Source organism: Aplidium turbinatum, chromosome 7, assembly GCF_918807975.1.
Source record: "Aplidium turbinatum chromosome 7, kaAplTurb1.1, whole genome shotgun sequence".
NCBI lineage: Eukaryota > Metazoa > Chordata > Ascidiacea > Aplousobranchia > Polyclinidae > Aplidium > Aplidium turbinatum.
This window is the reverse complement of record NC_137478.1, coordinates 22,801,370-22,865,089: the sequence shown is the minus strand read 5'-3', so window position 1 is coordinate 22,865,089 and position 63,720 is coordinate 22,801,370. Positions and strand designations below refer to the sequence as shown.

Below are 63,720 nucleotides of genomic sequence, written 5' to 3'. Positions count from 1 at the left end.
ACTTGGCAAGGTGTCATTTTGGACCACAATGCAGAGGTCTAAACAAGAAAAAGTTTAAAAATCAAAATTTAGTTTTTTTTGGGTCACCCTAGTAATCACTTTCCTAAAACTCTTCGTCCCACAGAAAAAAAAAGAAAAGCCTCAAAAACGATGTCTAGTACTGCTACTCTCATGGAAGGAGAAAAGTGAGAAGAAAAATGAAGAAGAAAATGTTGATTAGTTTCAAAAATGTATGACTTTGTCTGCAGATGAGCAAGAAACTGCATGCAACTTTGTTTTTGAAAAAGATGACAATTTCATTCTCGTACTGGCAGGATATGAAACTAAGGATATAATATACGGTATATATACATCTATTTTTCCAAACATGTCTTTTATCAAATCAATGAAAAAATTGTCATCACTTAAAGATTGGCAATACATAAGAAAAGTTGCAAATAATGAGCCAGTAAAGAAGTTTTGTTCATTGATGATGGCAATATCATCATGCCCACCATCAAGTGCTGGAATAGAACGCTTGTTCAGTAGCATGGCTTTAATCCACACAAAGCAAATTAGTGCATGTTTATAGATAGGCAGTGGCTATTTGACCGGCTCCGGTCTTTGAATCTGAAACACTATTTGACCGGTCATGACGTCACTACATAAGCACTTTTTTCTTTTTCTCTTTCAAAGCAAAAGACGATAAACGCCTTAAGTTTTAAATTCAACACGTTTTTTTCAACTGAATCCGTGGCGCATACGTAACGTCTCGGGCTGCCATTCTAGAGGGAATGAGTTCGGTTCTATCCGGAAGCGTTCTTTTTTTTTTTTTTTTAACTAAATTTTTGAAAGTGGAAAGTTGTCTTGAAGGGTTGGTTGAGATGATGATTTGAAACTTGACTGATTGTTGTGCGACAATGAGACTGGATTTAATTTTTAACTTCGGACTTCAGCGAAACGTAATCTTACAGCCTATTAGAAGGTGTGATTTTTTCAGAGAAATTGTGCTGAGAAATGAAAGGAATTTGTTAAAAATAAAGACTAGAAAAAACTTTTTTAATTCGTTTTGAAACTTTTTTATTCACTTGTTGATTCATTCATATCAGTTTGTATCCTTTTGTAGTTAAAAAAAAAAAAAAAAAAGAACGCTTCTGGATAGTATCGAACTCATTCCCTCTAAAATGGCAGCCCGAGACGTTACGTATGCGCCACGGACTCAGTTGAAGAAAACGTGTTGAATTTAAAACTTAACGCGCTTATCGTCTTTTGCTTTGAAAGAGAAAAAGTGCTTATGTAGTGACGTCATGACCGGTCAAATAGTGTTTCAGATTCAAAGACCGGAGCCGGTCAAATAGCCACTGCCTTATAGATAGGCAGTGGCTATTTGACCGGCGCCTGTCTTTGAATCTGAAACACTATTTGACCGTTCACTATACAGCCACCTTTTTCTCTTTCAAAGCAAAAGACGAGAAGCGCTTATATAAGTTCTAAATTAGACAATTTTATTCAACTCGATCCGTGGCGCGTGCGATACTTCGCTGACTTCTATTCTAGAAGGAATGAGTTCGATACTACCCGGGAGCGTTTTGTTTTCTTTTTTTTTAATTAAATTTTGACCCGAAGTGCATTTTTGTAGTCAATTTTTAATTTGAGTTGCCTACAGCCCAATTTTTTATGTCTTTTCAAATGTGAGTAATAAAGTTACAGTTTTTTTAATTTGCTGGAATTTGAGAATTTCTCTGGGTAATTTTCCGTTTGTGGCCATGCTAACTACTGATAATTATATAGCCTACTACATAATTTTTCATTCAGGCACGTTTTAAACCTTTCAAGGTTTTGCCACCTTTTCTCGTTCATTAACGTGCTGGTAGGTCTATATCGATTTTTCTAGTTAGTATCTTTTTTTGTCCCAGACGTGTTAATGACGAAAAATAAAATGATTGATTGATTGATGTGACCATGTTTGCCGAACGAAGCATTACAATTTTGCTCTCTACAAGTTAGTTATATACAATGCTTCTTTTAAAAAAATGGTAATGGTATGTAAATGTAATGCAACTCAAATTAAAAATTGACTACAAAAATGCACTTCGGGTCAAAATTTAGTTAAAAAAAAAAAAAAGAACGCTTCCGGGTAGTATCGAACTCATACGCTCTAGAACAGGAGCCGGCAAAGTATCGCACGCGCCACGGATCGAGTTGAATAAAATTGTCTAATTTAGAACTTATATACGCACTTTTGTCTTTTGCTTTGAAAGAGAAAAAGAAAAAAAGTGACTGTAGTGTAGCCTATAGTGACGTCATGACCAGTCAAATAGTGTTTCAAATTCAAAGACCGGCGCCGGTCAAATAGCCACTGCCTTATAGATACTTTGGATGGAAAGAATCTGAAACCCCAGATGAAGAGCTGTTCAATGTGGACAATGAAGACTGTTGACATGTTATCAATAACTGAGATTATACCAGCTCTTAATCTTTTCTTTCTTTGGCTTTTGTTGTTCAATGTTTACAATTTTGTTTGCTGACTACATGTTAGGCACAGGGGAGCATCTGACTTGATAACATACTGGTATGTTCATTGTTCATCTATGTAAACTAATGATTGGACCTATCTATTATTAGATATTAGTAAATCACAGCATTTTTCTTTTTTTGTAGGATGAGCACAGGAAATCTTATAGGTTCATTCAAAATATGATAGTAATAAACATTAACTATGAGGAGTAGGCCTAATCATTATTTCATTCACATTTGTAAATTTTAACAACTCAAGTTTTTCCCAGTTTCCCCCAAAAGGTTTTTCCAGTTTCCCCTAGAGTTTTACACGGGTAAAACTAAAGTGGTGGAAACCTCCTTGGCCAACCCTGGTCAACCCCTTTTGCCGAACAAAAATTTATCAAGAAAAATTCTCCATCACAAAAATTACAAATTTCTAACAACTAAACTTGATTATTCATACTGTTACAACTGAAAGCAGCAAAAATCCATTATTGTCGATAAAGTTCTATGTACAATGGTCTTGAACGGTATCAAACCAACGCCCTTTGGAATCTGAGACTAGAGCTCGACCGATATCACTTTTTCAGGCCGATGCCAATGTTTATGAAATTTTTAGGCCGATACCGATATTATATCAACTACGAAAAATTTGTTATCAACAAAGTTATTAAGCAACAAACCAGTCCAAGAACGTTTATGCATTGGTTGCTGTAATGGAAAAATCATTCTTAACACTAATCACAAAAAAACACCAAACAAAAAAGAAACAACCAAATGCAATATTGTTTTGTTTTCAATTCAATATTCAAAGTAGAGGACTTTTTAAAATTTCAGCGAAGTCACTCTGAAAGGCTTTCATCAAACCAACGACGTGCGCATGAAGAGTCAAAGCGCCGTGTAGCTGTTTAACTTCCACCGAACGAGGTCGTGTGGCTTCTTGTGTCACAATGCTCTGGGCACGAATCGGAAAACTTCTACAATGACGCTACTATTTTCTTCTGTGCAAAGTTTCACTAGGATTTTTTCTTTGGGTTTATTTTTGCATGTCATGTGAGCGAAAGTTAATTTTCCCTTGGCCTTTTCTTTCTTACTGTAATACCTAAACTTGCCAAATTTTGCTGCATCTTGCTGTGGTAGCCTACTCGTATGATCTAATTTTGTAACGAATCTTGCCTTATCAATATCACTCGGAGATCAAAGCCAGACATTGTGACGTAAGACTTGAAATAAGTTGCGCGTGATTAGTGTAGAAGTGCACCAGTACTGAGTACTCCCATCGATTCTTAGCGAAAAATTCACCTTTGTTACACTAATTCAATGTCATCAATCGTTGAAGCAACGTAAAACTCGAAAGTTTTCCTGCTTGAAGGAAAGTTAAGGGATACAGTACTCACATTTTCTAGATGCGCGCACAAGAATGGGCGGGAAATTATATTCTCGCAACAATTGTTTGTGCTATGCAAGCACGTTTGAGCAACTTGCGTTTCTTCTAAAGGCATGTATGGCTGGTTTTGAGTGTACTTTTGCTGACCGATGTTTATCGGCGAAAAATAGCCGATACAATATATTGGCTTACCAATATATCGGTCGAGCTCTATCTGAGACCCATGCAGTTGCTATGAGCCACAGACATTCACACTAAAACTAGTTAAGTTTAAAGATCATAAACACAGGTTTTTCTGTTGAGTGAAGAGAAGGTGAGAAAAAATGTGTCATGCTTAAGTGAACAGGTGCATATATCCTCTGAGGTTATATTTACAATATAGGGTAGGAATAGCTATTGCATTTTATGAAAGGTAAGGTTGCATATGATGGAACATAAATACATGGTATAACGGAAGTTTATTACGATTCTAAAGGCATAAAAAACTGATCTTCATTTAGAAGATGGAAAAAAATAATGATTTTACTTGGTGCTCATTTTCACAACATAAAGTACCGTACAATTAAAAACGTTAACGCAAAGACAGTTGGAAGCATCATAAAATATATTGAATGTGTTGCTTTGAATTTGAATCCACATATGCTGATATAGAAAGTGATGAGTTGCAAGGCTGTAAATCGGCTTTTCTTCATTGTTAAAGAATTGGTAAAAGAAAAAGCTTCTTCATGTTTAAGTGACTGGAGGACTATAGCTATCGTACTACAAATAATTGGCAGGCTCTAGCTGGGGGGCGAGGGCTGACACTTTGCGAATAGCAGCCTTGGCCCTTGTCTGCTCTTCGGCGGAGTACTGTGCACCTGTCTGGTGCTCACTGCCACAACATCGACACTGCCATAAACAGCGCCCTGCGCACAGTGACCGGATGCCTGCGTCCCACACCATTGGACAATCTCCCCATTCTCGCTGGCATCCAACCTGCTGAGCTTCGTCGCGAAGAAGCCACTCTGTCCCTCGGTTGACGGGCAATGGAGCCTAACCATCTTCTCCACCACAAGATCTCTGCCTTCCCAAACGGGCACCCCCGCCGACTGAAATCAAGACACCCATTCGTGCCAGCCGCTCGGCTTCTGATCAACGAAGCTGATGAACAAGACATCTCTGCGGCTACTTGAGCGGACCATAAATGGAATTCTGAATGGAAGTCAAGCACCACCAGACTCCATTCATTCATCCCCGACGCCGACACACGCCCCATCGGCCTGACACTACAGAGACAGGCGTGGGTGCGCCTCAACCGTCTCCGTACGGGCGTTGGGCTTTTCCGCTCAACCATGCACCAATGGGGAATGGCTTCTTCCTCCTCCTGTGAATGTGGTGCCGAGGAACAGACCGCAGACCACATCATCAATGACTGTACCATCTTCAAACCACCTAACGGAGTGGAAGGTCTGCGCGTCATGGATGATGAAACTAAAGACTGGCTGCTCTCTAGCAGCCTTCCAGTGTAGTCCGGGAACATCGTGAATCTGGGGTGGTAAAAGGATAGACCCTCGGCCCCAGAAGCTCAGACGACGACGAGACGACGACGACGGCTACAAATAATAAAGACTTAATTGAAACAAAAAATATAACAACAAACAAAGGTTAGCTGCACAAAACAAAACGCCATTTCGGAAGTTTTTCCTTCCACTGCTTGAAAATCCTGAAGCTCATTAAATTTTCTATTAAACTTGGTGCAACGTACTATATATACACTCTTGGTTTATGATTGCTTTCTGTATTTGAAAATTCTTGTTGGTTTCAGGGTCAAACTAAAACGAAGATTTCATTGTTAGCTACTTTGGTTGTTATTAATTCATTCGTATATCTTTCTTTAGCCAAAGCTTATCTTTTTTTGTAATTTTTTGACTTGCACGAAATGTCAAGGAGACAAGGTTCTGGATTTACTGGAGCAAATGCAATTCCTTTGGGGACAAGAAATAGAGCTATTGGAGCAAAACGTTCTTTTACCTCATCGCCACCCAGAGATGAGCCACGATCAAAACGATCAGATATTGGCTCAAATAATGCTGCTCTTGCTCTGAAGGCAGCCCAAGCTGCGGCAGCTAACTTGGCAAAACTGGCACAGTTCAATACTCAAAGCGGTACTCCTGGTAAGAACAGCGTCATGTATACAAAAAATAACTTATGTTATTGTTGTAAAAACTAATTTATTTTTAACACCTGACTCCAATTTCAAAGTGCAGAGTTTGTGGCTGAACAGCAACCAAAACAAGATTCTATTTTTCTATGATCCAACCTGGTGTTGAACCATCACAACTACCAAACGTTAAAGATCAATGCTCTAACCACCGGGTTATTTCCACAATCTCAATACATCCTCAATCCTCATTAATCCAAATGCATCAACACTGCAAGTGCAAGATGATAACAGCAACTTATTGTGAAATGAAAACACATATATATGCAATTCCTTGTCTACAATCGTCTGTTATCTCGCATTGCACAAGTGACTTTTCACATTAAGATTCTGTGTCTCTTTTCACAGCTTATGTACTGTCAAGGTGCACTGTTGGGGTCTGCTACTATTCGGTGAAAGCCCTATTCGGTGATTTTTTTGAATTTTTTTTTAAAAATTATCGGGTACGGTACCGTAGCCTAATTATCATTGCCGCCTTTACATCGTTTTAACGTTGAAATAAGACCGTAACCCTTAACCCCTAACCCTATAACGGCAATCATAGGCGCCGACTTTTCAAAAAACCTTGGGGGGAGAGAAAGGCGATGACGTCATAACCATAACGCTATTTTACACAGTTAAAATGGTCTTTGATTAAGCTTAGTGTCTTGTTTATATTGACACCTAGGTCACAAACCGAATTTATTAGAACCGCTGCTTAAAAATGAAACGATTAGTTTTATGCATGCAGTACGCCTAGTCGTAAAAAATTTGATATTATTTGCTCATAATTGGAACAGTTGGAAAACAAGCCGATTCATTTCCTTTTCGTGCAAGTGAATAACAACGATCAAGACAGTGAAGTTATGGAAATCAAATGCTAAAAATCATGATTTTAAGCAGAGTGGAAACCCACAATCTGTTTTATTAACCTCGTTTTGCTAATTACTTTTCTTCAAAGCGCTACCAACGACGTAGTGTTTTCTCTTCTGTTTTTTATCGAAAGTCTTTTATCAAATACCGTATACTCGAGTATAGGTCGAGATGTTCACAAGTGATTTTCACCTCAAAAAGACAGGTTCAACTTATACATGGGACAAGCTGTTGTCTCCAGCTCAGCAGTTTTCAAAATGAACGCATTTTTACTGCGGCAAAATCATTACTGACGTAGATTACAGAGTTTGAAATGGTGTCGGCCAAATTAAAAGTTTTGAATATGTTTATTTGCAGTGATTCGAACTTAATTTTCAAATTTAATGATTTCTTGTCAATTCTAAATTTTATGCACTTGTTGAGCAATTTACAAAGCTCACGAGACAAAACAGCGGAAAGAGCTGCTTTAAGAGATTGATTTTTTTTATCTTTGCGTGTAGGATATAATCGTTCTTATTAACATTCCACGATCGTTGAAGTCGATGTCAAACCTTAGCGGCCGCATAAAACAATGATGTCATGTTAGCTAGGTGATGATAGCGGTAATAGACGTCGTTAATGGAGACAATCTGCGACCAAGACCGTTAAAACACCTTTTCTTTTATCGGTTTTCGATTTAATTCTCACACATTGCAAACAAAACAATGCGTTCTGTTGAATCATAATTGATCTCACAGCGGGAAGACCTCGTTGAAAATAGCGCGTCGAATTTGGCTGGTTTACTTAATATTGCAGTGAATAGTTACGTGACTATTCCAGCAGCGTAAGTTACTCTATCGTCTACTTTGAAATTTCCATACCGTATGAGACCGGAATGGCCCGTTTCGGTGAGTCCGATCCCTTAACGGGGGATTTTTTCAATTTTTTTTTTAAATTATCGGGTACCGTAGCCTAATTATCATTGCCGTTTTAGGGTTTGGGGTTAGGGTTAGGGGTTAGAGGTTAGGAACTCACCGAATCAGACTCACCGAATCGGACTCACCTAATCGGACTCACCGAATGGGTCTGCTACTATTCGGTGAGTCCGATTCGGTGAGTTCCTAACCTCTAACCCTAACCCCAAACCCTAAAACGGCAATGATAATTAGGCTACGGTACCCGATAATTTAAAAAAAAATTTAAAAAAATCCCCCTTTAAGGGATCGGACTCACCGAATCGGACTCACCGAATCAGACTCACCGAATCAGACTCACCGAATCGGACTCACCGAAACGGGCCATTCCGCACCGAATAGTAGCAGACCCGTATGAGACAGTCATGCGATCAGCTGCTGTTTTGCGGGCAAGAGCAACGTAGACTATTTTTCGCTTTCTTTATTTTTATTTTTGCTTTTCACTACTAAATAAGTGTTTTATTTTTGAAACACCATTTGTAATAACCATTTTTGTTGCTCCTCAACCATAAGTTTACGGGAGGCGCCGGCCCCCCCGGAAGTCGGCGCGTATGACGGCAATGATAATTAGGCTACATTACATAATAATTTAAAAAAAAATCACCGAATAGGGAACTCACCGAAAAAGGCTCTCACCGAATAGGGAACTCATCGAATCGGACTCACCGAAACGGGCCATTCCGGCACTGTTGAGTGTTCCTCAAAGTAAAAAACTGCAGATATGGCCTTGTCTAACATCTGTTGCCACTGCATGAGATGAATTTTCTATGTCATCATCGTCATTTGATAATTCCCTATTGTTTTTGTCTACCAACTACTGTATGATACCATGTCTAAGACATAAGACAAGCATGAATAATTTTAGTCTTAGTAATCCGGTTTATCGGATTTCAATGCTATTGATTTAGCACATTTGTCCCCAAATTTTTGTGTTTTAGTCAGACAGCGCAGCTCTGGATTAAAATGTGAAATGTTTAAAAAGAAGTCAGATTCTGGTATTGAAACTTCCTGTGTTTTTCGGTCGAGTTTACTGATGTCTGATTGCATGTGAAATATTCAAATATCAGTTCAAAAAGTTATATGTACATTGTACAATAGGGTGGAGTGAATTTCACTTAATGTTTTGGATTTTGATTTAAGGTGTTGTAATGTTGTCTTTGGGCCTAAAAAACAACCCCGAACATAATTTAGGTTCTCCTTCCTCTAAATTGACCCTCCTACCTGAGGTCAAAGGTCACGTGAGGCCAAAATTGCTCTATCTCCACTTCTACTGGTGCTACAATCCTGTTTAATGGCTTAAAAGATTCAGAAGACCCATATTTCTATCTATTCTAAGAGAACTTTTTCTTCTATTGCTAGTAGAATTTGACTAAACAGCAAAAATACAGTTTTTGTGGTATTTTTGCTTATACAACATTATAGTTAACGAACTTCAACAGCCAAAATACTAAATTTCAGCAATTGGTTGGATTGTTGTTTGAGAATAAGTGTATTGAACATCGAAATATTCTTATCTGTAGCATTGATGAGGAACTGAAGTTTGAACTAAGTATGAAATTAATGTTTTGATGCATTTAAGATGACATTTCAATGGTTGAAAGGCAGGAAATTATTGAGAGAGAGATACAGTTTTGCCAACAAGTCACACTACGTACAATAATAATTATTACACAAACAATCAAAATTTAAATTGAGCATGAACTACAACCAGCAACAACGGGAAGGCTGCAAAAGGGACCACCGACAGGTCTTCAAGTCAAGTAGCACCTAATGAAAATCCCATTGCTTGTAAATGAAAATCCAATTGCACTTTTAAACATTTAAAAAAATGTCACAAAATATTTTGCCTCCCTCATATTTAGGTTCCCGTTATGCCTCTGGTAATTATAACGAAAAAACAAGTGGTTTTTATGCAATCGTATTCAGCAGTAAAATTGCTTTTTGGTGTTGAAAGAGGGCATCAACTTCCGTGATTTGATCTTTTGCAAGATCACACCATCCCGCCTTTCGAACCCAGCCACATGTATGGAAGCTTCTGTTACGAGCTTCAAATGACGCTTTACACTTACAGCTTGATTGTGGCATGGGTGATTAAGTTCAAGCTTGTTTGTTTTCAAATTTTGTATTGCATCATCTTTCATGACTTTGGTTGTGGGAGGTTCCTGTGACATGAATTTCATCAAAATTTACTATGTTGTGGTAGAACTCGGCGTTGATATTGATTTCCAATATGATAAATTTTCGAACAGTTACTGTCCTCTCTGCAATAGATTTCGCCTTTGCACTTTCATCACCTGGGATCATTTCAACATTTTTGTTTCTGCGTAGCGACAGCACAATATTGACAGCTTGCGATCGAATTGTATCATCATCGTCAGCCATCGTCGAAAGAAGAATGTTTTCGGGGTGAGCTGAAAAGCCATTGCGTATCAAAGTTTTTGATGCAATGTCTCCTGCTCGCTTCTAGGGAAATTGGTTGATTCGTTTGAGCATGCGAAAATAGTTGACAGCTACTTTATTTATTTTAGAGTTAAGCTCGATATCAAACCAACTTAGGAAGTTTACTTTTAAACAAAATTCTACCAGAATTCTCAAAATTTTGCTCGGCTTTGTTTGGGAAGTGTTGTATCTCAAAATGTGACATGCAAGTGTCAACCATCTTGCATGTGACAAGCCATCTACTTCAAACTGTGCTAAGTCATTCTCAAGTTTTCCAGATATGACAACCAAACAAATTTGGTATGCATAAAATTAATCGGAGCTCAAACTTTCCATAACTTCTTTTGGCAATTGAAGAAATTCAATAGAAGATAATGGCTTAAACTTAACCACATGCCAATCAGACACTAAACCATTTAGCTCTTTGCCAATTGGGCCTGAAAACGAGTCGGAGTTTAAAGAGACTCCATCCAAGTGCTTAAAGACATGCCTGAGAGGCAGTTCGTTGGTATGCAGGAGACAGATGACCTATTGCGAAGGTGTTTGCAGCAACTCTTCTAATGTGGCAAGGCTGCAATGGTGTTTACCTGTCATAATTGTGGTTCCATCTGAGCCTATTATTGAGAAATATTTCTGCAGGTCGGTATTTTCCGGTACTTTGTGAAAAGATTTGTGATTCTTACATAATAATCCAACCAATTGCTGAAATTTAGTATTTTGGCTGTTGAAGTTCGTTAGCTATAATGTTGTATAAGCAAAAATACCACAAAAACTGTATTTTTGCTGTTTAGTCAAATTCTACTAGCAATAGAAGAAAAAGTTCTCTTAGAACAGATAGAAATATGGGTCTTCTGAATCTTTTAAGCTATTAAACATATTTGTAGCACCAGTAGAAGTGGAGATAGAGCAATTTTGACCTCGTGTGACCTTTGACCTCAGGTAGGAGGGTCAATTTAGGGGTAAGAGAACCAAAATTATGTTCGGGGTTGTTTTTTAGGCCCAAAGACAACATTACAACACCTTAAATCAAAATCCAAAACATTAAGTGAAATTCACTCCACCCTATTGTACAACAGCAAAAGTGTTTTTTGTTAAAGGCATACTAAATGAAATTTTCAAATGGAAATAAAGCATTAAAATGCATAAACTGAACATTCAAGAATACATTTCAAAACAAATTACCGAAAAAAAAGTTTTTAATGGCACTGGCAAGGCCCAAAGTCCAATGTTTCATTTATTTTTAATTTTTTCAAAATGACCAAAAAGTGGAAACACTGCTCGAGAATACATCACTATCGACAGCAATGACAAAAGCCACGTTGCCACAAATGTTTTAAGCATCAGCTGATTGCTAGTCTATAGTGACGTAGACTGTACAGTCGCACGGTTGGCTGCTCATGCCCATTCCCGTTTTGAAAGCTCTGACAAAAGCATGTGCGGAATGCTGATCAGACCGCAATGGGGCAAAATTTTATTGAAAATCGTTTTATGGTAGCATGTTAAACACAAAGAGTCAAAGAACGTGTATAATTGCTAAGTCAGGTTTTTCCTTTAGTATCCCTTTAACAAGGTTGACCTATTAAAACAATCATTCTAAAATAAAATAAATAAATGTAGGTGGAGGTGCCCAGATTCAGGCTCAGCCTCCAAAACAACCAAGCCGGGATAGAGACGACAAGGACAGTGATCGTGGTCGGCCACGAAAGAAAAGAAGCAGATGGGGAAATATGATGAAAACAGAAATTCCTGGCATGCCTGCTGCAATTCCAACCCACTTGACACAAGAGCAGCAAAAAGCTTATATAGGTGAGATACAAGTTTTATTTTGTATGTGTTTATTTAATCAACTAAAAGTTCAGGTAAGTTTACTTTGAAAAAAGTATGTATTCCACCAAACTGGATTTAAAATGTTGTTGGTGAAAGTATTTTGTGTTGTTGTCATTATACTGTAGCCTGTTGTATTCTTTCAATAAAATAACTTCTTTTAAAGACTTTGTGGGTATTCTTGCCAAGTATATGCTTTCATCCTTCGCTTATTTGAAATTGGTTGCAGGTGCTCAATTTTGATGATATACGTTATGCAGAACATTTTGTGCAATTCACATATTTTGTGTTAACATTATTTTCAATCACTGTTTAACGTCAAAGTCTAGTTTAGTCAAATTTGCAACTTTATTATGTATGTTGCTTTGTATAAAAACTTAGGACACTGGCAAAAGTGTCAACACTCTCTCACCCTAATCCTATTTTTTCCTCCTCTTTCGGTTTATTTCATAACCGAAAACTAACAGTTCAGCTACAGATTGAAGACATCTCTAGAAAATTGAAGTCCGGGGATCTTGGAATACCGCCGAATCCAGAAGACAGGTTTGCAGTTGTATGATGCCATCACCGGAAGAGTGTGTTCGGTTTATCGTATCATTCCTCCATTTTCTTCTTTGTTTAGATTATTTATGAATTGGCTTATTACGTAACATTAAGGTTTTTACTTTGCCATATTTACTTTTTTAGATGTATCTAATCTAGCTAGGCTTATTATTTCTTAGTATATGGTAGACATCACTTCATAAAAGTGTTGATATGTGGCCAAAATACATTTTCTGGTAGTGTTGTTGCCTACCTTGTTTCTATGTGAACATTAAACTTAATGTCAATTCTAAGATAGATGTTTACTGTTTTTATTCAAATTTACATGGATTCCATGTGACAGAGGTATTCTAATGCTTGACATTACTGAACTTTTGCAAAGCGTTCTTAAAGGACCTACACTCCTACAGACTTAAATCTTAATATCTCAATAATTAAAACAAATTTGTGTAAGTGTGTCATGTGACAAAAATTCAAACTTGAGAATGGCATTTAAGAACTTACAAAATTTTCTATACCATTTTTTTTTTAAAGTACAAAAAACTTCTCATTCTATGAAAGAAGCTGATATTTTGAAGATTTAGTTTCCGTGAAAGCAAGCCAGTAAAGTTTAAGGATAATTAAATTAACTGTATTTCAGTAGTTGCCTGTGGTTACACACTTACACTTGCACATTCATAATGTTTGTCCATTGGCAAAATTGATTAGTGGATTTTGTTTTTTTGGAAAAATATTACATTTTAAACAGCATTGCACGTTTTTTAAATGACTCCATGCAGATTGCTGCATTTCACAGATTGCTGCAGTTGTGTACCCTTTCTAAGTTTATATTCAACAACAATGCTTTGCAATGGGCTGAAATAGGGATTAAGCTCCAGTTTGAAGTTAGTTTCAGGTTACTGCAGTGATGATCTACTCTGCAACGTACATCAGCAAATTTCAAAATGAAAAAAATAAAACATCAAAGTTTCATTTACCTGCGATCATTACTTGAATATTTTTATCAACTTGTTTTGCTCTGTCTTTGAGACATCAATGGTGTAAATTTGTCAATTATTGTTCCTGCCAATTCAAATTGTTGTCTCAACTGAGTTATGTTGCAGACTGGCAGCTCAGAACTTTTTCCTGTCATTGTTAAGAACAATGTTTAACTTAGAAACCTTTAAAAATGGAAATTATTTCCCCAGGTTCATGACTAACCTTTACTCAATAATATTTCAATTTTCCAGGTGTTTTGTTTTAAGATCCAGGTTTAATCTTTGAAGAGCTCAGCAGTGTTACATTCATATCTATTAACCAGTTTTAGTCTCCTGATCTTTCAAATAACGATATTTTCATCTTTTTCACACTCTTGCTTTTATATGCAAAGCGCACTTTTTACAGGGCTATGATGAAGCCAATACATATATACCATGCATTGTGCTCAGCAAAATTAATCAGAACTTTTTTATCAACTGACCAACTAATATGATTTATCGAATTTTCTTGCTAAAAGAATAATCATCAATGTGCTCATTATAGATTTCTTGCAACATTGTTGATTAAAAGTTAAAAAAATGGTTGTTTCAAGAAAATGTTTTTCAGGTCTAACCCATTGTTATCCCCACTATTTTCTTGACAAGAATACAGTAGCTACGTCGTTATTTTTTTTACCTAGGCTAACGTATATCTACATACTGTATAAGTGTGGGAGTCAATGAAATATCATTAAATTCAGACTGTTACGGTATAAACTTGAAAACTAATCTTTTTGGCCAGAAATATTTCAATGACTTGTCACTTGTCAGACCCAGTTGGACCATATTATGTGTTCCATCTGTTGCAGGTCACCGTCACCTGAACCTATATACAACGGGGAGGGGAAGAGGATGAACACCAGGGAGTACCGCACTAGGAAGGGTCTGGAAGAGAAACGGCACAAGCTTATTCAACAGATGCAAGAATTGAACACTGAATATAAACCACCAATGGACTATAAGTTAGTATAAAACTCGACATGGCAAATTCAATGTAACCAAATTGTTTTCTAAAGAAAAAACAATGATTTGATTGCAGCATTTTAGAACCATAGCAGAGTACTATACTCCTACATTTGCGTATTTTTTTTCAATTTGTGTCTTAAGTTGCTGTCGATATCGAACAAACTTGTAAGTTTCATTGTTTTCTATTCCAGGCCAATGCTGCAGAGGGTAAGTGAACGGGTGATGATTCCGCAAGATGGCAATCCAAACATTAACTTTGTCGGTTTGCTGATTGGTCCAAGAGGAAATACTTTAAAGAAAATCGAAAAAGAAGTATGCCTTGTTTTGTGACTTTGTTCATTCGTATATCATGAACAAAATCCTGTGTTCACTTTTTATATGGTGCCGTGCAAACAACTTTTTAAAAATGGGTGCTTTAGTTTTTATTTACATTTTGTCAAGGTGGAATGAGCTGAGCAAGATTCGTTTTTTTTATGAGTTCAAGCAGTGATTTTTGTCACTGAAATTTGACAGATGCATCATTGCATAACCACAATGGCGAAAATCTATGAAAACTATTCCTGCTTCTTTGTGTTTTTCACAATCTAAGACGCTAGGCAAATGAAAAAGAGTTTTTTCCACATGATTACTTCGTGAAAAGTTATGTGGTAGACATACTGTTCAATATTTCACATAGCCCTTTCCATAAAACTAAACGAATTAGTTTAAAGTGCAGTTTTACAAAGCAAAAGATTTTCACTTGTTTGCGTTTCACAGAGCAATTGCAAAATTATGATTCGAGGAAAGGGCTCTGTGAAGGAAGGAAAAATTGGAAGGAAGGATGGCCAGCCTCTTCCTGGGGAGGATGAGCCCTTGCACGCTCTTGTGTCCTCCACCAGCCTCGAGAACGTTCAGAAGGCCGTTGCCGAAATCAACACCATCATAAAACAAGTAAATTGTGATGAATTTGTGTACTGCCAGTTGTAAAAGGTTTTGATCGACGATTTTTATATCTTTTTTATGTTGTACAGACAATATTTTTCTCTTATTGCTTATCTTCGTTTTTCTTTGATAACAAATTCGATTCACAAGAAGTAACTTTTTTCTCTTCGCCAGGGAATTGAGCAGCCGGAGGAGGAGAATGATTTGAGGAAATTGCAGCTCATGGAGTTGGCAAAACTGAACGGAACTTTGAGAGAAGACCTGATGCCGAAGTAATGATCTATTTGTAATGTAAACGTCATATTCTGATTTGAGTTTAGTCCCCATCAGCGGGGGTGCTTACTGCTTATCGCAGCTGGTATTTGACTTATTGGCATTAACGTACTAATCTTGTCAGTACTAGTGTGCTTTCGTTAGTGTTTTGTATTTTTGGACTTGACTCTTTTGAAAGCTGGTTTCCCAAAGTCTATTCTGTATTGTTTTTGAAGTAATTGCTATTTCAAGTTTCACATTCAGTTTGAAAGCAAAACTTTTCAAAGCCTTCTTTATGGGCGAGTTTGCACATGTTATAGTGATAAGATCACCAGACAGCTAAGTGCCCTCTTTTCGGTGTCTACACTCTACAGACTAGGCTACCACAAGCTGTTGAAAGTGATCATAAGTTGGTTGTGTTGGAAATAAGGCGGGCATAATTTTTCAAACATATTGTGGTAGCCTGCCTTCACTCAACGGAAGGAAGCAAGAAATTGTATTACAGAAAGTTGTGCAAGTGACACTTATGAGATTTCAACAGACATTGAGATCTGTCACAAACCTTTTTTGTCCACAGAGAACGAGCATGGTTGAAGCCGGAGAACCAGAACATAACTAACACGACCATCTGCACCAAGTGTGGTGGAAGAGGTCACTTGGCGCAGGATTGCGTTGCCCAGGCTCCGAGCACCACGTTGCAAGCGAATCAAGGTGGCCAGGGTCCCCCAAATGTTGATCGAGCGAAAATGGACAGCGAGGTGAGCAGAACACTGTTTCTTTTTCGACTTCTTTGCTAACAGCTTTAATGGCAGTGTGCCTTTGTTGCAGTACATGTCTCTGATGGCTGAGCTCGGAGAAGGACCTCCATCAGGAGAATCTGGGGGTGGAGGAGACATGAAGAGTGGCGGAAACAATCGGCCATTCAACAATCGCGGTGGAGGAAACAATCCAGGTGGTGGCTCTGGTCGAGGGGGTTACAATAACTTCAATGGCCCCCCCAACAGATATGGAGGAGGTGGTGGTAATGCTGGCGGACGCCAGCCATGGATGGGTCGAGGATCTAGGTTTGGTGGCCCACCTAACCAAAGACCGAGATACGGAGGACGTGGAGGCAATAGCTTCAATGGCGGCAACAACAGGTAATGAATATTTACAAATTTGCTTTTGGTTGAAACAGATCGTTTTGTCTACACTTATGGCATAAGTTTCTGTCATGCTGCTAAAGGCAAAACTCAATCAATTACATAACTTGTTTGTCTTTTTTATTTATCTATTTTTTTATTAGACCACCAATGATGAATCAAAGTGGAGGTCCTCCTCCTCCTTGGATGCAATCTGGTCCTTATGGTGGAGGAGGAGGTGGTGGCGCTGGTGGTGGTGGTCCACCTGGTGGGCCAAACCAGTGGGGAGGTCCTCAAGGAGGTGGCATGGGTCCATCTTATGGAGGATATTCAAATCCTCCACCTAGTGATGGAAGCGATGGCAATATGCAGAACCAAATGCCACCGTGGATGCCTCCAAATCAAGACGGATCCAACATGATGGGTGGTGGACCCATGGGCGGTGGAAGTGGTGGTCCCATGGGCGGTGGAAGTGGTGGTCCCATGGGCGGTGGAAGTGGTGGTGGACCCATGAGCGGTGGAAGTGGTGGTGGTTCCATGGGGATGGGACCCATGGGAGGTGGAAACATGTACGGTGGTGGAGGAGACCAGAACTCTGGAGGCAATTATTACAACCAGCCCCCGCCTCCTCCTCCAACCAACACATCTCAACCTCCGCCACCCCCCTCATCTGGATCTGGAGGAAATGCACCGTGGCAGCAAAACTGGAGTGGGAATCAGAAAGAGCAAAGTGATGATAAGAAGAACACTTCGTCTGGAAACCAAAACCAATACTATGGTGGTGGTAAGATGTCCACTATCTTTTCAATTTATGCTTTGTATTGTATTTTATTCACCCAAGGATTTTTTTTCTTCGTTTGATGTTGCTAAGTGCGGATTGAAACGTTACAGTGTTGGATTGCTCCGTAAATTTCTATTGTTTTGACCGAGAGAAAACTCGGTGATCCAAAAAAATGTTCTGCAAGCTCAGTAAGACGTATAACCTCTCTCTAACTTTTTTTATAAAATTTAAAACAGAAATGTCAACAAGTTGCACGATGCCGAATGGCGTTCAACTGTATGAATGCCTGGGCAGATTAAATACGATATGACCAGTGGCGTAGCTAGGGAATGTGCCGCCCGGGGCGGATTCAGATTTTGCCGCCCCTTCAAGAAAAAGCATGTGAAAATGAAATGCGTTTTTTTTTATTAGCACTGCAATACGCAACGTGCTTTTTTCAATTTGCGGTGTAAAGTCAGACGAACGTACCATTATAATTTAGTAATAGACTGAATGCAAAAGCACAAAAACTGCTGCAGAATTAAAATAATCAATTTGTAACCTTTTACAAGGCTACCCAAATTTGAAGAGCATGTTTCCGCCTCTGCTTAATAAAGGCTAGTAGGAATTTTGTGACGTATTAAAATCATAACGGCAGAAAAATTCATTTAATTCATTTCTACTAGACTGTAATATGAATAGTTGCTTACCAATGTAATGATATAGACGTTTTCTTCTTGTGCTCATTGAACTTTCTTTACTTATTCGCAACGTAAGTTTTATAATTTTTCCATTAATTTTTATATACTTACAATACTTTAAAATAAAATATGGATAGAATCATACAGAAGCTTATTCCTATCAACTGTAAAACCAATACAATATGAGCAAGCGCACAAATTACAGGGTTGCAAATGCAGTAAAATCATCTGTAGACTTTAGCCATGCTACTGCGCAATGTTTTCGTTTTTCACAATCTAACAGCCACATTCTAGTGACGGTAGCAAAGTTATTTATTACAACAGTTAATAAACATAGTGTTGTGCTCCCCCTCTTCCTGTATTTATAATATATAATTCAGGATACAAGGCCAGTTTATGTGGCCAAAAGTGAAATCCAGTGCGGCATGGCATCAGTAACAATAGTACAATAGGTAGTATATTGTTACAGCAATTAATAAAAAATCTAAATCTGAAAAAATGCACTGCGGAGCTCTGCAAAACCAGTTTAACTTACACAGCGATAGGATTATAGTTTCGCGTAAGTAGAATTTAATGATTTTCTGACTTGTTTTTGTGGGGGTTACGCGTGGATCGTGTGAAATCAATTTCAAACATGAAGCGTCTGTAGACTCCATAGACACTGCCTTATAGCGCTATACGGTAAAATCATTTACTGAAATGTTTGTACTGTATAGTGCAGCAGCAGTAGATTACTATGGTCAGTATTCAGCAACGATGTGTAAAAACAAGGTAGGCTAACTCCCTATTTCACTGAAAATCAAGAAATATTATCTGCTAATATTAGTGATACCCAATTACTAATGGCAACATCAAGATTATAATCAAATGGAACTGTTATAGAGACTAAGTTAATTTAGTCAGTTTGCAATAAAAAAAAACTTGTAGTTTCAAGACATTTGCAATAGATAATTTCATTTTCTTAATTGACTTAACGTGGAATTAGTCTATGTTTTGAACGTTGCCATTCTGTTTGCTTATATTTTTCGTGTACTTTTGCATTATAAAAAAAAAAACGTCCTGTCTGAAAGTGCCGCCCCCAGACGTGCCGCCCGAGGCGGTCCGCCCCTTCCCCCCACCCCCCTAGCTACGCCACTGGATATGACGCTTTCGAGATGATGATGAGAGCTGTCTTAACGAAAAAATAACATTTGGCGTAATATGACGGTAGCAAGATAAATTGAAAAAAAAAGGCCTTGTATCATAAAAAATGTGAATCCTCTCTTCTAATCGCATTTGTGACCAAGCTCTCAACCAATCATTGAGTTACCACTGCAGCGTAGTTGATCATGTAAGATTCAAAATTGCCAAATACCGCTTTTTGCAAATTTATGTCAAACAAGCGGTTTACTGTCGTTAGTTATTTTGCAATCTTTGAATTGATTTCTGATTCTGTGTTTTTTCAGATTCCAGCAACAATTACTCCGGATCTTACAACAGTGGCCCACCCAACGCTAACATGGGTATGGGCATGGATGGCTCTATGGGAGGAATGGGTTATGGAGGGATGGGTATGTGGGGCATGGGAGGAATGAACTCAGGAGGGATGCCGCCCCCTGGGCCAGTACCACCCCCGATGCCATCCGGACCAGGCCCGGTTCCCCCACCGCCTCCTAGTGGTCAAGGGTCTGGAGATGGATCCCAATCGAACATGGGAGACAACAGCTATGGAGGAATGGGTTATGGAAATTACGGGATGCCCCCAGCGCCGCCACCTCCTCCGCCCCAATAACGCACTGCCAGAGAGAAGCCCCACAAGATGAGATCTTATCCGTTTAGATTTGAAGGACAAGTTGTTGGTTGTGATTTGACTCACGCGCACCGGTGTGACCACCATCGCGTACCATTTTGACTTTTTACCAATCGTTGTGAAGAAGCAATGTCGTGTGCTTACGTGACGAACGACTACGAAATGAATCGGATTCTGTGACGTTGTACAAAGCAACCTGTGTAATTGTGGACCATAAATTTACTAACGTTGTCTGTACGGCATCGTAGTACAGTACTATGAATCTGCTGCGATCCAACTGATATCAATCACCTGCTGTCGTTTACGGTGTTTTAGCTTCGCTTTGTGTAAATACAAGTAATATTACCATTCCGAGAGAGAGAAATAAGTTTATTTGCCAATCAGATTCTATGATAGTACCGTACACAACAAGCTTACATCACAATACATATAATCCATAAACAATAAACATAGAGGAACGCTTAAGCAATATGCACGCTCAGTGTTGAATAATTCAATCTAATTAGCCAGGAGTAGCGAAAGACCATTTGGTTATCGAGTCAGCTGCTCTCAACAGGTAAATGAATAAAACAAAAATGGATTGCAGAAGCACTCAAAATGAGTAATGGCAACAAAAGAATTACGATGTATCAGTGCTATCTTCAGCAACGTAAATCTTTATAGAGGCAGGCTAAGTTGTTTTTTATGCAGGGGATTGATTTATCATCGTTTTTAGACAGTGTAGTTTTAATTTATCACTGAAGGTTTTGATTTTAGAAAGTTTGCGTATTTCGTGTAGGATTTCATTCCATGCTGTTAGATCTTGAACTTTTAGCCTTGAGCTTGATTTCTTTGTTTCAACTCTTGGCAAAAAATAATTGTTCTGTTGAAGGGATCTTGTGTTATGATAATATATTTCACTTTGTGTTTTGGAACAAGTATCCAGTAAAAAATTGATGGAAAATCACTTTTGTAGCTAATAATTGAATGGACCATTGCTGCATGGAGGCTGGGGAACGCTTTTCTGTTTAGATATGTTCTTATTTTCTATTCAGAAAAAGTCATCAATGTGCATTTTTCAATCCGAATGTCGTGAAGCAGTATTGGCTTCCAAAAACTGGCTTGAAAAGTCTCAGTCAGGTAATTTCACTAAGATTTTTGGAAAGTGGTTGGTTGGTTTTGAATCTTTATCCACGGACTGACAAAGCCTTGATTGGTTATTCCAGGTAGTTTCGCATACTTGTAGAGGCTCTTGACGCAGGGCCGGTTACCGAGATTAGCAGAGTGAAGTTTTCCGATTGTTGAAGTGTTGTTGCCGGAAAATTATTCCATTCACGAGGTGCCGCTGAATGAAAAGCAGTCCTGAAATGCGTTGCTCAAGCCAGTGCCGGTCTTTGGGGTGTGCAAACCGTGCGATCGCACAGGGCCCGCAAATTAGGGGGCCCGCAATTTACTCAGAAATTGCAGTAATTTTGTCATTTCAATGGAAAAATTCAACAAGTGAATTCAACAAACAAGGAATTAGCAATATAAAAACATAGAGACTCAACAGGTGCAACCTATTTCGTACCCTGAAAAGATCGAGAAAAAAAACAACAGAGCCGAAGTCGCTGATCGGAGTTGCCGCAAACATTTCAAAATTTCTCAATCTTTTCAAGGAACGAAATAGGTCAAATTTTTTTTTTATTACACGATTCAGGGTACGAAATCGGGGTAGCCTACGAATTTTTCAGGGGACGAAATAGGTTGCATCCAGACTCAACATAGAGACATAGCTTTATTTTCGAAAAATGCCAAAGAAAGCATGATCTTATCCTTTTGCTATGCCACCAGACAGCACCATTTTACAGGAATATTTATACCCAAATTTTTGTTGAACATGCTTTCAGAATGCCCCAAATTCAAAGTAAATTTTCTAGGGGAGGCCCCCCTCTGCTGGGTGTCGCCTTCAGACTTCCCCCGCCGACCGTCAAATCACCCCCTTCCTTTTAAAATACCTAGCTACGCTACTGAATTGGATCATTGTCATTGGGGCCCGCAAACGCATATTCCGCACAGGGCCCAAAATACCCCAAGACCGGCACTGCTCAAGCACACGACCTGAGAGTCGAACTTGCGCCGCGTGATCTTGAGCCGGGCGCGTAACCAGTGAGCAAAGTGCATGATTGAGAATAAAATGAATGTTTGTAATGAAAATGAAACAAAAGAACATTTTCAATTGGCCCTTTATAGCCCCTAATTTGCAACAAATTGCACAGCTAAATATTCTATTGAATCAGAGCTGTAGAGTCGGGTGAAAAACACGACTCCGGTTTCAGTATTACCAGGTGTTTTCAAATATTTTTCTTTTTTTTAATTTATTTTCTCTTCAGTTATGATAGAAAATAAAACGGAGACTTTTGCAAGAACTGATAAGAACAAACACTCACTTCTGGTGAAGTTTTTTTTAATGCAATGCGGAGAACAGGAAGCAATACTTTGAAAAAAGATTGCATTCACCGTTTTGCATCAAATCATTTTTTTAACGACTCCACAGCTCTGGTTGGTTGTACTAAATCTTAAAAAAAAAATTCATCAGCTAATTGCATCCGCTGCACACTCCTTTTGCTGTATGAGTGGGTTAGTGTAGTGGAGTGAATCTCGTTTAGGACTGCACTCCACACAATGCAGAGAAGCCCAGATTTGAATGTATTTCTGCATTGACAGTTTCTGATCAAGTACTTGGTTCCAACTTGCAGCGTTTAAATACCGGTCTCACAGTTTCTATTACAGAAGGGTAATGTAAAGCAATGGGCTTGACTGCGCCATTTCATAGTTAAGTCAAAACATTTCATACTTCCGTACAGTAATGCTTTCTCGCGGATCGAAAGGAAGGTTGTAGCCTACAAAGCGTGATGTGTTACGGACAAAGGTGGGCAGTAGCGCACTACTTTTGTAGCGCCGCTACTAACGGCGCTAATTTTTTGGTAAAAGTAGCGGTAGCGGCGCTACTTTTCAGTTTGAGTAGCGGCGCTATTTTTTCCAAAGTAGCGGGAGAAGCGCTACTTTTTTTCAGTCGCACTCCCGCTACCCGCTCCTTTTTAATTTAAAGTGAAAAAAATACTCGTTTTTTTGCCAACACTGACGTGGTCAAGCAGCTATATAATCGGTTTGGTTGCAAAGTTGCGGTCTTTTGGGAATCTCGTTTTCTCTAAAAGGGTGACACCAACACCAGTCACGACTCCGAGGATGAATTTTTTTGGTGTGTTGGCGCCATCCCGTGAAACGTCGGTGCAGAAGGAAACAGCAATTGTAGAGGCTTTTTTTTCGGACAGGAGCAGTCATTAAGCTTTTCGAATACCGAGTTAAAACATCTGTTCATTAAATACAACACCCCCATTCCTTCCAGTGCTGCGGTGGAGAGACTTTTCTCTGTTGGAAAAAATGTGCTTAAGCCAAAGCGGGCAGGAATTAGTGACTCTCATTTTGAAATGCTTGTGTCTTTGAAAGATGCGTAACAATAAATTTCCCGAAATGTTTTCTATAACGACATTAAAATGACAGTGTAAACGAATGATAACATTCGTTTTCAAGGTCGTTTTTGCGTCACTAGGGACTTATGAAGAGTGTTTCCTAGTGTATTTTTAGACAAAAGTAGCGGTAGCGCGCTCTACTTTGGTTCGAGTAGCGCGCTACTTTTGTAAATTGGTAGCGGTAGCACGCGCTATTTTGGTCCAAGTAGCGGTAGCGGGTAACGCGCTACTTTAAAAGTAGCGGGTGCCCACCTCTGGTTACGGAAGTGATTGCCGGGCGATGAAGAGGGCAGGTATTAGGAGAATCCAAACGACAGAAATGAGGATGGTTCGTATGATGTGTGGCAAGACACTTCTCGACAAAATCAACAATGATGTCTTGAGTGGGTTGATGTTGAGAATATTGAAGAGTTCTTGCGTGGTCTGAGGTGGGTTGAACATCTTGAACGAATGGATGAGAACAATTTGACAAAGCGAGTCTGGAAGAAAGTAGTGCAGAAAAAATGAGAAAAAGGCTAATGAAAACGTGGGTTGAACACCGTGAAAGATGACACGAACAAAAAAAACCTGAAAATTGAAGATGCCAACAATAGAGATAGAAGGGTCCCTGAAGACAACTGGTCCACCCTGAGGGTGGAGTGAAAAAAGTTTTTTGTTTAAATCGAAAAAAACGGGGTTCTTAAATCCCGACAAATGACCTAAAACTTCATTAAAAATTGTCTTTAGGGGGTTGCCCCCATTTTCCAGCCGGCAACCCCCCAATTTATGCGGGCGAGGGGGTAAAATTGTCTATCTCGGTAACCACTGGTCGTAGAGTCATGATATATAGCTCAAAAGCTGCCAAAACATCATGTTTTTATCTGTCCTAAGAAGAAAGTTTGCTCTATTTACAATACAAAACGAGTTATAGCCAAAAAAACAAAATATACACACATTTTTGTTAAAATTCAGCATTTTTTCTGACAAATTGTGATCTGTCATAAGTTTTTTGAAAAAAAAATCTGATATGTTGCACAAGATATAGTAACACACTGATAATACCGAAGATTGGGCCCATAATCTAAAAATATTCACAACACAGTCCTTTTAACATCAGTTCAAAACATCATAATGAAGCACTCACATTAAGCATAATGTTAATTGCAGCAGTGCAAAAATATCACAGGTGTTTGGTGATGAACTTGAAAGAACTCATATTCATTTTGCAAAAACAAGTTGCTTTGCCTGGTGTGACATGTTAGCGACATGGCCGAGCGGAACTGCTCGTGGTTTTCAATACTGCAGCGGCAAAGCACGAGTTTGATTACGGCTGAAGGCAGATCGTGTTTGACATATATTTGGGGGGCTGGAGACTCGAAGAGTGGTAAACTCATATCCCAGTCGCCCCCAAACTTAACGTTTTTTCATAATTTCGTTGATTTGTAATTCCTCAGTTGAAATATTTATAGTGTGAGCTTTGCTAATCCTAAAAGGCTCTGTTTTTAAAATGACAATTCAGGCTTTCTGATGGCACGATAATCACAAAAAAAAATTGAATAGGTATGTCAATTGGATTAAAACGGCTTATTTAAAATGCATTTTTGTGTCAAATTTTTTCATCAGTTTACGAGACTTAACTTTTTGGCGAATGAGTCCATCTCGTCTTTCAAATCCTGAAACTTGTGCTGATGCTTCTGTTACGAGCTTCACATGTCGTTCCACTGTTTGATTGTGGCATGGATAAAACAAAATAAGAGGCTTCTCGCGGCATTCTTCCAACTCTGCATCGGTTAAGTGCTCAATTGCTGGAGAAAGTTGTTGATAAGGTTCAATATCAACTAACTCGTGGAATGCCTTTGCTTCCAAGTTCAACTTTGGAACATAGAACAAACGAATTGGACTGCAGTTCAATGGGTTGGAACTGCTATGACTTTCAATGTCCATAACTGAATTTGTTTCAGCGGCATGTTTGCGAATTGCAAGCACCTTGGTCACACCCTTATTTCGTATGTCTTCATTATCATCCCCCAGCATTGCAATCAGAATATTTTCGGGCTGTGCGAAATAACCGTTTCTTGTCACCACATTCAAAGCAATTTCCCGAACGTTTTGGTCAGAAAAATTCAAAACTCGTTGAATCAAGTTGAAAAAGTTTATGGATCCATTTGTTATATGATTGTTTAGCTTGATTTCAAACCAAGTCGGAAAATATACTTCAAGGCAAAAACGAACCAGAATCTCCAGGTTCAAAGGCGGTTCATCCACTGTCACATAATATAACGTAAAATTCTGCATCCCAAAGTTAGCCATCTTGAATGCACAACTGGTCCAACCTCCAAATATAGCCAGATCATCATCAACGTTTCCTTCAATAATTGCCCAGCAAATTTTATAAGCATAGAACTGGTCCGTACTTAAGTCATTCACAACTTCGGATGGGAGCTTTGGAAAGGCCAAAAGTGGTGGCGAGAGCTCTTTGAATTGAGTAATTGGCCAACAGGATACAGTTCCATGTAGTTTTTTCCAATTGGACCTGCAAATGTGTCTGGGCCACTTGTAGCACCATCGAGACCTGCAAACACATGTCCCAAAGGCAATTCATTAGCTGTAGCCTATGTAGCAGACATACTATCCATTGAAGTGGCTTATTCAGCAACTCTTCCAGGCCTCGAATGCATCCGTTGTGTTTTCTTGTCATTGATACAGTGCCATCAGTACCAACAACTGCCAGTTTATTTTGCAATTCTGTACCTTGTAATGAATTGAATAGATGTTGAGCTATGGTTCTGCCCTTGCCAGATCTGTAGTGCTTTTCGTTTGGACCTTGCACAACCGTTTGTGTTGTATCGGCAGCCGCGGCTGAGTGGTTAGCGCGTTGGGCTCGCAGTCGAGAGTCTGCATGTTCGACTCCAGCCACCCGCACTTGCTGTTGTTTCTCTGGGCAAGAAACTTTACGATAATTGCCTCTACCTAGTGATCGATTTCGAGTAATGGGTAGTACCAAATTTAAGTCATAAGTAGAGTAGACAACCGGAAACAGACATTGCCGTCGGCTGCAGCGTGGGTCAGGTGTATGTCGGAAGGCGTACACCGATGCATAGCGCTCAAGTCCGCTTTCCCGCAATGCAGGATAAAGATAAACAAACAAACAAACAAACAATCTTTACGTCCATCAAAGTATAGACCATTCACTATACTGAAATTTTGTTGCTCTTCGTGCCGTAGTTCCTCCTTGCATCTTTCACATTCGGTATTATCAGTGTGTTACTATATCTTGTGCAACATATCAAGTTTTTTTTTCAAAAAACTGATGACAGATCACAATTTGTCAGAAAAAATGCTGAATTTTAACAAAAATGTGTGTAGATTTTGGTTTTTTGGCTATAACTCGTTTTGTATCGTAAATAGAGCAAACTTTCTTCTTAGGACAGATAGAAACATGATGTTTTGGCAGCTTTTGAGCTATATATCATGACTCTACGACCAGTGGTTACCGAGATGGGCAATTTTACCCCCTCACGCGCATAAATTGGGGGGTTGCCGGCTGGAAAATGGGGGCAACCCCCTAAAGTCAATTTTTAATGAAGTTTTAGGTCATTTGTCGGGATTTAAGAACCCCGTTTTTTTCGATTTAAACAAAAAACTTTTTTCACTCCACCCTTCCCTGATGTTTCGGGATGAAGACCAGGCTTCTTTGAAGCAAAATGGGATGATGAGGCTATGTCTCAAGGAAAACGAAAGAGCACCGGATGCATTTAAACTACGTTTTTTTTAGTTTTGTGCCGGTAACTTAAAGATATACCCCTGAACAGATGAAAAACTAGTCGTTTTTCCTTTACAATCTTGAAGTTGCCCAATTTCTCTTCCACTACTAAATGCACTCCACAAAATGTTAAGTTCAGAAATAAAGTTTCATTACTACGGCTATTGGTGCAGCACAAGGCCCGCACCATAAGAGACGTGGTTCCATCGCACTGCATGCGTAGGCCTTCCAACTGGATCGACATTTTCTTCGATTTTGCGATTGATACTTTTTCGAGTTCTGCGATTTTAAATTCGCGTTTGGTTACCGCAAAGGAACGACCCAATACGTTTACCCTACGTTTACTGTAACCTACATGAGATACTTCTTAGCTGACTTCCGCAGAAAAAGTCTGCTTACTCGAGATGATAATTATGTAAAAAACGACTGCACTACCCCAGTTTGATCTTTGATCCGACACATGAATCCTTAACATCATAATAGACACATCGAAGAGACTTGGGTATCATATATTTAAATTGCACGCAGAAGAAAAAAAAATGTGGTCACTACAATGACCCAGCAGTGGCCGTTGACATACGTTGTTGGTCTGCAGCAGCTAAAGCAAAAGTCCCAGCTACACTTGACCAAACTTTTTGTAGGCTACCAGTGAAAAACAGGCTACACCAAAAGCCAACCCGCCTTGGGTGTAAAAAAAACTTTTTTGAAAGAAACATGGTTTATGCTAACACAACATTGTAAATATTCACAAAACGATGCCTATGATGTAATACAGAATCAAGTGTTGATAGGCGCAATGAACAATTCCAAAGAAGATTTAGATAAGTGACAATAGGAAATTATTATCAATACTGCTAAAAGAGACCTACAAAATACGCATATACTGTCTATAACACATACAACTTTATACAAAAGAAAAAAAAACTGCAACAGTTGTATGCTGGTATACGTCAGGAAATCGAAACGAAAGAACTTCTCGTTTCATTTAAAGCATTACCTGTTCATATCCATTTTGGTCTTTATACGTATCTTGGACTTTAAAGCTTCAGCGGTGGCGGGAAAAAACTAACCACAAAAAAGGGTAAAATTGTGCCGAGATATTGCTACTTTCATCAACGTCATCATACATGTTAAAATTTTAACTCACGACGTGTGTTTTTCATCGCCAAAATAAATACCGCGCTGTAAAATACAGCATAGTCGCCGCTTTCTTGCCCACAGCAGTCATGCCAAAAATGGACACTTTCCGAGTAAATAACACAAAAAACGAATTCATTCACAGGGAAAGAAAAGAATTGAAGAGAAAAGAACAGTTCTGTCTACAGACTTCCGCATTCACTTGTCGATTTTGACCACTTTGCTTGCGTGGGGCCAACTATCAGGTTGAGTTCTGCCATGAGGGTTTCGTGCCGGTAAGAGACCCGAATATCCGGTACATTTGTGCGTCTGAGATCGTTCCCTTCTGGACCTTCATCCTGGTACTTCGGGCCCAGCCAGTATTGCTTGTACTGCAATTAGAGTTGGTGCATTAACAACGATAAATATACCTATTATGGTAGATATCCCAGACAGCACATCAGTCGTTTTTACATTGATTCAACATCAAAAGACATCTGACCAGCGTTGTCTGAAGACGTTAAATCAATGTGAAAAACGACTGATTGGCCGTCTGGGATGAACGTTTCAGCTGATTATGAATATAATGTGAAGTGATTATAACCTTCTAATAATTAAATTATTACTGTTTCGTGATGTAATTAACGATAAAACACGGCGACTAAAACGACACCACGCGTTTAACTGCAATCTGAGTCTTTCTTTTTACGAATTTATCAAAGAATGAATGATATTTTCTAGGTAGACTTATTGTATCTGAATAGGGTAAAAATTGTCGTCACACCTTTCGCCACGACCGGTCAGCTTCCAAAAACTTCGCACAAAAATACACAAAAGCTGAAACTTAAGCATGAAATCAAAAGCAGGCGCAAAAAATACCATGTTTGAAAGCAAATTATTTGCTCAAAACACAAAATGCTGCTATGAACTTCCAGAATAAGCTGAACGCTGAAAAGCAATTCAACGTATCCCACCTGGTGCGGAAAGCCACTCATCACTACACTATTTCTTGCCAGTTCGCACATGTCGCATGCGCTCAGCTTCCAAACTTGGGCTGCGATACTGAATTCCTCCATCAGAGGTTCCTGCGCATCACAAAAGGAAGTTAAAAATACAGGGCCGCTTAAACCAACAGCATGTAAAATGCAATAGTTGCCTTGATAACATCGCTCCACATCAATTCTTCCCAACTTTTTTCAGCTCAAGGGCTACTTTTATGAAAACCGAGCCACAAATTTGTGGTTTTCAAATCATAGAAAACACAATTTACTGTTAGTGGGACACTTGCTTCTTGGATATGAAGACGAGGTTTGATGAAAGACAAGCCCAACACAAGTTTATACAAAATAAAGACTGAAAGAGTCGGCGAACTTTCTTTGTGTCATGCGAATACACGCGTACAATGCGTCTCGTTTACGTGACGATCGGCAGCTTCGTGTTTCTCATTATACTTATGGTTTGTGCCCCTGTTTAAGAGCTCCTTGGCTGTTCAGCCTCGCGGCTCACTGGTTAGGAAGCGCTGCTCAACACGACAACAAAACGATGTGGCGTGGGGAATTATTCTACTGACGACGGTATTTGCGGCAGAGGGCTTTGATTAAAAAAATAGAAAACTTACAGAAGATCACAACGTCTATATTAAGACTTACGTAATCCTATGTTTCATAGAACAATACCTAATCCATCTTAGGGTACTTTATTATTCTGGAAAAAGGAAATAGATTGAGGTATATCGAAATTAATTGAAATATGTCATACCTTGGTAAAGTGGAACTGTAACGGATCATCAGTGGACAGAGAGACGCACAATCCCCTGGCCAGGTAGTCCGGGAGAGGGTTGCGATGATAGCTGAGGAAGAGGCTGTTGTTGCTCAGAGGCGACATCGCTATGCCGATTTGGTGAAGATAGTAGAGGTATTGAAGAACGGGAACCTTTTTAGAGGAAATAAAAATCGTTGTAAATCTCCAATCGACAAAATTTGAATTATAACAACTTCTCCAATTTTAAACTTTTCAATTTTTTTCTCGTAACATTAGAAGTTACCTTGCGTAGCAGAAGACCGTGACTAATGTTGTCCGCCAATAAATAAGCCGTCACTAGATGGTGTGCTGCCCCAGCCTCCCCACAATGTGGCCGCAGATTGAATTCATTCATTCCCCGCTTTCTGTGTGGAATTGGGGAGATTTAATAGTGATTTTAGACCACACACAGAATGACTCTATATAAGTGGCATTTGCATCAGAACTAGCTTAAGTCCAAATGCCATCAGCGTAGAAATACGCGCTTAATACAATCGAGCCAAACAACTACACGACGCACTTCTTTCATGTGCTTCGAAGAAACGAGCTTTCTCTGCCTTTTCATTAAACCACATTTTCGTCTCAAATTTTAAATGCTTATTCATCCATGTTACCCGAAAGGCAAAATATTCACTAACTTGAGCTTAGAGACGCGCATCACGCAATGCGTGTCAGGGAAAGCCCCACATTAAAGCATAGCGTATTACCTTCTGAGTTGGTTCAAGGTGATGATGTTGGCGTACATGTAGTAAATATAGTAAGAATACGGCGGGTTTTCGTTCTTGTTCCATTCCTCTGGCAGCGGTGACTGCATGGTAAAGACGTGGTGCTCTGCTTTCGACTCATCGTCCACGGAATCGAACCCGGTTACCTGGAATGTTGACAATTGTATGTTTAGTGAAATTTTTGTAACTTTTAGTGAGAAACTTGAATTTTGATGATGAGGCTCTCCATGAAAGCCGAAAACGGTCCAGTTATTGTTTTTATTAATTTTTTCATGACAGCATGATGTCAAACATTGTGAGATTACTTATTTCCACATGGTTGTGGTAGAATCCTCTACCAAACTTTATATCGAAACAATATCGAAGGACGGTTTGAAACGTCAAAGTTTGTAATCACGATCTTACATGCTGCAGGAACAAATGAATTTCCGGGTGTTGCTTCGGGTTGAGAGTGGCGTCGAACAATGGCTTGAACACGTTCGACATCATCTGGCCAAAGTTATCCATTGTGCCTTTTGAACGGTAAATGTCGCTGAAAAGACGTAATATTTACATAAGAAAAAGGTAACCACAACAGCTTTTTTTGCTCGAAGTATAACCCAATCCCAAAAATCAGTGCTTTTCACATTCAATATCAAAGACGGAACTTGCTTGCTGGGAAGGGTTCACGTGTCGTTACCCTTTGATATTAAAAAAAGCTTGATCATTGAATTCCACGTAAGTCACCATCACTTGTACAACTGGTTAATGTGCAATGTCTTGTGAGCCAGCAGCGTTGCATCGCACGGTTGTTCTATTTATCCACGACGTTTTAAGAACTCAGGGCTCTCCATCGGGGCACGTATAACATTTAATTAAGAACAGACCGGACAATCAAACGCCTTCTCACTCTGCCATCTGGCAGGCGGCACTGGACAAATTACTATATTATCATTAATTTATTTATAAGATATAACGCACTGTTGAAATAACCAGGAAAAATAATCTCTAATTTCTATGATATTGCTTATTAATTCGATTTAGAAAAATGAATTCATTATTATGTATCATAGCCAGTTTTATCTGTGCAACACATGGCACTAACTTACAATAATCTTGGAACTTGGATGAGCCATCTAACGTTGTCGCTATAGACCTTGTGAGTGACCGCCCACTTGGCTAACTTGGTCCACTCATCCGCTGACCGTCCATAGATAGACAATCGTAGTTCTGACTGCTGGTACTTGCTGTCTTCGAGGTCGTCCATAACCTCCTGCAACACGAAAGTTACCTTTATGGTATGGGAGAGGTGGAAGGAAGAACGAGGAAGAGGAAAAAAGTGGAGTAAGACTTAAGAGTAAAGAAGAAAGGAGGAAGAGTGGGGAAGAATCGAGGAGGAACAAAAAGGGAAAAGTGGGGGGAAATGGCAATATCGGAGGGGGTTGGAGGAGGAGATGGCCACTGGCCATCCTCCAGCAAACCAAATGGAAGAACTGCACCCTTCCTTCTTATAGTTTACGTAGACACAGTGGGCTTTTCTTAGTTTAACTTTCTTTGCCAGCACAAATTTGTTCGTACGATCTATGTGTTTTTAAGTTCGTTGGCCAACGGGTGCACGGCCGCTGTTCTTGGCAGGCAACAGGCTATTTGAAAATAAACAGAATTTGGCAGGTGCAGTGCGTTTTTCATTAAGTTCAAATACTAAATTCGAACGAAAACAACAAAAGCAAGCCGCTCCTTGAGTGGAAGTTCTCCGGTTAAATCTGGGGCTGAAATGGTGAAAAACTGTGGCGAACCACTTTGTTGCAGCCTCCCGTCAATCTTCACTTACACCTTTTATATGTCAGGGTTATTCTCAGCACATGGCTAGCCTCAAACGTTATTCACACAAGATGAGTCCGACGCAACGAGTATGTATTGCCGATCACAAAACATAAAGCCAAAAAACAATCACACTATTCATTTAATTCAACAAACATTTTTTTTTCCAAAATGTTTTCAGAAAATAAGCGACAAGAAAATTACTGACAAAGCTCGACAAAAGAAATCAGACAATGCCAACCTTAATGACGTGAGCGAAAAACTTTCCACCCGCTCTGTTGTCAGTTTTGATGTAAATTTCTCTCAGTATGCTCTGGCCTATCGGGTTGTACTTGGAGTTGAACTTGTCGAATCTATTTGGGTTGAAAACATTGTAGGTTACTTTTTGTTCACAGAAAAGGAAACTTTTTAGAAAAACGTTATTTGTAAACTTAAAGGTGATGTTGAAATGTTTTTTTCTCTATATTGCAAACGCTTTTCGAGTTTGGAAACAGCGTGTCTAACATGCCAAAAGAGATCCACGCTTAAGAATCAGAAACGACTGGTAGCATGGAAACTTAGAAAAAAAATGCAACACCTGTGGATTTTTCATCAGTAAACGACTAAACGTATGTTCTGACGAGCATGTGCTGACTGGCTGGTGCTGCGATCCTTTTTCGTGAAAGCTGAGCCCGCAAACAGCTTTTTAACTGATGTAATTCGCATGCAGGAATGGTTTTCCCAATTTAAGCAAAATTACGTCACGCAATCTTAGTAATTTCCTTACAATAAAACAAACAACCAGTCAGACCCAGATAGAAAGATCCATCACTCAACGTCTGCAGACGGTGAATCAATGTGAAAATGACGGATTTTGCTCTCTGGGGAGTGAATAAACCGGTGCGCTAACGAAAACGATGGAAAGAAGATGCAAAATTACTAGAAGTCACGCACCTATGAAACAGGTTCCTGTCGGCGTGTACGTCCAGGCTGTCCACACTCAAGTCATAAGCAGACAGGTTGAGGTTGGCGAAAACCTGATCAAAACGGTGCAAAGACACAATTGTACATGTTTGCAAACGTTGAATCAATGTAAAACCTATGGATTTAGATGGATTAATGAGAATACAAAGGTGCTCGTTTTCCAAATAGACGAGGTAAATGCCAACTTGGGGTCTAGCCGAACGTGTTTCTATAGAATTGCAAGAATAGAACTGCTTTTTCGGATAATGTACTGTACGTTTAAAAACAAACCCAAGCGGCAAGTAATGTATTATGCATATGTGCTTACTATGAGATCTGATAGTGTTTAACTGTTCATACAGCTACTCGGAGCTAAACTACATTCAGTAAAACTTCGTTAAATCTTTGAAAAGCCAGTTCTGAAAACAAAAAAACGGCAAGACGGTGCAGCAATTCTTTTACTTTTAAAGAAACTTCCATTCACCAGAAAATAATAGATGCAACAATTTACAGGCAACGACAAGCAAGAACTTGACATTGTCACCCGATGGCTGGGCGTGTGTCAGTGTTTCAAAGCTTGCACAAGCATACCAAGCTGCTAGTAAGCGCCCAGGGAGGTTTGTTCGGTCAAAGGATGAAAACTACCTCGATTAAAAAGAAACCTTCAATTTTCGTTGCAGGCACATGATACTCCCGTAATATCCCAGGCAGCAAAATCCGTCATTTTTACATTGATTCAACGTCTGCAGACGTTGAATCAATGTAAAAATGACAAATTTTGCTGTCTTGGATAACTCAACAATGTTCCACTTACTTCTGGCAGTGTGTAATCTTTTCCGTCCTGGCAGTATACAATATCAGGGGAGTCCATCTTGATGGTCTTTTTCATAAATCGAAGCAAGTGCTTTTGGTTCATGCAGGAGGAGGCGTGGATGTGAGTGTCCACCTGAATCAAGGTAGAAAGTTTGTTAGAAGACCAACTAGCAAATTGGTCTTTTGCTTTGATTCAACGTCCGCAGACGTTTAATTAACGTAAGAAGAACAAATTTTCCGACTGGGCTGTTTATCTAGCCAAGCATTAATAATGTAAAGCTGTTTTCAACCACTTTAATGTTTAGCCGAAGATTCAGTTCATAAGACTTGTTAACACCCCCACGCCAACACATGATATTATCTCTCGTTGGCAAAAACCATTCCACAACAAAAGAATTCTGCACTACTGGAAACACGAATCCGAGGCTTCAGTGAAAATCTTTGAATTCCATGTACATTGTAGCCTACAATCGACACCATAAGAATGCGTCCATGAGCGTTGAAATGGCTAATAACAGATATAAACCTCACTACACCAGAGAGTTCAGATTTAGTGGTGTTGTGGACTATGAGATGATAAGACATAGATTCTCAACTCACTTTCCTGCAGTTATAGAAGTCGCGGTGAGGGACTTCTTTTTGGGCGGCAAGTTCTTTGGTCTCGTTCAGCAACGCATGAAGCTGGAACTTCGAAGATAGATAGGATAGGCGTCGGTAGCAGAAGGTTTTTCTGGAACAAATTTTAAAGAATACGTTTAAGCATGACACAGCGAAGCATAAAAAAGTGTTGGATAAACGCTAAGCCTTTATGAATTTTACAGGAAAGGGTAACGTTTGGCAGTACTTATTCTTCATGATCGTGCGGCAGTACAAAGCAAACAACTGACCACAAAAGAAACTAAAACAAACAGCGGTAAAAATTTCACAGGCAGGTTAATATTCAATTTTAGTAGAGAGGTGACTTTCTTTTTTCTGCCTAAGGCAGTGTTTCTCAACCTTTTTTGGCCCAACGCCCCCTTCATGAACTGGCAAAGTTTAACGGCCCCCAACAAAAACGATTAATTACGAAAAGCGAATATAAAACATTAAATACTACAAAAAATTCTCAATGCCAAGCAAAAAGCCAAGCAGAGCGATATAATTACACCAAATATAGGCTAGTTACCAGTCTCTAAAACCCTTACAGCCTGTTTTACCCTAAAAGGGGGATCATCAGAAGGACCTTATCCAAATAGAATTTTATTTCTATTAGAATAAGGACCTTTTGATGATCCCCCTTTTAGGGTGAAACAGGCTGTAAGGGTTTTAGAGACTAGTAACTATATTTGATAAAAAGCAAATATATATTTGCGAGCATGAAAACAGAATAGGCCTACTGGTAGTCAATGTGAACCTTAGGATTGGTGAGAAAGTGCCAGTTTCTTCACATCTGGTGTAAAGCCAGTGAGAAACATTCGAAGATCACCTCTTATGGATATGTCAAGTGGGTTTCGCTGTTTGGTATGTAGCAGAACAACCTGAACAACACAACTGAATCCCTTTTCCACGAAGATACGAGCTCTTTGACGAAATTGTTACGCTGGGCGGTAGATGGGTTAAACCAGAATGCCCCTTAATAATCAAAACACCCCCCTCTTAAGCCGAGGTAATCATACCGCCCCCCTGCAAAATCAAAACGCGCCCCCGTTGAGAACCACTGGTCTAAGGTTAGTATTCTTCCATGTCCTGCGCTGCCATGTCCTTCTACACGCACGAGATAAGTAAAAGCTGGATGCCAAACAGGTAGTTGCGCGGGACTTTGAAGCGTCGACGCGCACTATGGGTTGCAAGTAGCAATCGCTACAAACTTACAGCCGTGTCTCATATAATGAACAAAATATCAAAAGTGAACTACTAAAGTGACTATATGAAACACAACTCACAAAGGTCCATCCACAGTCATAGCCATCACTCTGTTGTGATCAACAATGAAAGACTCCAGGTCAGGGTAGGGCAAGTCCAACGGCTGGTTTCTTAAAAAACAAAACGTTAAAATTGCTTTAAACTACATCTTTTTCAACGGTCGAGGAATACTGTAGTCGGAGGATGAGGTATTAGAAAGTTCTGATTTACTGCACTTAGTCATGAAAGTTTCATGAGCAAGCGGAAAAACGGATCATGTTTTAATTCATAAAAACGTGACGTGCGTGAACAAGCTCAGATCGCAAAATTTGTCCGTTTTATGTTGATTTAATGGTCTGCAAACGTTGAATTAATGTAAAAATGACAGCTTTTTAGCTGAGAGGAAGCTACCAATGCACAACGGCCGCACAACAAAAACTAAGAAGCTTCTAATAGAAACATTTTACGTTAACGCAGGCCTATTTAGTTATCAACGCGTCTCGTTTTAATTACCTTATGGATTACCTTATCACCTTAATGACCTTACAGGTCTTTCGCTGCCATCCTATTGTGCTGATAGACACTCAATTTGTATGTACTTCTTGTTTGTTCATCGCCAACAAAACAATAAACTGAACTGAACGGAGGTAGAGTGAGCATTCGAGATTTTTTCTTTTCTTGACGACAAAGTTCAGTCTTAAAAAATGTTGTTTTTTTTGCGGAATCTCGTTTTTTTTAATTTACTTTTTTCGACAAAATTAATGCGTGTCGGAGTGTTCACCTGTCAAGATGAACGTCATCTTCATATACACGAATCACTCCGTTCACCATCCGGATCTTCATCGACGAGTCTCCGGGAAAAGAGTCTACAGAGAATTCTGTGTACGGGCAATCATGCACCACGGGAGGGTGGTAAGGGGCGTCTGTTGATAAAAGGAAGGATCGATCTTAAATTCAACAACTGAAAGCTTTATGCCAATCATGCTATCAAAACCCACCCTTTTTACATTGATTCAACGTCCCGCAAATGAGATGACGTTCTCGTTGCGTTCGGGTTTCGGCACAAATCAGAGCAGGGTTGCCAGTTTTCTTCTCTCGACCGCTTTTATTGGCTGCTATGTCCTGTCCACCCAATTTATCACACCGGGCTTGGGTAATGGTGTCTTTTTCACAACCAGGTTAAGCGGAAAGTTAAACTAAGATCGCATAATAGCAGCTCAAGCATAGTTTAAAGCCTTAGAAAGTTAAAAAAAGTAACAAAAAAGAATGCAATGGGGATTTATATAATAAGCAAAAAGACAACTTATAACAACGCATAAAAATTTTGTTGAACACAGTTGCTATTCTCCTACAAACCTTAAACGCCAGCAGATAGAGTAGCTACGTTTTACAGACATAGATCAAATGAGCTGAAAAACAATCGAAGTAAATTATTCGGCTCACCTTCACTGATGGTGCTTTCGTGTACATGGCAGCCACAAGCGTCATGGTCTTTTCCTTTTATCTGCCAAGAATTTATCACATTGAACAAAAGCAAAGCGGCAATAACTGATAATGTCCAAGACAAAGCATTCATTCACAAACAGTCATAAATGTTTTAAATCAACATTCGTAACTCCCCAGACCGCAAAACCCGTCATTTTTACATTGATCCAACATCTGAAGACGATTTTGCCATCTGGGTCTTTGCTGTGCAGAGACATCAGGTGTAATAGAAGTACAACAGAACTGACACATCGCAACATAGCAACCCTTACCATGCAAATAAACTTTGAGGTCGTAGTGCACATCCTATGTCCAGCAAGTTCAACGTATTTCTCACGCACTGCCAATGCTTCCATGACCATCTCGGAGGCTTCTTCCAAGTCTCTATGAGGCACCTTAAAGTGAAGATATGAACTTTTGTAAAGTTTAGTATGAATTGTGTCGCAAACAAAATGCTAAACGATTTTATGTTTGGTTTACAGCATGCGTTAAAGTTGCAACATCTCAGTTTGCAGACGATTAATCGATGCAAAAATGAAGGATTTTGCTGTCTGGGATAGCATGCTTTTAAAGATCATATTTATTTACCAATGTAGTGTGAGGAATGTTGGTCCTGGCACTTGCAAGGCTGTGTACAACCCATGAAGGAAACCACGGAAGCTAAGCGGTTGAAACACATTCCTGTTAGGGCCAAGTTCGGGTGGTGTTGTTGATGGGGTGGTTAACTTACTTACTTTCGCTAACCTTGTTCATGTTTTTGAAACAAAATACTAAGTCGAAACAGAAAAAATGAAACAACGCATGAAAACATCGAAAAGCAGTTCTGTGGCTGGCTTAACGTGATAGATTGTTGTGATGTACAACAGTTATATTTTGCAATGATGTCAATTCTAACCGCCACATAACGTCATCTCAGCAAAAACAACTGCAGGCTACACGTTTAATAGTACTTGACATTTGACAAAGTCCACCAACAATCTATTAGTGTTGACTCTACCTGGTGGTTTTCTAATCATCTCTGCAGCGCAATCACTTTTTTAACAATTCAAAACGCAGGAAAACACCAAAACAGATGTTAGTTACGTGTAAAATGTTAATTTGTCCTTCCACCAAGGCACAGAGAAGCAGTGTGACCCAAAAAGCAACATTCAGCAAAAATCGTTTTGTTTGAATAGGTACGCCATTAGCCCTCTCCCTCTCAACAAAACATACGTGTATTGCGCAAGACCACAAAACAGCTGAGTGACAATCAACAAGCAGGCTACCGACACGGTTCAATGACTGTTCACAACGTCATAAAAGAAACGAACGGTAAGGTAAGAGTCAATTTTAGATATTGGAACATGGGTGATCAACTGATCATGGCTGGAGTGCATGCAATGATGCAAATATGTCATACTGACTTTATAATAATTAACATAATTTAATGCTGATGTCGAGCAAGGGTTTCAAACTCGAATTGCTCTGAGGGCCAAATGAACACTTGTAATTAACCCGAGGGCCGCAATACACAGTAAGAAGAACAAAATAACACAGTTAAAACGCAATAAAAATGCAGTAGGAACACACCGAGAACGTTAGATAGCAAGAAAAAGTAGTAAGAACAAAGAGATTAACGCAAACGAAAAAAAAAGAACGGAAGCAAAACGACGGATCTGGACTCTGGAGAGTAAAATCTAGCTATCAGCTATCAAAAGCGCGCAAAAAAACTAAACCCTTGAAAAAGTTACTTCAGCAAATACCAAGGTTACTATTGCGATAACGACACAACGAGTAAATAGGCAATGTGATTGTGATGTAACAATACGGGTTTCGCGCACCCAATAAAATGGCACGACAGCACTGCTAAAAGTCGTGTGAAGCTTGATGGGCGTTGTGGAGCGACTTTTACCTTTCTAAATCTATAAAAAAATATGTACTATAAATACCATAAATATTAATGATTCCAAAGTTTAAAAATGCATCGTGGGCCGCATGCGGCCCGCGTGTTGAGACTGTAGCTGTAGAGTGGTAGCTACATCCTCCTCGAAAGAATTGTATAAGATGGCACGTTATTTGAAAACGATGGTCCAAAATCTCAATTTAAACATAGATTTTTGTAACCTGGTTACACAAATTTGTAGGCCACACCACTAACCATTTCTATCTACTAAATTTCACATTTTCGTCTTGAAGCTATTCTTTTCTACGGCGCCATACAAATAGACACGTTTCCTTGCTTACCTTTGTTTAAAAAGGAGCAAAAAATAAAGTAGGCTATCAAACTAAGTTTCGAATAAAAAGTATACGGTTTGTGATAATACACACGCTATCTGGGTTTTCCTCTGATTACTTGTCAAAGCAAAATTAATTGTTGCAATGCTTGAAATACAAACTGTCATGTTGAGTTTGAATGATATGAATTCTTGAATAATGACATTATTAAGGGTAGTCGACTAACACATCACGTTCTCGAAGTGACAATGTTGCCAAGGCGATGAGAGGTTAGCAATTGTTTACAAAAACTTTATTTGACTCCCAAAATAATTTCAAGTAGTAGAAACCGGGAGCTGCTGGGCTCCAGCCACTTCACCCGTTGAAACCCAACATAAATTACAAAAAAAATGTATTCTTGTCATCTTTAACTTGATAGAATCGACTGGAATACAAACGACTAGCACTACAAGAACAAGTTGCATGTCAGTGTCCAGGAAACACCTTCCTAGGAGTGCTAGTTTGTGTTGTCAAACGTGTCAGAAAATGTTACTAATTGGCGCAATTCAGTCATTTGAACCCACACAACAAACCAACCGCCTTTTACATGGATTCAACGTCTCAGGAAATGCATACGTCTCCAGTGAATGTAAAAATTGGTTGGTTTGCTGCCTGAGAAATTCACTATTTCAGTGATGCAGTTCAAGTTAAGTATGACATTGGCGGGTAATACCACGGTCTCAGGCAATAGCTTAAAAAACGGGTCTGCTACTATTCGGTGAGTCCGATTCGGTGAGAGCCTTATTCGGTGAGAGCCCTATTCGGTGATTTTTTTGAATTTTTTTTTGAAAATTATTGGGTACTGTAGCCTAATTAAAACCCCTAACCCCAAAACCCCCTAACCTCAAAACCCCCTAACCTCAAACCCAAAACCCCAAACCCCCTAACCTCAAACCCAAAACCCCCTAACCCCAAACCCCCTAACCTCAAACCCAAAACCCCCTAACCCCAAACCCCCTAACCTCAAACCCAAAACCCCAAACTCCCAAACCCCCTAACCTCACCCCCAAACCCCACCCCCCAAAAACCCAAACCCCCAAAAACCCCTATCCCCTATAACGGCAATGATAATTAGGCTACGGCGCGCAATAATTTAAAAAAAAAACTCACCGAATAGGGCTCTCACCGAAAAAGGCTCTCACCGAATAGGGAACTCACCGAATCGGACTCACCGAATCGGACTCACCGAATCGGGCCATTCCGTAAAAAACAACAAAGCATTCGAACACTTATCAATGCTTTAAAACACAATGAACGGTAAAAGTCATTATCACAAAGAACTCGGAGTTTCCAAGCTCAAGAGAATGATGTCATCCACGACGTCATCAGTATCACAAAGATGTATCAGCCAAAAGATGCCATCAGTATCAAAATGGGTATCAGCCAAAAGGACAACAGCCCTATGAAATCATCGATCCCACGCAGGCATCGAGTACTCATTTCAAGTAACTAAACCAACAAGCTCGATTCCGGAACAAAACAAGTTTGCTGAGCCAGTGAGCCACCCTGTCATAATATCAATACGATACTGTGGTGTACAAACGGATCAAAGCAACAGGAAGCACAAAAGCAGGGCCAACACAGTACACACCACAAGACCAACAAATGAACTCTACTACCCCAGCTAGTAAAATAAATTATACAACGACTCAACGTTCGCAGACGGTGAATCAACGTAAAAAGGACATTTTTTAGGCTAGCTAGGTAAGTATCACCTAAACACAAACGCAGCGCACTTGCAGCAGATGGAGCAATACGACGCGGTGTCCCATGTTGTACATTTGAGAACGTCAATGATCAAAATATGCAGCTGTATTTTGTTAATTTTGTTGCCTCATGTTGGACTACTTTGGTACAAATTGCTTGCGTGGTTAAAGTTTCGTAGTGATGTTTTGAATAACATCAGTGCATAAATGCACTTATCAGCAGAGACTGCAGTGCAACGAACAACGAAATCATTCCGAAAAGCCAAAAACTATCTCGAAAACAATCAAGCAACGTACAACAAAATCATTCCGAAAAGCCGAAAACTATCTCGAAAACAAACAAGCAACATAATATTATTAGCCAAAGTAGTTAAGGTTTGCATTTTACTGATTAGGATGTAATGTTTTTTAGTGATTGCCAGCGTTCACAACAATTCAGGCTTGTCGAGCGAATTAAAATCTACTTTCGCATTGTCACCTGTTACAAAGCTTTAATTTGAAAATCGACTAAGAATCACGGTCTGACGGGTCTGATCACAATAATAGTCACCGATGCAATGAGAAATTCATGAAATTCACAAATGATAAATATCTGCAGTAAAAGCATTAAAAATCGAAAGTGGACTCTGAATTACTGTTGAGATGTTTTTACAGGTGCAGAATACCTTGAAAAAAAACGCTCATGTCAGTGAAAGCTGAATCTTCCTTTAGCAGTATACCATAGGTACATGCAATCTCTCGAAATAGGTGAATTTGTGAGGATTTTTAGGCTCTTACCCCTGCTATCTCGTCACCAGTAATTTCAATACGGTGAAAATCGGCCGGTGGAAATTCTCCCATTCCATTCAGCTCGCTGGCAACGCTCTGCTCACCGATCTTAGTTTTGCTGCAAAAATAAAAATAAGTTATCAAAACTGACAGAAATTTAATTGAACGAAAAGTGAATATCCCATCTAACGCAATCGGATGTTGACACGTGTCGGATGATGTAAAAAACACGTTTCGCTAAGTGGCATTGCAGATTGGAAAAACAGAATACTTCAAATAATGTTCTATCTGAGGAATGACTTGGCTACATTTTCTAAAAAGATTCAAGAGCAATTAATGAATGTTGTATATGTTCTGCCCACAAGTGATTAGACTACACTTGGCAAACTAGTTTAATTTCATTGTATAAGCAAGTGTCTAGCAAAGTGACAAGCAGTGTGATTCATTAGCATGTCCGACTTTAAGACAGCCTTTTACAAAAGCACGATGCAAAAAGTAACCATCATGCTTTCAATACACAGTAACATATAATATAAAACAATACTCTACATAAGCGTGATAATAACGGCAATGCTTAAAACATACCTAGAAGTATGACTGAGAAGTAAACTGAGGTTCAAATTGTGTCAGCTTAGTGACAGGTTTGATGGTAATTTGCGCATATAAACAAGGATGTCAATCGCTTTCGAATTCGAAGACAGCAAATCAATCGTTTTTTACATTGATTCAACGTCTGCAGACGTTATATCAATGTAAAAAATGACTGATTTGCTGTTCTGGTGTCTGGGTACAGGCCAAATATTAATCCGGCCAGTAAATCGATCAGTGGTAAGGAATTGAACGTTTTGTCAGTCAGACAGAACTGACTTCTTCAGGGGGGGGGGGGGGGGGGGGCAAGAAAGAAAAAAACAAACTAGAATTCGTTTGATTTGATCACAATAGGTTTTCTACAGAATGTTCTCTACACTATCACTCCACACTAGTTAAATTAGGAAAAATATGATCCAATGGTGTTAAAAATCAACGTATTTCTACAAATACAATCAAGCTAAAGCAACTATCTTCGGCATGACGTCAAAGCTAATTATACCTATCAATACTTTCAGTCGCACGAAAAGTTTTCTTTCTAAAACCTTCCAACCCTTTATTAGTGGGTCACGTGGGAAAATGTCATCAATTGGATACCGTTGAAAGCATTGATATGTATAGATGGATGTTAAGCATAGGGCTCCTTTCAATTGACATAATGGGAAAGCAGCAAAATAAAGAGATAGCACAGCAACGTCGACACACGATGGTAGTTTCATTGCCATGACCCAGTATCGTATTGAGTTTGAATATCAAAGTGACACACTCGTTGCATGCAGTAGCACTCAAGTACTGTACAAGGTCATGTTGAGCAAGGAAACAAAAATGTTGTGCATTTACGTTATTGCTATTGATGTCTTTTTAATGAAGGCAGGTGACTTTCAAAAGACCTCTTATCTTCAAAAGTAAATCAGTCCTTTTTTATATTGATTTAAAGTTTAAAGGACGTTGGATCAATGAAAAAAGGGAGTGATTGTGCTGGTGAGAATAGCTCATTCCTTGGAGGAGGCGTTTTTTCACCTTGCAGCTCAAACCCACAAGATAATGCAAACGCCGCGATCCGCGTAGCATGGTATCGGCTCATGTATTTGGAGTATCAGCAACAAAGCAGCAGGTTCGATTCGATACACATCAAGGTTTCACGATTTTATTTCCAAATCACCAATTAAATAAGGGACACTTCCGCATGAATAAGAGACACCTTGCTTAGCAGGCGTTCACGGCAAACCACGGCCTTTATCTTACAAACGACTTCTTTAGTCGGTCATCATATCTTAGCTTATTTTTGGAAAGCTAGATGAAATGGACGGGAAGACAAGGCAACATTTCTTTGCACTCTTTGTTTAATTTCAAAGTTGTCACTAGGGTCTTGTCAAGACACAGCTGCGTGCTCTCGGCAGGTATTGAACCGACATCCTTTCGAACGTCAAGCAAACACTGTCACCACTAAACCACACAAATCCACCTCGGGAAAATGTTCTGACTCTAGTAGTCCAGTTGGTGGATTACGGTGTTCGCCACTGACAGGAGAATGAGCAACACGTAGCACTGTGGCAAGAGGAGGTTTCTCCACCGAACAGATAAATTTTCCATTGATTTTATCCACTGAAATTCCGTGGCGAAACCGGTCACCATCCAATCAGAAAAAGTTTCTATTTTCACGTTATGTCAACGTCACCAGCATTTGCTAGCTGGGTCAAGTGATGATTGTTCAGAAACAATAAGGCCACTTTGCTGGCGAAGCAAACGACGAAAATACCCTAGTACGGGGACAAATTCATCAATACATTACAAAAATGTGGTGGTGGGAACAGTGTTTTGTTAGAACATGAGCACTTCAGCAGGTATATGCTATGTTGATATGATGAACTCGATTTAAAGGATGGCGATGTAAACTATTAACTTTTATGATCATGTTAGAAAGAGGCTAACAAACATTCAAAATTGTGTGGTTTTAGTGTTGGGCGACATTGAAAAAACAAAATGATACGATATTTGAAAAAATACTCGATATTTTGATACTTTTGTTCTAATTAAGAAAAGAGTTTCTCAGTCTTCGAAATTAGTATCGGCAATTGCTGACGCAGATGCATGAATGGCACATTAGCGTCGGCAATGAAAATGCCGAGGCCATACGAGCGCTTGTAAGGTTAGGGTTAGACATTCCTCCCAGTCGTTATGCCACAGCCATAGATTTGTTCCTTAGTCAACACCCTGATGGAGGTCTGCGAAAAAGGCATATGGATGGGTATCAAACCACGAAAGCGGCAAAACGTGGACGCTTTATTGCGAATGGCGAAGACAGTGTAGATTACAGCGAAGCGATGAGCCTCTTGATGTGTCTGATTCCAATGATGACACGACAACCTCATTCTCCGATACAGCATCTGATAATTCCGATATCTGACTTCTAGTTCTTCATCAAACAGACTTTGTGTTGGTCGCAGTATCCCAATTGTGCCGAAATTATGTTAGTGCATACGTAAATCGAGGCAATCTTCTCGCAGGGAGCGATTAATTTGTTACCGGTACTTGGTTGAGCAATTAACCCTATTTTATGATAATTCAACGTCGCTAGATGTCGAATTAATGTAAACTGTTTTTTTTTGGTCATTTGTCGGTAATTAACCGATTTTTTAGCAAAATGTCAAAAAAAAATATAGTCAATTCGGTCAAAATGTCCGAAAAAAAAACTTAAAGTTGTAACTAGTCAGGAAGTGCAAATTTTGGTTTGTATCAGCTATAAACTTGAAAGGAAATATTTTCATCAGAAAAAATGACCGAATTTTTTTAAGTCATTTCGGACAAATGACTGAAAAGTCACAGCGAAAAAAAAAACCAGAATGTAAAACAAACGTAAATTTCTTATTGGGCATTGTTGTTACGCAATATAACCCGCCGGGAAAATTAAACCGATTTGTGCTGACTCGAACGTTGAATCAACCCAAAATTAACTTACTTCCCCTCTCCCCGTGAGTTATTTAACGTGAATTACCGTAACAGTGTGCGTATCGAGTTGCTCGCTTTATCGCTACTTCTGGTATTATTACATCACAACAAATCAAACAGTGCGGTCGTGATAGACTACTCTAGTATATTTTTCGCTTCTCGTTTTACATGTTTTGGTACAATTTTTTTCGTAATAAACGTTCACAGCAATTGCCGAGGCAATTTCAACTTTGGCCGTTTGGCCTCGGCAACGTTTTTGTAGGGATTTGCAGTTACGAGTTAGGGCTCAGCTATAATAGTTAAAATATCGAACGATATTGAAATAAATATCGATATTGAAAAGATATCGTATCGCATCGAAAATTCGATATATCGCCCAACACTAGTTGTTTTGTATTAAAACTAAATGCACAAGCGTTCAATTGAAAGCAAACCAGTCAACAATTATTGAGATGACTTCAACTACCTCTGGTACCCAGGCAGCTGCAACAACCTGAAAAAAATCGAAATGTAACATAGCCCACCTTAGGTGGAGCACCTGAAGGCAATAAGGAAGAGCGAACTACAATACTTTACCGTGGATAACAAAACAGAAATCGAACCAACTTATCAGAAATCATGTTTTTATAAACATATACAATAGAGTTACAAAACAATTGGCTTGTTTACTGCCTACGTAATGCAAAGTTTAGAACATTACAAAAATACGGTAAATTATTTTTCATCCTCAACCAACATTATGTTTTGATAAATTATAGCCAATACTGAACCAATGCATTAGCTTTACGCACACGGTCACCAAACGCAGTTCAGTCGCTGAAATTGTAACATTTGGAATGAATTTTAATTTGCAATTCATGTATGCTTCTAATAACGGATTCGAAGTGAGCAGTTATTGTAATATATCAACGCAGGTCACAAAAACCTGAAACTACTGCAAGCGAAGGACGCAGGCAGTTGTATTTTTCAAAACCTTAAAATCATGCTCTGCTTTATGTCAGTTAAAAACAAGCAAATATAACAAAAAGAAACTTACTCTTTTAGAGCTGGCAGAGGTAGCATGTGTTGACTTGTAAGAGCAGCTTTGTGTGGATAGAACTTGCACGTTTCCCCGGCTACGTCACTTATTGCGAGGGAATCCATTTCGTCATTGATGGCTTCCTTGTCTCCAGATTCAGTCCCGGATACCTCCAACTCAGGCAACATCCCGAGCTTGAGAAGATTAGCTGCCTGGATCGTGTGCTGTAGCGACTTCCAGTGTTTTGTGTTGCTATTTTTGAGTGAGTGAACGAAGCAACAATGGAGGTAGTTGAAAAAAAGAGTCAAAGCAGATGGTTGTTAAGAATGAGCGCGAAGTATGTACAGGAAAGAGGGTGTTAGTAGATGAGATTGAAGCAAACAAAACAAAAACAAATGTTATTAAAGCACTTGTCTAAACAAGCTAACTAACTAAGAGCTAGTGGTAACACGAAAAACTGATTAAAACAACAACAGCAGAAATTGCTCATACAGCATACCACTTGTGAGATAAATTAACAAGGAAATCAATTTTGTCCATACATGATTATTTAGTATATTGTACTGTATATACCTTCTAAAAGTAAGTTTAAAACTGGTTAATTAATTTGGATTTGACATTTTTATCAAAATGCCTAAAACCATACAAGCTGAGATATCAAAAAATCCCCTGTAATACCAGTGCCCAACTTGATGTTCAATATTCCTCCTTCAGAATGACTGACAATTTCAATTTTCAAGAGCTCATAAATTATTCATAAAACCATCAATAATGACTGTATAGTATATAGTACGGTGCACAGCACAATCACTGTATGCAATATAAAGCAAACCGGGGCGTGTTGTCACAGGTTTGGGGTTTTTCGATTTGTGCTTTTGCTCTATACAATGCAAGTGATTTGGTTATATCATTCGTACATTGTCCACTTACACTTCCTTTTGCCACTAGTTAAACTTTTTAATCGCAAAAGGATTTCAAGAAAATCAAATTTTTGTAAAAAAAAAAAAACATTGTGATAACACGCCCCGTGCTGGGGCGTGTTGTCACAATTTTTTTTTTAAATATATATTAATATGTAGCCTATATATTATATATAAGTATATTTGATTTAATTTGCTCTGCTTTGCTTTTTTGCTTAGCATTGAGCACTTTTTGTAGTATTAATAGTTTTCATTGTTTTATAAGTATATTATATAGTATATTATATATAAGAGAAAACTGAAGATATACTTCAGAATAGAAACTCAACAAATATATATCACAAGCACAGGACTACCATAAACAGACGTTAAAAATATGCTACACATGGATCGCGGCAACACAGTTCACAAACCAACGACAGTCTCAAGCTCAAAACAGCATTTCTCAAACAAGTCTTTTCCACCTTATCTGACAAAAATAACCCTGCTTTAGTGTTCTTGCAATAAAGTATAACCAAGCGAGCAAAAGTCGCCGTTTTTGCGCAATAGAAATCAGGTGTACCAGGTCACAAAGTTGAAAGTGCATTAAAAAAACTTTGATGTCAGACTATTTGATACACACTCATCGTCGTTGAGTGCTTCAAAGTTTATCCTTTCACCAGACCAGATTGTTGACGTCCCCCCCCAAACCACACTGTGAAGCTACGACGGAACTGCCAAACCAACTGCTGATGCGCTTAGGTTTCCTTCAAAAACTGTTATAGAAGTTGACAAACATGACAAGTCCATCTGACAACCACAACATCGTACCAAACGTACCTAAGTGTCATTCACCTACACACAGAACAGCAGAACGACCAAGTCAAACTACACAGAAACATTGAACTGATATACTTCCACTTTTGCTTCACTGATGCGGGTACTGGGTAATGTATATACATGAACCTCGTCTTGGGTACTTGTCAGGAACAAAGTTATTAACGCATAATAATCACAAGACCATGTTGTGGCATGGAAAGTAAATTTTTCGTAATTTATACCCGTAAAATCTTACATTCCGTAACTCTTCCATTCTTTCAACGTAAACTTCACAAATTGTCGAGCTTTGAAAATCGTAAAATTACTAACACGAATATTGAAACATGCGTTGAATCTGCGATCATGTTTATCTGACCACAAAAAGGTTGACCGGTTAAACTATTCACATTGCCGACAAGGGCCTGGACACCATCCTAAAACATCAGGTTGTCTAGCTTTTTGTGAGAGAGAAGCCTCCATTTCACGCGGTTATTCGCATAACCAACAATTAAAGTTTTCACTATACTATGTCGACACTCGACACCCCCATTAACCTTAATATCAAACTCTAAATATTAGAATTATCTCAAAGCTGTGGCACGACACTTGCTTTTAGTTCCCAGATTAGAAACTGTTCATTCTATATTCCATAGTTAGATTGCCTTTCCATTTCACAACATGCTGCGGGGTTGACTTTGAAAATTTAATACTTTTGGGGAAAGACAATTAAAGACCATATAAAGTAGTGAATGCATTTGTAGCATTATAAACAAAATTTCACTAAGTTTTGCCATCTATGCAAAACTCAATACATGCGACACAGACCATGCTAAAGACCACCATCACTGTTCACTCTCTAAAGGATGACATTACCTTTTACAAACTATAGTACCTATGGTTAGGTCTTGTTAGTCGCTCTGTACACAGATCACACATACCTTCAAAACTCACACTAGCCGGTTCCATAGGTCGTGGGTTGTGTGAAAACGAAAACAACACATTGCAATATAAAAATGCACTATACAAGCATAAGATGGGGCATATAAGAGTTAGCAGTCAAAACTAGCAAACTTTATCTTCTTTTCATTGACCAGTTTGAAATATTTACGTTACTAACAGAGCATCAATGTAAAAAAAAAGAATTTGTTCTTTATTTTGAAGGCATATTTTGGTAGACTGGTTCTATCTTTCCTCCAACATTGGTGGCAATTATTATCTGCTGTAGTACGGTACCAAGTTTCGAAAGCGTCTCTTGTGTCGGCCCATTGTGGTGAGCTGTTGTCTTCATTGGGAAGGAAATACATTCACATTTAATTTATTACAGTAACCGACTGCCGTTAAATGACATTTAGCAAGTAGCAAGTGTTCTGAGCCTTAACTAAAAATGTTGGCTATCTCGTCTGTATGGAACTTCAGGTTTTTGCCATCGACTAGTCCCTCAGGGAGGTCGCACCGCCAATGGAATCAACTTGGAAGACACTTACAAGCCAGAAATCTTTCATCTTGAGAAGGACAACGCAATTTTCTAACCCAGTGTAACTCTAACAAGCAAATACTTGCCCAGACACTTGATTCACAAGAAAACGGCAGCTGTCAGTACACTTAAGTAAAAGAATCAACAGTGATCCCAACCTAGATTAATCAAATTACCAAACTATTGGACAGCTGAACCAAAAAATAACTCAACGAAAAGGTTTAAAGAGAAGCACAAATAAATGCAAAGTGGTACAATTTCTTGAAATTGCGTCTCTTCCTTGTGTAATTTAACACACATACCTACGTAGATAACTGTTTGCGATGCTTTTTATTTTTTGTTGAGCTGGCATTGATATTCCACCAATTCATCTTATTAATCACGTTGGAATGCAAATATTTAAAAAGATAAATTTGATCCAAGTATTTCTTGGGTTACAGTAAAAAAAACTAACATCTCTTCGCCGACTGATCAATCACTTCAGAAAGTTATCACGATTTTCTGAGTGAAACGCACAGACTACACAAGCTGTAAACCTCAATTTCTTAGCCGTAAACCTCAAATTCTTAGCTGCAAACCTCAATTTCCAAACTTGTTTCAAAATGAAACAACTGGTTAGTTTCCTGAGAAGAGGTGAAAAGAAAAACGATCGGTTGAAAACGAAAAGTCGATGATGGAACAATCTTTACGAAAGACAGTGAAAAATTAAGCAAGATATTTTCTTACACAAACGCTCACCTTCCAATATCCTGTGAGATCTGCCTGTTGACTAGATGACGTTTTTCTTCCTCTTGTAAGATTGGAAACTCGTCGGAATACTCGCAAGACGCAGTCAAGTCGCCATATCCTCCGGACATATTTTCGGAAAATAATTGCTGGAAACAACATGAAGTTGTTGTTGAAGTAGCGAGAATAAAATTCGACATTATGATTTTTTTTATGGAATCATTGTAAGTGGCTAACCGAGGATGACAATTTGAATAAACGGAAAGTGTCATTGACAAAACTGATAAAATAAAAAGAAGTGAACAACTTTTTAAGTCAGTGTTTTTCAACCTTTTTGTGGTTCACGACCTCTTTTAGGTGTTTAATACAGCCTGCGACCCCCTTCCTGCTCTCTTTCTATAGATAAGCTATAAAAATTAGCACAAAAAACATTTCAACAACAGTTAATTTCAAAGAACTGCTGAATGTCACAACTTTTAATGTTTGGCGTTTCAAACCGGCCTCATGGCGTTGAAAAAATTCTAAATGCTTGCCGATGTGATTGGAATGCTTTGTTTGTAAATGCCGTTTTAACTCTGATGGCTTCATAAATTCAGCACTGAGAACTGCATAGCACAAAACACACTGTGGCTTCTCAAAGCTGTTGCTAACAATGAAAGTAATGTATCCATGGTAAGTATAGAACTGAAAAATTTATAAACAATGAAATACGTTTACTCCTGACTCACTAAACGCAGCTGCACAATAATTAAAATCTGATTCAGACAAATGTTTTTTAACAATTTTGTTCTTCACTTTTACCGCTATTTTCTTCACTTCGCCGACCAAGGTTTTTCGACAACTAACGTTTTAAGAATGTTAAACAGGCTGACTCAGTTCATTCGTTCTGCTTGAACAAACGATAATAAATTGGCCTACAACCCAGCTACGCGTTCTCTCTCGCAACAGTGCAACCAATTAGTTACTTGCTACGACATTACTGTATACAAAGTGATCGCTGCCAAGATTTTTCATTTGTCTGGAATTCTTTGCGACCCCTTTGGGGATCGCGACCCCCATGTTGAGAAACGCTGCTTTAAGTATTGCTGTTAAAAATGAAATAAACTCAAAATAACTATGTATGTTCTACAATCATCGCAAAATAGGAATCGTTGAGATACGCCAGAAACGCTCCGTTCAATGTGTATGAGCAGAAGAGGGGTCTGCTACTATTGGGAGAATCCGATTCGGAGAAATCCCTATTTGCAGACAGCCTTTTTCGGAGAAAGCCCATTTCGGAGAATTGTAAAATCACAGCGGCATATGTATAATGTATATTGAAAGGAATTAGCTTATTACCGGAATGGCCCGTTTCGGTGAGTCCGATCCCTGTTCGGTGACTTTTCAATTGTTTTTTTAAATTATTGGGTGCCGTAGTCTAATTATCATTGCCGTTTTAGGGTTAGGGGTTAGAGGTTAGGAACTCACCGAATCGGACTCACCGAATAGTAGCAGACCCCTTATTACAATAGCTAGAAATGAATGATAATGAATGGTCACTCAATTTAAAAGTTAGTTTTAACAATCTTTCTTTCTGTTGCTTAACATTAAGATTAAGGTGTTTTTATAGCCTACCTGATAATCAGCCATAATTTCCAAATGGACGCATCAACTGTTATTTTTTGCTTGTTTTGTTATTTGACATCGATTGAATCATTTCTGGTGTTTTTGTATTGAGTTGTTAAACTAGTAGGGATTGAAATTTTCTAATAGTTGAGGATTCGAATATATTCTAAGTTTGCATACAGTCTTTATACTTTAGTACTGAAGAGAAAATAGTATGTAAGTAGTTTTTTTTTAAATGCCGGGTGAAACATGACATTACTTCATGTCAGAATCGATTGTTGAAATCTGAATAGCTTGAAGTTTGAATAAAAAGATTTTATGTCTAACTCTAGCATTTTTCCCGGCAAACATCAAAAAAGATCCTGGGATGTTCAGTTTCAGTATCAACTTGTAGTTTCAAATAACATTGCAAATGCACGCACTTACTTCGGCTCTTTTATTGAAATCTTCCATTTCTTTGACGCTCTTTTTCTTGTGCCTGAGAACGCAAAAAATATGTGAAATAAGCGCAGCTATTGCAAATATGGGTGTGAACCGTGAACGACAGATTTTTGACTGACGCAACAACGGTTTTGAAATCACACTACGTAGAGGCGAAGAAGAAATGAAGCCATCCTTAATTAGGTGAGAATAATGTTTTAACAAAAACGTGGATGGCAGAGCTTAACAAAAGTATAAACCAAAAGGCACAAGAACATGCAATATCGTTGCAACCCGAAAGTAAAGTGTGGGAATTCAATAAAGTGGAAGGAGCTCGCGCCATAAAATCTATTAACATGGCCTGACAACTGAATTGACAATGCATATATCTCTTAATCTCTACGAAAAGAAATTTTCAATACAATATCACGTCACTGGTTCAGAATGTCCGCACATACACTCGCACAAGATACGGCATGTTTCCTAAAGCACGAACAGTTTATTATGGTTCATGGCTCGTGTTGTCCATAAACATGACATACTTGTTGTAACAGCTGGTTAAAAACGGTGGTAATATCACTGTTTTTAAGTATTCATCAGCCAATCGCAAGTATTCAAAAACCCTGTACCATAGATTCCGTACAAAGACCTCTATTAAAAAGGACGAGACCTTAACCAATTAAATATCAAGTTCTCGAAATAAGTACCAACTACGTCACAACAATACAATACAATCAACTCTTACCTTTGATAACTCGATTGACCAGGGCTTTTCAGGTTTCCGTTTGTTACAAATATTGTGCTATTTGAAGCTGCTTCGCTCAATAAATTTTCTAAAAATCAGTAAACATGAAAATAAAAACTAACTGGAAAATAAAAATAACGGAAAAAATTCTACAACATTGCTTTATACGTATAGCTGAACTATCATAAAAAAACTGCAATTGTAGGTGAGTTAGTTATCCAGAAATTTTAAGTTAAAATCTCTATACAACAGAAATATACACCGTCGATACAATACACAACGGCAACACTAAGTTACCGTTTATGGGATTATTTTTTAAAAAGAAACTCTCAAAACAGCTTGAAACAGGTTACACACTCAAGTTGATGCTTCAACAATAAACAAGGTAGACCTAGGTGTTGTTGTGTCTGCTTGTTTAGTAATAAGAAAGTAACTATGTTAAAATTCTTAGCCCAAGGGAGTACATCAAAGACCGCAGAAAATTTAAAAACAACACAACACATCGTTGTGTGAATTTTGAAAAACGTACTAGCGAATTCCGTATCAAATGCTGGTATTTCTAACACTGATGAAGAGTGCAGTGTAAAAGCTAGGCAGCTAGCTTGTTTACAAAATGCAAATGGTTATCAGAATTAAAAAACATTGCATTTCCGGAGTGCCAGACGAACGCGGTTCTGGTTACACCAACCCTGTTCAAGTTCTTAATTAGTAAAATTGTTTTGTTAAAAATACTAATAAACAACCGCCGTTGGCTTGTTTTGACTTCAGTGGAAACCTGAAGAATCCAACAATAAAACCCGAGTTCTATCTTGAGCTCTTACTAAAATCAATCTCTGCTCCTGTAAAAAGATAAGAAGCCTTCGCCAAATCACTTCTGCAACACTAACTCGTCAATTTCGTGTCTTCTCTTTATAAAACCACAGAGAGGTTATGTTGGCATAGTTGTGAAAGGTTAATGGTAGTAAAAAACAAGTATGTGTAAATCAATAGATACACATACGGTGCGCGCTGAGACGATTGTGTAACAGATCAACTTTTGTTTGTCCTAAAAGCAAACAATTACGCAATTCGATGTCTTCGAGCAAAAGTCGTAATCGATCGTCATAATCAGTAGTCTACTCAGCAAATCAACTGTTTTCATTATTGTGGTCTGAACCAATTTTAGACACTGATATTTGCCTAACTGCTCGGTAGGCGACTAGGCGTAGCTGCATTACATTCCAGTTTTTATTACATTGCTAAACAAGATTAGGCTGTGTAAACTGCAACTTGTTTTATTACCGCTATTGGTCAAGGCTGATATTTACCTAACTTTCATCTACAGTCTACACCAAACTGTAACTCGTGCAAATGCAAAAAGGAATCTGTTGTGTGGATTGTTACAAGTGAACAGTGGGTTACAAAGAAATTAACACCCCCAGGCGAAAATGCGTCCACAAACGTTTTTACTTGTTTAGATTTCAAACTGTTCTCACAATATACTACTGTATTATACTTTCAGCTTCAGTTTGTTGTACACATGCAACTTCCAACCTGTGTTAGAAGGGCATACTTATTAGACTGAAAAAAATTATGTATACTAGTTTCTGAAAAGAAGTACGATAATTCAAATATACCATAGATAGATACATGATGTTATACCATTGTGTATACCAAAGAAAATAATGTAACTTTCTGTAGCTAATGTCCAAGCCTGGGCTACTCACTGCTAAATAATCTGAAAAACACTTTAGCAGATGAAAAGAGCCTTATAGTACATAAGACCCTCTTTGACTTGGCAGTTTAAAACTTTCTCTGTGGAAACGCAAATCCTTTCAATAACAGTAACAACAACACTAGTCATTGAGTAATGAGTGGAGATGATTTATATGTGCAATGTGTATCAAGGAAATGAAAAAGTTTAAACAATCTGCCTTTCAGTTGTAAGCATTCCAACAACACATTATCATACAAAAACATATGACACATTGCCAACTCCCTACAGAGTAGCTAAAGTCAATTACAATTCAGATATGTAGAAATAAACTCCAACAACATCAAGCCTGAACTACCCAATGCACAAACAGTCAATAACTTCACTATCATTAAATGCTCAAGAAAATACCATGGCATTGTGCACTTGAGTCTACAAAGCCGTCAAAGGAAGAAGGCAACGTGTTGTTGCTGACCGCGTTAGTGTTGAAAATGAATAAATCCTATAAAGGTACGATGTCCTGCATTAACAAATAATTAATCAGTTGATTGCAATCTGCAAAATCTATTGCTTTGAAAATCTCTTTATTGATATTGAGTATTGACGTAGTCGTACAGTATGACAAATTGACAATACTGTAGCATTAAACTGACGATAAAGCAAAAAGAGCAATACACATGACTCCCTTGGCCTACAGATACGACTCGAACTGTCACATTCCACAGAATTTTTCAGATTTTGCTTACTTTTGGTAACTGTCTGAATGAAACTTTCTAAAAGTTATATTTTAACGTCTTCTTTAATGTCTTCCCCAGATGATAAAGTGGTTTTTAAAATCATCAGGTATTGAAAAACAAAGAGCATTTGATTCAAGAATTTCAGTCAAACTTTTAATTACATACTCAGAACTCACTAACCGTCTGATTGGACGTTTTTTAACTTACTTTTTTCTTTTCGTACTGCTTTTCCCTAAGCAACAAAAGGCTTTTACATCATTACGAGCCAGTAAAAAGTAAAAAAATGTTTTAAAATTTTAGTCAGACAGTAGTGGTAATCAAAATATACAAAGTGTGACGAATCAGTCCGCATCTTCATGTAGCCATGTATGCACAGCATGACAATACTGAAGCACTAAACTGACGATAAAACAAAAAGAGCTATCCACATCACGCCTAAACTGTACAGTGTACAGTACACTGTACACTAATACGTCATAGGATAGAATAACTTATTTTTCCATAATAACAATTACATGTGCACTAATTTTTTCTGCTCATATTTTCTAATTTAATTTTTCCTACATTACTGACAGTGAAGCAATGAAGCGATGAGATTCACCAAAATCAAGTCTACTGAACTGCATTGTTACCAATTTCACCTGGAGTTTGAACTAAAATTATTGATTTATTTCTACTTCTTTGAAACAACTTAGTGTCAGTCTCTCAGCTAAGTCACTGCAATTAGTTTTTCGCATAGCCTTGAAGTATCCATGATATCAACTACAGCAATTGATTAAAAACTGCCATGCCAAACTTCGTAAAATTGTGCTTTTCAAAAGTATTTGAAGTATTTTGGCATTTAACTAACTTGTAATCGCCTACGCAATTTCTCGTACAAATTAAACGACGATATGCCTTCAAACTCTTTCTCCCATATCCGGAATCGTTTGTGCAAAGAGGGCAAAAACAATACAACTACACAAAAGCCCTTCGGAAAAAACTTCTTTATTTTTGAAAAAATACTAACGAAAGCTTATCAACTTGTTTGACTGCCTGACTGCAAGCGTACCTACAAATGACTAGCCGGCAAAAGTTTTTCCACCAGTCATCATATGCACTTCCAATACACAATCCTTCATGCTCGCAAATTAATCTTTGGTGGCTTATTTCCAGAAGCCGCTTGGATTTTGATTTTCATTAAAAACAAGAGTGGGTCACATGCATGTGAGGTCGTGATAGGACACTACGTTACATTTACTATCGTTTCGTTTACATCAGTTCAACCAGGCCTTCAATTGATTGGGTCAGTTGTTGCTAATCAATACTACCCTGCTTGCTAATCATTACCGCTTGGATTTGCATTCCCACTTCAGCGCACAATCACATACAAACTCGGCGTCACGTTTTGAGTTCAGGTTTTGTTGTGCTTCATTCCTATGATTGTATGCAAGTCGTAAATCCAGCAGGGCTTTGAGGATGAAATGATTTAGTTGAAAAATAAAATCGGGCCAGATGTCCACAGACTTGGCAAATATTTATGTGGGTCAGCCTGATTCCTTCACAAATATTAACTTTCGGATTTTCATGTTAGAGTTTAAGCTTATATTAAATTGTTATGTTCGAAATAAACAAACTGGATTGATCAGCAGTCCTTTAGATGTGATGGACTTAATTTGGTTTCAATATACGCCACACAAACGATTTTAAAAGTTGCACTGCATCAAATACTTTTTTACAAAATAAAGATAAACGAGGGAGCAACGATGAGCAAGCTTCATACAGCTACGCGTATAGCCTACAATGCGTACGATATATAGTTAAAACAGACCTTATCGGTTGTATGCCAAAACAGTAAGGATATTTTTCACTGTGTAGGTGACGTGCACACTGCATCAGTGAAGTTGTCAAACAAAAATATCTAGATACATTTCTTGCCTCATTTTTTCCAGGGCTGTGGAGTCGGAGGGATTTTGGCGTGTCTGAAGTCGGAAAGATTTTGGCACGTCCGGAGTCAGAGTCGTTAAAAAAGGCCGACTCCGATTTGATACACAACGATAAACAATAAAAAGTTGTACACAATCATTTTTCAATCTTGATATTGTTTCTTGTTCTTCGTAAAGCTTCACCAGAAATTAGAGGTGTTAGTTTTCATCAGTTTTTGTGAAAGTTGCCATTTCAATTTCGATCACAACTTAAACTGAAAGTAAATTTAAAAAAATTAAAACAAAAATTTAAAAAAAAATCTGGCAACACTGAAGTCGGAGTTGGCCGGCCAGTTATAAACCGAGGAGTCGGAGCCGTATATCTTTCGCCCGACTCCACAGCCCTGATTTTTTCAATAACTTGACTAGATCCTTGTCAACTTCAACACAAATGTTGGACTTCATCTGTTGCTATCTCTTGACATTTGTTCAAAATTTAAATAACTTTTGAGCGGCTCAACATTTCATGTTGGCTTACAATAAATTATTACCTTGGTTTGTGGCGTGCGTTGGGCGTGACAGCCGTCTCTTCAACAACAGCAATTATTTCATTAATTTTACCCACAAAAATGAATAGCATCTCTGATGTCCAGGACTTTCAAAAAGAATGAAAGATTAAATAAAGGAAATACAAATATCTTCAGATTTTAATGCAATACTCTGTTCTATAAAATTTACAAAATGTTCAATTATAACCAAGTCTTTGAGAAGTGATTTTTTTAATACTACAGGCACAACGGCATCTGCAACACGACAACGCATGGTTAATAATTTTTTACCTAAAAAAATAATTTGGACGTGTCATTATGGAATCAATTGGACAATGGACATTGGACATAGCATCAACAAACGATCATAATCATTATTCTAAGAAAAAAAAGTAAAAACAAAATCCAAGTCTTTATCTAAATCAGATTCTAATGATCGCATATATCGGTTGAACGCATAAAAAGCTCAGTCAGTTGGTACCGTATTTAACATGAAATTTCTGATAGAAAATAACAGAAACGCCTACCCTATAGCGATGGTGATATCGGACATACCAGCAAGGCTAAAATATTGACACAGCGTTATGATGTAATGGTACTGTACAAGTGTACATATTTACAAGCTACCGTACTGTTTAAGAACAAGGTCATGTTGGTTGATTGAAGGTTGAATTGAGTGATATGACATTACTTATCAAACATTAGCAGCTATGATGCAATTTATGGAGGCATTCAAGCCACAAAATTATTTAAGATATATATACAGTATACAATTTAAAATAGTGCATTGCATGCAAATTTATTTAACAATTAACAAATGAATTAAACTGTGACCTTCAAACTTAAAAATCAATCCTTTATGCATTGATTCAACATCTGTAGACATTGCAAAACTATGCAACACTACTGCTTTTTTGACTGTTATGATATAATCTAATAATAATCTTAACTAAACCTTCAAGTTAAAACGCATGTTGACATTTTCACAGAAACTTGAGAAAATAAGATATTTAATTAAATGGGGCTCTGTTCTTGACAAAAATACCGCAACTTCAGTTGTTCTCACAACAAATGTTGTTCACAATCTGACAAAAAGTTGTGTTGATCACCTTTTCAATACACTAATCATTATGGCATAAACAAGAGTGTAACACCAGAAAGTGAAAATTGTTGACAGAATGGAAATAATTCAAACCCAACAATGTCAACATAGATTTACATAAACTGTCCAAGTGTCCAATCGACTACAGCACCAGCTAATAAAACTATCAATAATAAAACTTAAACATAGTATGCAATATTGTTTTATGTCTCTTTTGTGCTTTTTTTGATAATATAAACAATTGGTTGAACTCTTTGCCATTGAAGCTTAGAGCAAAAAACTATGAAAACATGCAAATTTCAAAAATGGTAACATTTTAAAACATTCCTTCAATGACCTACCTTCACTGTTTGCAGCACCTATATTACTCGTTTCTTCTGCCATAATGGTGAAATATGAAATTCCAATTGAGAGGGATTCTTCCGATCAACAAATTGACTTAACAGACATAAAAATGTGTAGATACAGTAATACTATTTAAAGTAAACAACCAATTTCATCAGCATACAACTGAAAAAACACATATTGAAATAAGTAAAATTGGATTGCAAATTTTAGTGAACAACTTGTCAACTTAATGCTTTGAGTTGTTAACTATATTATTTTTTTTAACCTTGAAAAATACTATTTAAACATACAATCATAGCATGAAATGACACTTCACACAAAAACATAGTTCTAAAAGTAAATAATCCAAACACAAACTTTTCATTGGTATGTATTGAAAATTTCCTTTTAGATGCCGACATAAAGCGAGTATCACACAAATTATTTCTCAATACAAAACATATTCTTTAATATGGAAATACAAATAGGCCACGGACATATTTACTCAGAAGATATGAAAGCTTATCCTTTTCCGCACCGGACAAAAACAACTGTGGGGCTACAGCTCTCTCTGTGATTTGCCGGGTGTTTCAAAACAAAGAGCAAAAAAAATGTAGAAATAGTTTAAAGAACCTTTGAGAAGAACAACTGAATAGCGTGGAAATTTAGTCTACAGCTATAAGACAGTTATCTTCTTTGGGTACCAGAATGGTGTATACGTGTTGTTTTCCTCAGTGCAATACAGGTTATCGATCCAACAAGAATGATGGAGAGAAGAGTATGATCTTTCGATTTCCCAAGGATCCTGAGATGCATCAAACTTAGATAAATGCCATTCCACGTAAAAATTTAAATGTTACTGATTCTTGTAGAATATGCGCCAAACACTTTTGTGAAGACGACTTTGAAAAATGTTCCACTGATAAAAGTAAAAGCCAACAACAACGGAGAGGTTCTGCAGCTCTTAAACAACTTCGATTAAAAGCAACAGCAATCCCTCGAGTATTTCCTGGACTGCCACAATATTTGTCAAAACCTGCACCAAGAAAATGTGAAACTTCTGCTTCTACAACCACTGCAAGATGTGAAAAGGTCAATGCAGAAATTCAGCGACAAACCAAAGCATTTCATGCTGAAGATGCTGTTGATAATTTGAGCTCTTTAAAAATTTAATTATGTGATGCTGTGTTACCAACCAACTATGTGAAAGTAGTAAAAGAACATTCAATTGAACTTCACTATATTTCATCTTTTGATGAAATCAATAATGTAGCACCAAGACTCATGACTTCATTTATCATAACAGAAGATATGATTGCACATGCTTTTGTGTCATCAGTTCAGCTACCAAAAGAAATGTACATGCATTAGATGGACTCTCCTTTGATATGCAAAGTTACAGAAGTTTGCAATTTACTTGCATTCTGTAAAAACCTTTGTAGTGCCAACAATTATATGGGAAATTATATTGGCCTGTCCTATTCAAATCTGGAATGTTTGCAGCACCTCAAATTTTAGTTGTTTAAAAAATCAATCAACAGTAACAAGCTAATTTTAAAACATTTGTTTATATGAAAAATAATATGCCAATTACATATGACTGAGAATATGGTGAGCCAGTCAACTTAAAGTATCTTCCAACAAAAAAAAAATGTCTTTATCAAATGGCAAGAGTTGGACAGTTCTGGTCTTTCCAATCAGACGTTTTTAGCATGCATTCAAGCAATGTCTGCGGTGCAAGAATTGGCCAGATACCTGCATGAAAAGTTTGAATTTCAGTATATTCTCCTTGGGAAATTTACATCTGACCCAATTGAAGGCCGCTTTGGCTGGTACCGCCAAGTCAACGGTGTAACTTTTTCATGTCATTAAAACAGTTGCTAGGTGCAGAAAAAAAAATCGTAAGTTTAGTTTACTGCAACAGCGAGGCATGGTTGCAGTTTCAAAGCTGACCAGGCCTGGTGATGTTTCCCTGAACAGTGCAAACGTGAACAGCTCTGATATTGCATGCTTTAAAAACTTCGTTTTAGAGGTAACAGTTGACGATCTGTCCGACAATGACGCTAATGTAGCTTACTATGTTAGTGGTTACATTGCACGTTGCATATCCAGACGTCGAAAATTCACTTCTTGTAGAAATATGCTGATTAAGAATGACCACGTTCCGCCGTCTCCAGTGTGTGAATACAAGGAACATTCCAAACTTTTTGAAATTGCGGATCGTGGTGGTTTAGCTGTCCCAACTGAAATTTGCTTTGCTGCAACTACAATAGCTGTGCAATATTATGATGCACTTATATCAAACGATGTGGCTAAACGTAAATTTTTTACTGTTGAAAATCAGCGTTGGGCATTTCAAACTGCATTGAAATGTGCCATTAGAGAATGCATAGATTTTAGCTATGCATTTGAGACTGCTTGCTCTGCAGGTCATTCCAATTTTGACATGATTCTGCAAACCGTTTTTAATTGCTTTGCTAAAAACGAATTAAAACGTTTAAATGCTCCTAGAGCAGAACTGCTAGAAAGAATTGCTCGAAAAGCATGCAAGCTGGCAAGTGCCAGTTCTAGCAATATTAGATAGTACTAAGAACAAGATATAGCTTCCTTTCAACTGGGTGTAATGAATTGTATCGTTGTTGATATAACTTGACGTAACAGGGCCCCAGGGGGCATTCGGTTTAATTTGACATTTTTTTACAAAATTAACACTATCTTATAGCCTGCACAAGTTGCAATGGCCCTGGGGCCCCGTTCTGCAATGTTGCAATGCCCCAACTCCTCCAAAAAAAAATTGGAAGGAGGGGGGTGGAGCATTGCCTAATGCTTTCTGTGTATGCCACTAGACACAACTGTAGACTCAAATTTTATCTTGTGTCAATTTTTAGCTACTTTTATGCAGCTTTCTCTGTATCGTATACTGCGGTTTGTGACATGGAACACTTTCATGATACTATGTGGTTTGATTGTGAAAACTGGTTATATATATTCAATGCTAGTAATAGCATTCATATTAAAATTGATACGAATGCTTAACAAACTTCTTAATGTTGCCAGGAAAAAGGAAAGTTCACAATAGCTTTAGAATTTAAAGAGTTTTGATCCCACAGCTATAGTCAAGAGTAGCCCTAGAGTTGTTAAGGCAATTTTAGAGTTTCGTATCCGCTGAGTAAATATGTCTGTGATATAGGCAAACACAATTCATGATTTTACATTGAATGACATGTACTTTTAAGTAGGTATTTTATTCCTTCAGCTTCAAATAAAAAGCATCTTGAATACAAGAAAATGTTTTTTAGGTTATCCAAAGTTCTTGCTTAATTGATTAATGTACAGTACACTTTGTTTAAAAGAATTGCACGACACTCTCTTTATGATGGAGTAGCAGTAGACCCTACAGTCCTTTTACACATAGGTGATTGTCAAGTTTTGCTGAATTTGT

General features: G+C 38.3%; 2 protein-coding genes across 4 annotated transcripts; one reads left to right on the top strand and one right to left on the bottom strand.

Moving 5' to 3' along the window:
• Nucleotides 1-5,720: 5,720 nt before the first annotated feature.
• Nucleotides 5,721-20,553, top strand: LOC145774879 (uncharacterized). Its single transcript, XM_082586209.1, has 11 exons — nt 5,721-6,018; nt 11,927-12,115; nt 12,601-12,676; nt 14,502-14,654; nt 14,850-14,970; nt 15,415-15,588; nt 15,754-15,851; nt 16,409-16,589; nt 16,660-16,970; nt 17,117-17,736; nt 19,859-20,553. The coding sequence occupies exons 1-11, from the start codon at nt 5,784-5,786 to the stop codon at nt 20,182-20,184; spliced, it is 2,484 nt and encodes an 827-aa protein (XP_082442335.1). The 5' UTR covers nt 5,721-5,783; the 3' UTR covers nt 20,185-20,553.
• A 7,375-nt stretch (nt 20,554-27,928) lies between these two features.
• On the bottom strand, nt 27,929-60,450 carry LOC145774704 (AMP deaminase 2-like). 3 transcript variants are annotated; one of them, XM_082585994.1, is made up of 22 exons: nt 60,293-60,450; nt 53,968-54,055; nt 53,229-53,280; nt 51,210-51,346; nt 47,298-47,531; nt 46,728-46,754; nt 42,734-42,842; nt 38,270-38,392; nt 37,956-38,016; nt 37,294-37,435; nt 36,554-36,643; nt 35,232-35,361; nt 34,633-34,764; nt 33,810-33,892; nt 33,118-33,229; nt 32,165-32,328; nt 31,482-31,608; nt 31,059-31,222; nt 30,596-30,716; nt 30,310-30,483; nt 29,526-29,636; nt 27,929-28,943 (listed from the first exon to the last, which is right to left on the bottom strand). In XM_082585994.1, the coding sequence occupies exons 1-22, from the start codon at nt 60,333-60,335 to the stop codon at nt 28,755-28,757; spliced, it is 2,613 nt and encodes an 870-aa protein (XP_082442120.1). In that variant the 5' UTR covers nt 60,336-60,450; the 3' UTR covers nt 27,929-28,754. The 3 variants fall into 3 exon arrangements, with proteins under 3 accessions (XP_082442120.1, XP_082442122.1, XP_082442121.1); XM_082585996.1 differs by lacking the exon at nt 60,293-60,450 and adding an exon at nt 58,853-58,870; XM_082585995.1 differs by lacking the exon at nt 46,728-46,754.
• Between the last annotated feature and the right edge of the window lie 3,270 nt (nt 60,451-63,720).

Excerpts from the sequence above, each read along its gene's own strand:
- LOC145774879 (XM_082586209.1), top strand. The coding sequence starts at position 5,784 with ATGTCAAGGAGACAAGGTTCTGGATTTACTGGAGCAAATGCAATTCCT. Across the intron at positions 15,589-15,753 it reads TCAACACCATCATAAAACAA|GGAATTGAGCAGCCGGAGGA; the intron begins GTAAATTGTGAT and ends TCTCTTCGCCAG. Across the intron at positions 17,737-19,858 it reads AAACCAATACTATGGTGGTG|ATTCCAGCAACAATTACTCC; the intron begins GTAAGATGTCCA and ends GTGTTTTTTCAG.
- LOC145774704 (XM_082585994.1), bottom strand. The coding sequence starts at position 60,335 with ATGGCAGAAGAAACGAGTAATATAGGTGCTGCAAACAGTGAAG. Across the intron at positions 54,056-60,292 it reads AGGTGCTGCAAACAGTGAAG|AAAATTTATTGAGCGAAGCA; the intron begins GTAGGTCATTGA and ends ACTGATTTTTAG. Across the intron at positions 28,944-29,525 it reads TGAGTGGCTTTCCGCACCAG|TACAAGCAATACTGGCTGGG; the intron begins GTGGGATACGTT and ends CTCTAATTGCAG.